The 70,438-nt window shown below is 54.4% G+C and overlaps 3 long non-coding RNA genes across 4 annotated transcripts; 2 read left to right on the top strand and 1 right to left on the bottom strand.

Moving 5' to 3' along the window:
• Positions 1-16,900: 16,900 nt before the first annotated feature.
• LOC139357410 (uncharacterized) lies at positions 16,901-26,834 on the top strand. Its single transcript, XR_011610435.1, has 3 exons — positions 16,901-17,386; positions 19,798-20,037; positions 26,697-26,834. It is a non-coding gene; the product is annotated as an uncharacterized lncRNA (long non-coding RNA).
• A 7,138-nt stretch (positions 26,835-33,972) lies between these two features.
• Positions 33,973-36,455, bottom strand: LOC139357311 (uncharacterized). The gene is made up of 3 exons (XR_011610279.1): positions 36,100-36,455; positions 35,326-35,762; positions 33,973-34,471 (listed from the first exon to the last, which is right to left on the bottom strand). It is a non-coding gene; the product is annotated as an uncharacterized lncRNA (long non-coding RNA).
• A 10,359-nt stretch (positions 36,456-46,814) lies between these two features.
• LOC105469723 (uncharacterized) lies at positions 46,815-59,021 on the top strand. 2 transcript variants are annotated; one of them, XR_011610278.1, is made up of 5 exons: positions 46,815-46,928; positions 51,841-51,944; positions 53,721-54,135; positions 56,330-57,264; positions 57,927-59,021. It is a non-coding gene; the product is annotated as an uncharacterized lncRNA (long non-coding RNA). The 2 variants fall into 2 exon arrangements; XR_011610277.1 differs by lacking the exon at positions 46,815-46,928 and adding an exon at positions 51,360-51,737.
• Positions 59,022-70,438: the final 11,417 nt, after the last annotated feature.

Here is a 70,438-nt window from a genome sequence, read left to right as displayed (position 1 = left end):
AACCAGCAGCGACTTGAACCGGAATGTGGGGCTGGGATTCTCCCAGGTGTGGGCTTGTGTGGGCTTCTGGGCAACCCCATCTCAGCAGAGCGTTGGGAAACCCAGCTAGGGCCGTCTTGTCTGTGGGATGGCAGGGGTGTCTCTGCTCAGGCAAGGTGTGGGGGCCGCTGACCACTCGGCCCAGAGCTTTGGTGGCCCACGGTGCAGAGTGTCCAAGTATGACCCAAGGGGCCTTCCCAGCCTGGGGCCACTGACGGGCAGGTGACACAGATACCTTGCCTGGCTTGGTGGACCTACAAATTGTATCATGGATTTGTTAGCCATTCAGCAACAGTCTGCTAAATGATGAGTGAGAGCCAGCACCCTAGGAATTGCAGGTGTAACAGCAAATGGGACAAAGATGCCGCCCTGACAGGGCTTACCGTGGAAGAGACGGGAAATCCAGACCCACAGCTAAGGGCAGGGCCAGAGGGTGCCGAGTGCTGGACAAAGTGAGACGAGGGAAGCGGGTGCGGACTGAATTGCAACCCTCCTCCAACACGATGTTTATGTTGAAGTCTTAACCTCCAGGACCCCGGAACAATTCCTGATTTGGAGACAGGGCCTTTACAGCCGTCACCAAGTTCAGAGGAGGCCATTAGCGTGGGCCCTAATCCAATGTGACTGCAGTCCTACTAAAAGGGGGAAGTTCAGGCACAGAGGCCGCACGGGAGGGAAGCTGATGTAGAGACACACAGGTCTTCTGCAAGCCAAGGAGAGGAACCTGGGCCAGTTCCTTCCCCGCAGCCTTGGAAGGAGCCTGCCCTGCCGATACCTTGATCTTCGACTTTGATTTCTATCAGTTAAGCTGCCTGGTCTGCGGATCTTTTGGCCCAGCATGTGGGGTTTGTACTCCACATGTCTCCAGGGCTCTGCAGCCCAGCACCGGGGACCCCACCCTTGTTATGACCTCCACTTTCCAGAGGAGGAAACTGAGGCTCACAGAGGTGGAGTCACTTGGACAAGCCCCACAGACCATGGCCCAGGCTTGCTAGACTCTAGGGACAGGGCCCTTCCTTCCCCTTGATGGGGCCACTGACCTCGCCACGTGGACAGTGTTGGTGCAGTAGGGAATGAACCAGCTCACGTGCCTGGCCCACTGGCCAGACCACAGCGTAGCTCTAGCTGCCCCGTCCCTGGCTCTAGCTGCCCCGTCCCTGGCTCTAGCTGCCCCGTCCCTGGCTGCACTGCTCACACCCGACAGAGGCAGACAGGTGTAGACACAGCTGCCCAGCCCTGCCACCCGGCATCCCAGGAATGTGGTCAGCCACCCACACCACTGCCCCCACCCCAGTCAGGCGTGCTGTGTCAGCCCTGGGCCCTCCTGCCCTTCCCTCCAAGCCCCTCAGGTTGCCCAACTCCCAGGGTCATGGCGTTCACTGTTCATCCCCAGGGGAAGAAAGGCCGGGACCAGGGGCTGGCCCTGGGCCTGCATCAACCAAGGCTCCTGCTCTAAGGGCCTGACAGCTGCTGCTTTGCCCTTAGAGGAGCCTTTTAGAGAGACAGGAGGAAAGAGAGAGCAAGAGAGAGTGAGAGAGAGGGACTGAGAGAGAGAGAGAGAGAGAGACAGGGAGAGAGGGAGAGAGAGAGAGACAGAGAGAGAGAAAGGGAGAGAGAGACAGAGACAGAGAGAAAGGGAGAGACAGAGACAGATACAGAGAGAAAGGGAGAGAGAGAGACAGAGAAAGAGACAGAGAGAAAGGGAGAAAGAGACAGAGATAGAGAGAAAGGGAGAGACAGAGACAGATACAGAGAGAAAGGGAGAGAGAGACAGAGACAGAGGCAGAGACAGAGAGACAGAGAGAAAGGGAGAGAGAGGCAGAGACAGAGAACGCTCCAACCAAATATCCTGTTCCAGGTTTGAGCACAGCTTGGAGGTGTCCCCCTGCTAGGGGAGGGGTTCCACACTCCAATGTGTCTCTTCAGTGAAGAATCCCCTAAAAGCCCTCTGGAGAACTGTGGGTGCTTCTCCCACCCACCCCATCTTGTCGGGAGCCTTGCTGATTGAATACCGGGCTCCCCTGAATAAGCCTCCGGAGACTGCAAGCCTCCGGCAGAGGGCGGGCACAAGTACAGGCACCAGGTTTGGCCGCCAGGTTGACCCTCAGGCTGGGCCTGGGGGGGGCAGGAAGGTCACGCCCTTCCTTTGAAGACAAGGGGCCAACTGGGGTGGGGAGGGGGCTTCCCTCTGAACACCTCCCCCTGCCCTCCCCTGCTGCACTGGGGGCCCAGCGACTGCCTTTCCTCATACAAACCACGATGTACGGCCTGACCCACTAGGGAGAGCCTGGCATGGGGGCAGGCGGGTCCTGACTGCAGGGGAGATGTGCAAGCGGGGAAGGGTGGTCCTGAGGAACGGGGGTCCGCAGGGGGACTTCAGCCTCCAGAGCCAGGTGGCCACAGCTCCCCGAGGTCACATCCCACCCCTCAGTCCAAAGCGCAGGGTCTGATCCCAGTGAGGCCCCAAAAAGGCTGGGCCTGTGCGGACACACTTCTCGCTTATGGCTTCCACTAACCCCACAAAGAAGACAGCTCCATCTCACAGATGAGGAACCTCAGTCATGAGAAGTTAAACGACTAGGGTGAGGGCACGGGATTGCAGTGGGCAAAGCCAGCCAGGCTCCTTCCGCGGTGTACCCTGGCACTCAGAGGAGCCTCTGAGTACAAAACCAGGATTGCACTGAGACAGCCCTGCCGTTTCCGCGTGGACGTGGAATGAAGTCAGCCCTGGCGATGCCAGACAGAGACAGGCGGAGAGTCGATGGGAGCCTCCCGGCTCCTAGTGGCTCAGGTGTGGCCCGGTGTGAAAGCCTCAGCCGTCCCAGAACTGAGGTGCTGAAGGCTCCTCTTGTTCCTTGATCAGCCAGACATTGGCTCCAGGACCAAGGCGGGGCCCACGTAGGGTCTGGTTGGTGGGGTGGGCCTGCCCACGGCCCTGACAGCCCCCGTTGTCCTAGGGAGGGAGTGGGGGACAGGTCTTCAGGGCCTGGAGAGGTATTCCCAGGACAGGCGGGCTGGGGTGTGTGGGCGCTCCCAGGAGGTCCTGGCAGCCGCGGAGTGCAGACCAGGCTTGCAGACAAAGGAGAGAGTGCAGACGCGGTCAGCCCCCAGACCCACCGCCGGCGCCCCGGTGCCCTGGGCTCTGCGTCTAAGGAAGCCCCTTACCCCTTGGGTTTGCCTCTTTTCTTTGGAAACACAGCAAGACAGATGAGCCAGATTTCCTGCTGCACTCTGTACAGACGTCCCCACACGCCCCCAGGGTCCTCCCAGGGACCACCCCAAGGCTCCATCTCCCCCCCCACCCCTTGCAAGGCACATATTTACGCCCCCTCCCAGGAGGACCTCTGCATCCCTGAACCTAGTGGGAGTCCATTAGCCCACCTTTGTCCTGCAGGGAACTCTCTCACTCCCAGCTCTAGAGCCCCTGCTGGCTCCTGCTGTCCGCAGAACAAAGCCCGGAGACCTCCCACACCTGGCCTTCCCAGCCTCTTCCTGAGGCACTCAGCCCTCCACCCCCAAGGCCTCCAGCACACTCGTCATCTTTCCCCTGGAGGCCCCACACCCCGCCAAGGCCCTGCACCTCCCTACATCCGAGCTTCCCACCTGGACTCCTCTTTCTGCCAGCAGTGACTCCCCTTAAGACCCAAATTAGCACCCCCTCCTCCACGAAGTCTTCCAGTTGTCCTGGTGGTGCCTTCTGCCTGTCCCTTCTACTTAGAGCCCCGGAGTGGCTGAATACTGCACGCTTTCACCCCCCCAACACCGAAGAGTACGGCCAGGGGAACCCATGAGTGTGACCTCATTTGCAAAAGGAATCGCTGCGCCTGCAGAGACGGCAAAAGATCCCAAGATGAGATCATCCTGAACTAGGGTAGGCCCTAAATCCAATAACAAGCGTCCTTATAAGAAGAAGAAAGGACAAGGAGAGACTGGGGAGAGGGTCTGCTGCGCCAAGCTGGCTTTGAGGCCAAGCAAGAAGCCAATGACCTTGGCGGACCTTGACCACACCTTGGCTGTGGACCTGGCCCAGGCCCACTGCTCCCACCTCTTGCTTTCCTCAGAGAGGCCCACGAACAGCAAGGCCACATGATGATGGAGGCGGATGGTGAGGCGATGAGGCCACAAACCAGGGGAAGCCAAGGGCGGCTGCAGCCACCAGAGAGGAGCCAGGGATGGGTTCTTCCTCACAGTCCTCGGAGACGCCAACTCCGCTGACACCTGGATCTCCACTCCTGGCCTCCGGAACTGTGCAAGACTAAGTTTCTGCCTCTTTCTGTAGGAAGCCACCCAGGGTGTGGTGACTTGTCCAGCAGCCCCTGACACTCTGGCAAGCTCTATCCCCTCGTCCCCTCCTCCCAGCAGCTGTGACCTCACGTTCCTCTCCTGGACTCTGTTGGATTCATGACAAGAATATCTCAATAAAAGCATGTTAAAGAAATGATCTGTCGGGGGTGCTTCACCACCTCACGCTCCCAGCTGAACGCTCAGCTCCTCCCAGCGGCTTATCTGGATGGTTCATCCAATTTCTTGCAAACATAATAAGAGCAGGAAGCCAGGTGCGTAAGAATGAATGATGTACCGATCAGGATTCCAGCTAGGCTATTATAATGAAGACTGCAAAATACAGTAGCAGAAGCCCGGCTGTTGATTTCTTTTTCCTATAGGACCCCACACAGTCAATCCAGGGCAAATATGGCAGCGTGGGCTGGGCGTGGTGGCTCACTCTTGTAATCCTAGCACTTTGGGCGGCCGAGGCAGGTGCATCACCTGAGGTCAGGAGTTCCAGGCCAGCCTGCCAACATGGTGAAATCTTGTCTCTACTAAAAATACAAAAAATTAGCCGGGCGTTGGGGCAGACGCCTGTAATCCCAGCTACTTGGGAGGCTGAGGCAGGAGAATCGCTTGAACCTGGGAGGCAGAGGTTGCAGTGAGCCAAGATCGCGCCATTGCACTCCAGCCTGGGCAGCAAGAGTGAAACTCCATCTCAAAAACAACGACAAACAAACAAACAAACACAAAACAAATATGGCAGTATGATACTGGTGACCCAGGTTCTCTCACACCTGAGGGTTGCCCTGTCTACAAGGGCCAAATTGACTCATGCCTCATTTATACCCCAGCCTGTGGAAGGGGGAGAAGAAGGGAAAAGCTCATTGGTCTGAGGTAGGATGTAGCCACTGCACATGACTCCTTCACTCACAGATCTATCATGCTGCCCAGCACCATCGAGGACAGCTCACAGTCCATTCGCCCAGAGTATGGCATGGCCGGACCTAGCCACAAGAAGTCTGGGAAATGAGGCTTTTGCCAGGCACCCGCCGCCCAGCTCAATGTGCTCTCTGTGGAGCAGTTCTCAAAGCGTGGTTTCAGGAGGCCTGAGAGGTTGCAGTTCATGTCATGAAGACACTGAGGCATGAATTGTCTTTTTTCTTTTCATTCTCTCATGACTGTGCAGTGGAGTTTCCCAGAAGCCATAGGACCCATGATGACACTGTCACTCTGAGAGCTAACAGAACGTGTGCTTGCAGAGTCATGCATTTTACAAATCTCTATGTTTTCATTTCTAACTCAGTAAATATCAGTAGGTAAAACCCATAACAACAAAATCTCTCTGGGTCTTCAATAACTTTTACGAGGCAAATGGGTCCCAAGACCAGAAATTTTACAAACTGCTGAAATAGAAGAATAAAAACAGATATTGGGCATTAGGCTGGCAGAAATAGATGCTACAGGCCAGGGAAGGTGGGTCATGCCTGTAATCCCAGCACTTCAGGAGGCTGACGTGGGTGGATCACCTGAGATCAGGAGTTTGAGAACAGCCTGGTCAACATGTTGAAACCACACCTCTACTAAAAATACAAAAATTAGCTGGGTGTGGTGGGTGTCTGTAATCCCAGCTACTCAGGAGTCTGAGACAGGAGAATCGCTTGAACCCAGGACGTGGAGGTTGCAGTAAGCCGAGATCGCACCACTGCACTCCAGCCTGACGGCAGAGTAAGACTCCATCTCAAGGCAGGCGGATCACCTGAGGTTAGGAGTTTGAGACCAACCTGACCAACATGGAGAAACCCTGTCTCTACTAAAAATACAAAATTAGCTGGATGTGATGGCGCATGCCTGTAATCCCAGCTACTTGGGAGGCTGAGGCAGGAGAATTGCTCGAACCAGGGAGGTGGAGGTTGCGGTGAGCCGAGATCACACCACTGCACTCCAGCCTGGGCAACAAGAGTGAAACTCCATCTCAAAAAAAAAAAAAAAAAGAAAAGAAAAGAAAAGAAAGTAGATGCTACGACTGGAAATCTACATGAATTTGTCAGGCCGCCCTCTGCTGCATACTCAAGGCCTCATGAAACCACCTGGGAGACCAGAGTCTGGCTCATAGAAATTTGGGAACAGATACATTTCTCACCAGTCCTGATCCTAACCACTGCAGCAATGAGTCAGTGCCTGCCCCGGTGCTCAGTAATCTGCCCGCATTTCGTTGTTGAAGCCTTCTCACACCAGTCCCTGTGAGCGTGCTGCACCTGGGTGTGCCCTTCCCCTATAGCAACAGGCAGAGAAAGGTTCCAGTCCTCATCTTGCCACTCCCAAATTGTGGGACCCTTTGCAGATTACTCTGAACCTCAGTTTTCTCATCTTTAAAACGGGGCTTGTCAAGGGGTCACAGGAAGCTGTTTGCACAGTTCTAATTCGGAAGTTCCATAAAAAGTCCACCCCAGCCATGCACATGGTAGGTGTGTTGGCAGAGAAGTCCCTGCCGGGGAAGATTCCAGCTTCTGAAACGCTCCGAAATCTCACTCTGCATCTCACCAGCCTTCCATGACTCCCCAGGGCTTGGGACACCTCCTCACTTTGGCATTCAAGGTCTTCCTCATCCTGGCCTCAACCTACCTTGCAAAAGCACTTTCTAGACAGCTTTGAAATCTGGCTTCTGATCGTCTAATTTCCCAAAGTAGGGGGTCTTCCCCTGAAGAGCAGGCCCATTCTGTCAGCCACACAATCACTTCATCTGGGGAGGGGAGGCCGGAAGCTGGCCCATTAAACACGCTCTCCCCAATGAGCATTTGTAAACACATGCCTTCTTTATAACATCAGCAAACAGAACATGTTTTCCTACTTAACAGGAAATGCAGCAGAATAGCTGGGTTCCCCAACAGGGGCCCCAGCCGTTTCATGCACGTGGCATATGAAGCTAGGACAAGGCCAGTGACCAAGAGGGGTGGCCAAGGCCCTCTGGTTTGCAGGAGAAGTTCCCAGCAGTTTGCACGTGTCCGCCCCCCCCACCCCCAGCCCTGGCCAGGAAGGGGCCCCACCTCCTCCCACGGCCCTGTCTTTGTCCCCAGCAGGGCTGCCTGCTTACACTGGAAGGCTGCAGTTCTTTCCCTGGAACTGGAATCAGCCCGGGCTATAGGCAAAGAAATTCATTTCTAACTATGCAAGCCCTTTCACTGTGACAAGACCTTGAATGTCAACCTTGGAAGCCCAAGGGCTATTGTCAGGAGCTCCAGCCAAGCCTCAGATTGACACAATTGCACCAGAACCCCGAACGGTCTGGGGGGGGGGAATTCCCTGCTCCTCCTCCCTCGGGGGAGGGGGCCCTCGCAAGGTAGGCGGTGGCTGCAGGCAGCTGAGGCTGCGCCATTCACGGCTGCAGGACCAAGGCCCCACGCGGAGCGGAGACCGGGCAGCCACAGCCGCTGATTGGGCGTCGCGGCCGGGGGCTCAGCCAATCGGCTGTCTGGGAAGCGGGGCCATTCATGAAAGCGCAGCGGAGAGGAAGCGCGGGGGCGGGGAGCCCGGGTTATCGCCGCACCTCGCCGGCCCCATCACGGCGGCCGCGCTTTCTGCCAGGCCATGCTGCGGCTCGAGCGGCGCGGGCTCCTCGCAGGGAGGACCCCCGCCAGAGGCTGCGGAAGAGGCCAGGCTTTCTGGAAGCGCCTCCCAGGCAGGGCCTGGCAGCCAAACGCCGCCTGCTTCGGTCAACTGTGGCCATGAAGTCATTTTTTTCCCCTGCTGATTGAAATCATCTGTTTTCAGTTCCCTGACAAATTCATTGAGTTCCCTCTGAGGCTGGGGCCCCTCGGCTGCCGAGTCTCAGTGTGTAGCTGCAGCCCAGACCCACACAATTTCATCTTCTTGGATTTACATGGTCTCCGGTTTCCAGAGCCCCAGTGAAAGACGCATTTGTGTAGGAGATGTGGGGTTGGGTTTAGCAGCCCTGGCCCTGGGGAGAATGCCTCTAAGATGGCTATCTGCTGGGCTCTGGGCCCCAAACGCTGGCCCTCGGATCTGTAAGTTTCCTGGGGCCCCAGATGACGACATGGCCAGGAACAGCCCAGAATCCTCCACATCAGCTCTCTGAAAAGGGAAACGGCCCCGTGGAATGCTGGCCTCTCCCTCCAGGATGAGCACTCATTTCCTCTTGGGATCTAGCAAGTGGCTTAAAAATACACTCATGCAAAGGGCCCACGTAGAGCTGTACTTGTGGGGAGGGAGGGGTCTGCTTTTCCCTGACCTCAGGGAGGTGTGGGGTGGCAGGCTGCTGACGAGGGCCCCGACCCCACCGCCTTGCCTGTGTCCTCCTCTGTAAAATGGGCACAGGAGCGACTAGCCCTTGATCATGCATGCGCCCAGGAAAGTCACAAATGCAGGGGCCCAGCACAGTGCCTGGTATGTGACCAGAGCTTAGTCACCAACATCGGTTGTTGTTGGTGACATGAGCAGTGACATAGAGGTCAAAAGGGATGCTCAATTCCATTTCCGGGCGCGACACAGCCCCAGCAGGGGGCCCTGGGCTCTGGAGCCCTGGGGACCCCTGCTTCTCACGCCACTGTCACCCCCAGCGACATACCTGAGCCACTGGGAGCATGAGCACCAGGGAACTTTTTCTCAATGGGAAGATTTCTTCACAGCAAGTGTTTCGCAAACCTCTCTGGGGCTGTCAATAATGAGTCCTTGCTTCTTGACTTCCAAGTGTGTTACATAAGCCTAAGAGGTTGGTCAAAACACAGACACGCGCACACACACACACACACACACACAAATGTGGCTGGAGATAGCGGATGGGCAGGCTCTGCAGCTGTTCAAACTTTCTCGGCCACCTTCCCAGGCCACGAGGACTCCCTGCTCATGGGCCTGTCGGAACTGTGCTAGGGAATGTGAGGTATGAGATCTGGGAGAGGAGAGCCCAGGAAGCCAGGGCTGCAGGGGAGGCGGAGGGCGGGGCCCCACATGGCTTTTCCCACAGGCAGGACCTTGGGTTCCACCCCAGCAGCCTCTGTGTTTGGTGGGGGGCAGAGAAGGGTGCCCCTGCCCATGGACCCCTCACGTTGGCTCTGCAACACCCATGCTGGAAGAAGGTGCACACAGAGGGACGGGGACACCAAGACCTGGGGTTGGACAAAATTGTTGTCCCCCACAGCTGATCCCTCCACAGGCCACGTAAGCCAGGGAGGTGGGGGCTGCCCAGCACAAATAGAGGAAGCAGACAGAGGAGCTGGGCGGCCTGGGGCAGCTGGATCCTACCATTCCTCATTTCTGCTCTGGGCTGAACCGGCTTTCCTTTTCTTCTGTTGTTTTAAACGGATGGTGCTGGGGTAGAAAGGCCCATGGATCTCCTCTGCGTTCTGGTTTCCACAATGCAGACAAAACTTAAAAATCCTCAGGGGCTGCTCGTTTTAGCGTGGGTGGCAGAGGCCTGGAGAAGCCTGAGGACACTTCAGACTCACCACCTCCCTGGACCTTCCCTTCCTGACATACAAAATGGTGACTATAATGGAGGCTCTGCACTCAGCCCCTGGAAACAGGCCAGAAGCGCTTTACTACAGTGCTAATATAGCACGTTTTGCTCACAGAAGTTGTGGGCATGATTAGAAAGTGTATCGGTCAGAATGCTCTATGCCATGCTATGGCAACAAACAGGCCCCCACATCTCAATGGCTGCCAGCAGGGTCAGCAAATGGTTTCTGTAAAGGGTGACATATACTTTTGTTGTTGTTGTTGTTGCTGTTGTTGTTGGAGACACAGTCTCACTCTGTTGCCCAGGCTGGAATGCAATGGCAAGATCTCGGCTCACTGCAACCTCCACCTCCCAGGTTCAAGCAATTCTCCTGCCTCAGTCTCCCAAGTAGCTGAGATTACAGGTGCACACCACCATATCCAGCTAATTTTTGTATTTTTAGTAGAGACAAGGTTTTGCCATGTTGGTGAGGCTGGTCTCCAACTCCTGACCTCGAGTGATTCACCCTCTTCAACCTCCCAAAGTGCTGAGTTTACAGTTGTGAGCCACCGTGTCCGGCTACTTTTAATATACATTTTAGGCTTTGCAGGCCATTCAGTCCCAGTCTCTGTCGCAACTCCTCAACCTGCCATTGTAACACAAAAGTGTGGCAGACAGCCCATCAATGAGTGGGCTGCATTCCTATAAAATGATATTGAGAAATTGCCCACAGGCTGGCATTTGCGGGCCGCCAGCTTCAGATAACCAAGGTTTGTCTTCCTCTTGTGCCACACATGTAAGGAGTGAGGGCCTGCTCCAGACATGCTCCAGGGACCCAGGCTGATGGAGGATCGAGTCCCACCCAGGCCTCCGTCATCATGGAGGCCAGATGCACGTGCTGGTTCTTAAAACTTCGGCTCACAAGTGACTGAGATCCCTTCCGCTCACATTTCATTGGTCAATCAAGTCATGCCACCATACCTGATTTCAACGGGGATGAGAAGAAAAATTCTATTTGCTCAGAAATCAGAGACCTGGAAATATTTGTCAACGGTCTTTAGTCTTCAATCATCCGAGCTAGAAGACCTGGTTTCTGGGCCCCTCCTTTGCCAATAACTAACTTCGTGTCCCCCCAGCAGGCCTCCTCCCTTCTCTGGCCTGTAGATCCCCACCTGCAAAAAGGTGTGGAGCATGATCTCCAGGTTGTTCTGGGCCTGAGAATAGCACCACTATCATGGCCTCTGCTCTTCCTAGTGGGGAACAATGAATTTATTCCCACTGCTCTTCCGTGGAGCAAGGACAGGATGGCATTCAGGCCAGAGCAGGACTCAGCCTTTGGGGAGTCTTCCAAATACCCTAAGTTTTGAACCTTCACGTTCTTTTTTTGTTTGTTTGTTTGAGATGGAGTCTTGCTCTGTCACCCAGGCTAGAGTGCAGTGGCGTGATCTCAGCTCACCGCACCTCCGCCTCCCAGATTCAAGCGATTCTCCTGCCTCAGCCTCCCGAGTAGCTGGGATTACAGATGTGCCCCACCATGCTCGGATAATTTTTGTATTTTTAGTAAAGATGGGATTTCACCATGTTAGCTGGGCTGGTCTCGAACGCCTGACCTTAGGTGATCCACCCACCTCAGCCTCCCAAAGTGCTGGGATTATAGGTGTGAGCCACTGCGCCTAGCCTGAAGCTCCACATTCAACTGTTACTCTGGGAATGCTGTGTGGGCACAGCTGCTGCTCTACCAGCCAGGCATGACTTTCCAAAGCTGGACCCAGGCTTGGTTCTGGTTGGGGTTGGGTGGAACTCCCAGGAGGGGAGGAGAGAAGGGAAGTTGGTTAATGATGAGGGATAAAGGGGGCGGGAGAAAATGGGCTGATGGTGCAGCTCATCCAGCTACTTGTCCAGGCCCCCTCAGACCATCAGGAGGGGGACAGCAAGGGAGTTCCAGTGGGCTTGGAGTCCTGTCCTCCTTGCTGTTCTTGGAACTGCTTGGATATTTCATGGCCTCAGGGCTTTTGCAGGGGCTGTGGCTTCCCTGAGGTGTCCACGTGCCCCTCTCCCTCACCTCCTTCAAATCCCAATCAACTGTCAAGGCCTTCCCCGACCACTCTCTCTAAAACAGCAATCCCTCCCCTCAACTCTGGGGGCTCCCTGTGTCCCCACTGCCTGGGATTGTCCCCACAGCTGTGATCTCCTTCTAAATGACTTTGGCGTTTTATTCATTCTGACGACGATGTCTCCACTCTCCAGAAGCTGAGCTGCCTCAGGACAGGAGCTTCGCCTGTTTCGTTCTCTGCATCGCCCCCTGCACCTGGATGAGAGCCTGGTGCATAGTAGGTCCCCTGTGCACGGTTGCCGATTGAATGAATTTATGTCGCTGAGACCAGGGAGTCACAAGCTACCTCTGAGTCAGCTGTTAAGGAGGAAATAAAAACAAACCCCAGGCCCAGCCGTGCCAGCCGTGCCAGCCATGCCAGCCATGCCAGCCGTGCCTGAGAAGCACCGTGGCTGCACGGAGCCTGCTCAGGTATGCAAAGGCTCACACGACAGCGCAAAGCCTCCTTGCAGCTCACGTGGCCATCTGGGACACAGCAACACTCAGGCAGCAGAAGGCACCCCAGCTGATGGCCAAATGCAGTGGCTCGTGCCTCTAATCCCAGCACTTTCAGAGGCAGGAGGATCACTTGAGACCAGGAGTTTAAGACCAGCCTGGACAACATAATGAGACCCCGCCATCTCTATTATTTTTAAAAACAGAAGGCACCCCAGCTTAGGTCTAGAGGGACTCCCCCCTCCTTAGCCTGCCACGGAGCATCATCTGCAGTTTCGCAAAACCTTCCCTTGTTCTCTGTGCCCTGCGGAAACGGCCAAACAGCTCCTCAGTGCCCCAAGAGATAGAGTCATGAAGAAAGCAGCTCATAGTTCAAAATGGAAGAACATGACAAAGCAAGGCCCCTCCACGGGTGAAGAGATTTCTCTTTTACAGAGGAAATGTGGGTGGGGGAGGCAGGACTTCTGTTGGACCCAGAGAGGATCATCCATTAGCAAAAGGACAATCATTGTGAGTGAAAAGTGAAAATTCTAAACTTAGAACCAGAAGGTGGGGAAGTGAAGAAAGTTCTTCCTTATCTTCCCCCAACCCTGGTGGTTTTCACCCCCATCTCAGCCCATGTCTTTTGCCCCTGACTTCCCAGGTGTGGGAGTGGACTGAGGGTGTGACATGTGTGGGAGCCTAGAAAGTAGGGAGAATATGGGTCTGCGTCTTTTTTGGAAGAACTGCAGCCAAAAATGCAGCGTTATACAGCAGCCAGCGTGCACTCAGGTGCGGGAGCCAATGCTGGCCACACCTTTCCAGAAGGTTCTGTTGGGCCCCTAGGGGACTAGGCAGCACTGGGGCTGCAGTGGAGCCCGGGAGGACAGGGGCTGGGCAAGCTCTGTTACCCATTTGTTGGGCTCTGAGAGGCTTGGGCCATACCTCTGAGCCCCGTGTGTCACTATAGACATTGAGAGGTGGACTGTCCCTAGCCCAAACTCGGCTTTGTGGCTCTTGGAAAGGACAGGGTCTGTGATGGTCCTGGCCCAGCACAAAGCTCCCGATACAACGGACCATGCTGTGTATCCACGGATGGCAGTGAAGGCAGTGCCCTGAAGTCTGGGCAAATGCACAGCCGATCCCAGGTTATTACCATATGGATTGTGTGGTCTCCGCTCCAGGCTGGCCCGGTTCAGGGTTGGTTGAGTTTCTGCATCTCCCCCCACCCGGGCCCAACTACCCCCAACCCTGCATGCTAATGGAGGTGGAATTAGGCAGAATTCTGCATGCCTCCAAGTCAGGCGTTTCCGATGACTCTTCCTGTGGGAGTCAGAGGGCAGGATGAGATGGGGTCAGCTGAGCCCTACCTCTGAAGCCTTGCCTCTAAAAATAGCCCTTTCTTCCTGTGTCCAGGGCTCTGCCACGGGCCCTGCAGGAAAACGTCTGTTTCCAAGGCGGACGGAGCATCTGGAAGCTCCGACCAGCCACGCGCTTATGCTCAGGCCACGGCCAAGTGTCACCGGGACCCTGGGGGCACCATCTGGCCTTCACTTCCTCGAGGCTCCTGTCCCCTTCACTGAATGAATCCTGCATGCTTGGAGCCTGAGTCACAGCAGATCCAGTGGGTGTGTTGGGGTGCAGCAGGTGTGCTGAGGCGAACCTACCACAACCTTCTCTTCCTGCTGCCCTGGGAGCCTGTGTCTGCCCAAGCCAGCCACAGGGCCGGGTCCACTGCCTGGGAATGGCTGTCCCCTGAGCTGCTGCTGTGACTCCATCACGGAGGCTCGTCCAGCTGCCCGGGCATGAGTCATGGGCCAGCCCTGGGCGCTGCTGCGGATTCAGAAGCTCGAGCCGTTTCCTGCAGATAAGCGACAAGCGCCAGGGAAACCTGGCGGGGGTGGCCGCCCTGTGAGATAGCACTTCCTTCAAAGCCCCCGAAGCGCTAATTAGCCATTCCAAGCATAGTTTCAACAGCATTTAGGGATTTCCTCATCAAAATAAACTTCCTCCCATGTTATCTTCATTTTTGGCATCTGATGGGATCCTTTTTTGTCTTATTTATTTATTTTCTTTCTCTCCAAGATTCAGGGCAGACACACTTAGTCCTGCTGCGGGCGGATGGGCAGGTGAGGACACTGGGACACTGGCAGCAGGCCCACCCACCTCTCATCCATGGAAAGTGGCAAGTCCCCACTGCATCTCTGCTCTCAGAGCAGCTTCGGAGGGGCTTGGTTCTGCGGCAAGGACCAGGACGGGTGGTCCACAGTGGCCTGCCCCACCTCTTCTTAGCTCCCCAGACCCAGACACCAGCTTGCCCTGCAGGCGATTTCAAGCCTCGGGGCTTCCAGGGTCAGCCTTCGCTGGAATGGTTGGGATGCCATCAAGGCAAATTAGTCCTGGGGGCTCCCCTAGCCCTGCGGGCCTCCTGGCACGCTGGGAGTCAGGTGGTGGACTTCCCCTTGGGCTCCAACAGGATTACTGCAGAGGTCAGAGCTTGAGATGAAAACTTGAGCTGGAAAAGCTGCTCATTTGCAACTTCCTCCTGGAAAGAAGCCCCTCGCGAGTGCCTGTGGGTTGAGCCTCCTCAGCCCGGCAGGGCAAAGGCCTGCTTTGTGTACCAAGTCTCCAGGCATCCTGGCTGTTGCTTCCTGCGGCTCTGCACACGCCTTGGAGGGCAAATTTTAGCCACAATAGGTGATTTCCTGAAAGATCTGCTGATGCCTGGAGTTGACAGGCTGCTCCGAGATGGAACTAGATAAGACGACTTTTGTTTGGGGCTGGACAATTTGTCAGGAAATGAGGTAGTGGTTGGTATGGAACTAGTGTCACTGTGGATTATTTTGGGGGAAAGTGTCCCTGGGAGGCCCCCATCAGCCTTCCAAACACAGCCAGGTGGGGCCATGCACGCAACCTTGCTTTTGGGGGAATAGGATGCCGGCTCCAGGAGATCCTCCTGATGCCAGCAACAGAATAGGTGGGGCCTACTCCCCAAAGGACAGCTGCCAGGCCAGGCCCAGCTCATGACAGGGTATGGAGCCTTCACATAACACCAAGGGCATTTCTGCTACGGAGCACAGTGCTCGTGTTCTCAACCCAAGGCTAGCTGCATACAGCCCAAGGTTGCAGTGCTCACAGCCCAGCAAAGAGCTGGGTTGTCAGGAACCAAATGAAAAAATGAGGGTAGAAAAGGGCAGATGGAAGTATGGAAGGATCAATGGATGGACGGATGGATGGATGGATGGATGGATGCATGCATGCATGCATGCACGCATGGATGAATGGATGGATGGAAGGAAGAAATGGATGGATGATTGGATAGATAGATGGATGGATGGAAGAAGAAATGGATGGCTGGATGGATGGTAGGAAAGATAGATGGATGGTGATGGATGGATAGATAGACGGAAGGGTGGAAGGAGCAATGGATGGATGGATGAATGGATGGAAGGAAGAAGAAATGGGTGGATGGGTGGACGGAGGGATGGATGATGAAGAGACGGATGGATGGTGATGGATGGATAGATAGATAGAAGGAGGGAAGAAGAGAAAGATGAATGGGTGGATGATTGGAAGGAGGGATTAATGGAATTATGATGGATGGATGAAAGGAAGAAAAGAGGGAAGATGGAAGGGAGAAAGGGAGGGAGGATGAATGGAAGGAAAGAAGGAAGGAGAGATCAAATTGGTTTATTGGTTTTGTAGGATATTTCTTATCTTTTTTTTTCTGAAGAAAGAAACACATTAAATAAAAGTCAATTCTATAACCTTCTTGACTGTGGCAGCTCAGCCAACAGTATGGAGAGCCTATTTCCCAGGCATACCGGAAGGGGGGCAGCTTTGCAGATAACGACCCTCTGGTGGCTCTGGGAAGAAGTCCACACACCTGTTCTCTGCCTCCACCACCCAGATGGCCTCCCCCAACCATGGTCCAGCCTCCCAGGCCCCATCTCTGGCCACCACAGGTCTGCCCAACAGAGGGCCGACCAGCCACGTCTGCAAGCCCTATCCCAGGCAGCCTGTCCCCTTGCAACGACCCCAGCCATGACAATAGTTACAGACACCGCATGTGTGGTGTGCTCCCCATGTACCAGACCCTGAACCCTCACATACGGGGTCTCATTTCCTCCTCTGAGTATCATTGTCCAGATGAGGCCAGCGAGGGCCAGTAAAGCCTTCGTGTGACCAGTAGATGCAGAGCCAGGACTGGAACAGGTCAGTCTGGGTCCAGGGTCTCTGGACTCAGGAGGATGATGCAGAGGTGGGAAAGAAAAGAAGAAGGAAGAAGCAGAGAACTAAGACAGGAAGTGGAGCCTGCGGCGCCGGGGAGCAGTGAGGGAGAGTGTGGGAGGGAAAGTTGCTCTACGGTGAGCAGCTTCGAGGGAAAGGGAACCATTTAAAAGGGGGTTTTGAAGATATTTTCTGCATCATGGTCAATATCACTCCTTCCTCATTACCTAGTAAAATCTACATGAGAAACTGAGGCAGACATTACTAATTGCCTACCCAAGGTTCCTCTCTCTACCAACAGAACACAGCCACTGTTCAGGGTGGCATTGTGACCATCTAGAACATTCTATTTCCCAGCCTCCCTTGCAGTAAGGGGTGGCGCTGAGGCTCAGCTTTCGCCAGCAGAATGTAGAAATAGTGAGGCTTACAGGGAAAGGGTTGGCAGCCCTCATCTAGCACTGCTCCTTATTCCTTCCATGTTTTCCTTCCTGTAAGGAAAGCTGAAGCAATGCCTAGAGCACAGCAGCCATTTTGCAACCATGAGGACTAAAGTCATATGCCAAGGATGGTGGAGTGGAGAGGTAGAAGGAACCTGGGCCAGTGGTGGCATGGTGGAGCTGCCACACCAGCCCTGAACTGCTAGCTGTGGGTAGACAACAGCTACTGTGTTGTCACCACTGGGGTGTGGCTTCCTGCTCCCTGCATCCAGATGTGGCCCCATGTGACATAGCCATCAGTAAAAACTCAAAGGCACACATTAAAATTCCTCTCAACAAACCAGGATAAGGCCATTCCAAAGTCACAGAGGCCTTGCGGGGGCAGGGGAGGGGGATCCTTCTCACCAGCAGCTGCCCTGACTGAAGGCTCCACAGGTAAGGCCAGAGGCAGGGATGCCTGCTGGTGATCCGTGGACCAAATCCCTTTGCATGTGTGTGGTTTCGACCTTCCTCTCTGCCCCCAGACTTCACTTGCTACTGGACTCGGCAAGAATGCTTCTTTGGTTGGCCTTGGGCCAGGTTTGTACCCACCCTCTGGTCCATGTGCCCACGGGGTCCTCTGTCCCTGTCAGCCTGGGACCCAGGAGCCAGTTCCACGGTCAGCTCTCGACTGAGTACACAGGAGGGTGACCTCAGCAATGCCAGAGGGGTTGGCTGCCCTGGGAGACCCTGCAGGGGACTGCATATTAGTCAGGGTTCTCCAGAGAAACAGAACCAAGAGGGTGTGTGTGTGCGTGTGTGTGCGCGCGTGCGTGTGTGTGCGCGTGCGTGTGCGTGCACGTGCGTGTGCGCGTGCATGCGTGCGTGTGTGCATGTGTGTGCGCGTGTGTGTGCATGTGTGGGTGCGTGTCTGCGCGTGTGTGCGTGCGCATGCGTGCGTGCATGTGTGTGCGTGTGTGCGTGCACACGTGTGTGCGTGTGTGCATGTGTGTGTGCGTGTGCGCATGTGTGTGTGTGTGTGTAGAGAGAGAGATTCAAGATAGCCAGGGAAGGCCCAGGGAAGAGTTGACGCTGCGGCTTGAGGCTGAAGGCCATCTCGCAGAATTCTTTCCTAGCTGAGGGACCTCCGTCTATTTCTCTTAAGACCCTCTGCTGATCAGATGAGGCCCACTTAAGCTGTGGAGGGTCATCTACTTCACTCAAAATCTACTGATTTACATGTTAATCTCATCTGAAAAATACCTTCACAGCAGCCTGTAGAACAATGTTTGACCAAACACTGGGTACCGAGGACTAAGCAAGTTGACACATACAAGTAACCAACACAAGGCCCCCCACCCCCAGGCTATGTCTGCACCCAAGAGCCCACCTGCGTTACCAACAGTCACAGAATTAGAGTCTGTTTCATATGACCCAGGAGGGCCTCTACTGCAGCCACCCGCTTGAGGCACAAATGTCCCCTCCCTGGAATCTCCTAACCAGATGTGGGGACCTTCTCAGCTCCTCTTCCTGACTTTCCCAACAACCCTTCAGAAGCTACACCTTCAGATATACAAACACACATACACACACAATGCACAAGCACACACATGCACACACATGAATGCACACAGGCACACGTGCACATACACGTTCACATATGTGCACACACCTCTCTCAGACAACTCAGTCCTACCAGGGACAAAGGTCTCTGCAACCAGGATGAAGTAAGGGCTAATCTGTAGCAGTGAGAGCCACCTCTGCCCCAGGGACATTACTTATATGCAAACCGTGCTGCCATCCTGCACATTGGAGAGGTGGCCGGTGGCCCTGAGGTTCCTCCCCTAGCAGTGCGTGGGGACAAGACCAACCCATCCATGTATTTTCTGGGGCGAGGAAGCCAGCCTACACAGAGCTTGTGAGCTGACGGATCTCACCACCTTATTATTTATTCTTTATGATTGACAAAGCCAGACATGCATGCAGGACTCCCGTGACCATTCCTGGGGAAGAAAGGAAACTTCTGAGGTCTGGGACATATCTAGTCCCACGTTCTCGATGATCAGCCCGTAGATTCCATGCAGGGAGAGAATCCCTCAGGGGCACCCCCGCCTCTCCTTTGAGACAACAGAGTTTAGAGAAAAGCAGGGATGCAGGCGTTTAATCCATCCATGCAGAGGCTGGAGTGGGCCAAAACCAATACTGCTCCTTTACTGCTGACCTCGGGCCCGTGTTACATGAACGGGGTGTTTGCACCCAGGACCGTGCCAGACCCTTGGGAATGCTGCTTGTCCTTTTGCATTTCTCTGGCAGACTCGCAGTGAAGCCAGGTCAGTCCCGACACCTGCGTTCCAGTTCCAGCCCCCTTACCAGCCTTGGAAGCCAGGATGTATTTGTGGGGGGGGAAAAAAGCACTCTGTGACTCAGTTTCCTATTCTGTAATATGGAAACAATAGTACCACCCACCATCCAGACTATAACAGAACCATCCTAGGCCAGAATAAGTGATGTCTCCACATCCCCAGTGCTTGGAGTTCCCCAAACTAGTCTGATCATAAGAATCTCCCAAGATGCTTGTGATAGACAGAGGTTCTCTTGCCCTGACACTTCTGCATGGAAATCTGCATTTTTACAAAGCACCCTTCCCACAGTGATTTATTTATTTATTTATTTATTTATTTATTTATTTATTTATTTATTTTTTTGAGACAGAGTCTTGCTCTGTCACCCAGGCTGGAGGGCAGTGGCGTGATCTTGGCTCACTGCAATCTCCACCTCCCAGGTTCAAGCAGTTCTCACCTCAGCCTCCCAAGTAGCTGGGATTACAGGCATGCACCACCACCCCCAGCTAATTTTTGTATTTTTAGTAGAGACAGGGTTTCACCATGTTGGCCAGGCTGGTCTTGAATTCCTGACCTCAAGTGATCCACTCACCTCGGCCTCCCAAAGTGCTGGGATTACAGGCTTGAGTCACAGCGCCTGGCCTCCCCGCAGTGATTTATATGAGAAGGGAATTCTGGGAAACGCTCTTCTTATTTGACAATCCGGCGGAAGGATACACAGTCTGACTTCCCAGCAAGCTTGGACCCAGTGCACAAGGAATCGAGGTATGAGGAGTTTGAGGGGCAAGTCGTCTCATGTGGGTTTAAGTTGTCACCAGGGCTCCTCTGACACAGGAAGCAGGCATCCTGGGTCCCATTCCCAGTAGACCCAGCAGAATGTGGCTCGGTCCTCAGATCATCCTTTCTATTTTTTTTTTTTTTTTTTTTTTTTTTGAGACGGAGTCTTGCTGTGTCGCCCAGGCTGGAGTGAGTGGCCGGATCTCGGCTCACTGCAAGCTGCGCCTCCCGGGTTCATGCCATTCTCCTGCCTCAGCCTCCCGAGTAGCTGGGACTACAGGTGCCCGCCACCGCGCCGGGCTAGGTTTTTTGTTGTTGTTGTATTTTTTAGTAGAGACGGGGTTTCACTGTGTTAGCCAGGATGGTCTTGATCTCCTGACCTCGTGATCCGCCCGTCTCGGCCTCCCAAAGTGCTGGGATTACAGGCTTGAGCCACCGCGTCCGGCAGATCATCCTTTCTAATGTGGATAGAGAAGGAAGCGTCAGCTCTGGGCCATGCCAAGGCCGTGGCTTGGGAGTCAAGCAGGCCTTTGATTACAGTCTGATTCTGTGACTTGGGGTGGGATGGTCTTGGGCACATCCTGACCCTCTTACTAATCAAGGTGAGGCCCCTGGGCTAGCAGCACCCACATCACCAGGAGCTTGCTAGACACGCAGGCCCCCCAGGCCCCACCCCAGACCTACTGAGTCAGAATCCACATTTCAGCAAGATCTGACGGGGATCCTTCTGCACTCGGAAGCTTGAGAGTAGTGTGCTCTCCTCTTTGAGTCTGATCTCTTCAGCTGCAAAATGAGGAAAGACTGTACATCAACAACTATCCCTACAGCTCCAAGTAACACCAAGCCTGTTTCAAACTAGCTTGAACAATCAGGAAACGTGCTGACTTCTGTAAGTGGCACGCTGGGGCCAGACAGGCAGCAGGATCAGTGTGGTTCAGAGTACTACATCTGCAGCAGAAGCATCCTGCCTCTGCCCTGCTGCACTGTGGCTGCAACTCACCACACTTCACACCTGTGCAGGGCAATGTCCAGAGGGAAGATCCTCTAGGATCCTGTCTCTTGCATCCCACTGGCCTGCACCAATCCATGGCCAGTCATTGAACTGACTTAGGCCTGCATTCCTACACCAGGGACTGGCTAAGGGACAGGATCACACTCAGGTCCAGCCATGCAACTGAGAACATAGCTGTGTGCCACATCATCTCATATCAATGGCAAGACCCCAAATCAGAGCAGTAGAGGAGAGGAGGGAAGCAGATGCTGGGCAGATGCCTGATGCTGGTCACTACAGGATGGCCCTATCTCATGGGGTGATTTCCTACTTAACTCAATCCCTGGAACTTAGGAATCCCTGGAACTTAATCCCTGGAACACAGGAAATACTCATCAAAGAACTGCGATTCCCAATCTCAATCGTTAAACAGCTCTGGCAAATTGGATTTTCCAAACACGAACACAGCCGTATTTCTGTTCCCACATGCTCTTCCACTCCTCATTAAGAGGTAGAGTCTATTTTCCCCTCCCTTGACACTGGGTGGGATTTTGTGACAGCTTGACAAATTCAATGTGCAGATGAGATACTGCCTGACTTCCAAGGCTAGGTCGCAAACAGTGGACCAGCTTCCTCCTGGTTCTCTCTGTCAGAAGCTTCACCTGTGGCACCCAGCTGCCATCTCATAAGGAAGCCCAGGCCACATGGGGAGGCTGTGTGCAGGTGTTCCAGCCAATGGCTCCAGCTGAATCTCAGCCAAGAGCCCACATCAACTGCCAGATACATAAGTGAGTGCACTCACTCAGCTGAAATCAGCTGATGTCAGCCTCCAACCAAGATCCCAGATATCACGGTCTAAGACTGAGCTGCCCACACTGTGCCCTGTCAGAACTCCTAACCCACAGAATCAATGAACATTAGAAAAAAAATGATTACTTTATGCCACTGTGGTAAGCAGATTAATGATCCTTCAGTGTGCCCATGTCTGTATATATGTGACTCCCACGGCAAAACGGACTTTGCAGATGTGATTAAGCTAAGAATCTTGAGATGGGAAGATCATCCTGGATTAACCAAGTGTGCGTAATGTAATCGAAAGGGCCTTCATAAGAGGAAGGCAGAGAGAATACAGTTAGTAGTAATAGATATGAGGACAGAAGCAGGAAGTCAGAGTGATGTGAGGAAGGGGCCCCAGGCTAAGGAATGTAGGTGGCCTCTAAAAGCTGAAAAAGAGATTTTTCCCTGAAGTCTTCAGAAGAAATGTATAACCCTACCAGCTCTTTGATTTTCAACTTCTGATGTCCAGAAGTGTAAGATAATAAATGTGTGTTGTTTGAAGCCACCATGTTGGTGGTAATTTGTTACAAACTAATGTAGACGATTTTTGATAATGGATTCAATTTTTAAAAATAGATACAGAGCTCTTCAGATTTTCTGTTTCTTCTTGTGTCTGTTTTGGTAAGTTAAATTTTTTTAGGAATTTTTTATACTATCAAGGTCACACACTTTTTGACCTAATGTCATTCATAATATTGTTATATTGCCTTTTCCTTTTTAATACCTGTAGGATCTGTAATAATGGCCCCTCTTTTCATTCTTGCCATTTGTGATTTGTGCTTTCTCTCTCTTTTTTCTCCTCTCTCTTTTTTCTTCTCTCTCTTTTTCTCTTGATCAATTTTGTTGATCTTTACAAAGAACCAGCTTTTAGCTTTGTCAGTTTTCTCCGTTGTCTCTCTGCTTTGTATTTCATTGATGTCTTCTCTTATCTTTATTATTTCCTTTCCTTTGCTTACCTTGGGCTTATTTATCTCTTCCTTTTTTAGCTTTGTATAGTGGAATCTGAGGTTATTGATTTTAGATCTTTCTTATTTTCAAATATAAGTATTCAAAAATATGTTTTTCTTTAAGCAATACTTTAGCTACATCCTACATACTTTGGTATGTTCTTATTATCATTCAGGGTTTCAATACCTTTAAATTTATTGAGATTTGCTTTATAAACCAGCATCTGACCTATCTTGATGGGTGAACCATGTGTACTTCAAAAGCATCTTTATTTCATAATATCCAAACAGTTTCTATAAATATCAAGTCATATGTTGAGATGGTTATTATTGTTTTTCAAATCCTTTATATATTTACTGACTTTTTAATCTAGTTGTTCTATCAATTGATGAGAGAGGGAGAGTTGAATACTCCACTATGACTGTAAAGTTATTTGTTTCTCCCTTTAGTACTTTTCATCTTTGCTCATGCATTTGTGAAGTTCTACTAAAATTGCTGTGACTTCCTGATGAATTGTCTTTTTCCTTATTAAAAAATGTGCTTTTTTATCTCAAAGATTATACTTTATCTCAAAGTTTATTTTATTTAATATTAATACAGCCACTTTGACTTTATTATGCTTATTACTTGCATGGTATAACTTTAAAAAAAAATTTTTTTTGAGACAGAGTCTTGCTCTGTCGCCCAGGCTGGAGTGCAATGGCGTGACTTTTGCTCACTGCAACCTCTGCCTCCTGGGTTCAAGTGATTATCCTGCCTCAGCCTCCCAAGTAGCTGGGATTACAGATGTGTGCCACTATACCCGGCTAATTTTTGTATTTTTAGTAGAGACAGGGTTTCTTCATGTTGTCAAGGCTGGTCTCAAACTCCTGACCTCAAGTGGTCCACCCACCTTGGCCTCCTAAAGTGCTAGGATTACAGGCGTGAGTCACTGTGCCCAGTCGCATCGTATAACTTTCCATCCAGTTACTTTCAACCTGTATTTTTACATTTAAAGTGCATCTCTTTTGGCATCTGATTCAGTCTTTTATTCAGATAACCACTTCCTTTCAATTAGAATATTCATGTTGTTAGTATTAAATGTAATTATTGATATGGTTGGGTTTAGGTCTACCATGTTATAATGTTTTATCAATTTGTCCCCTGTAGTCATTATTCTTCCATTTCCCCTTTCCTGTCTTCTTTTGACTATTTGAATTTTTCTTTTTTTAAATTATTTCATATTGCAGTTAAAATTTTTTCTTTTGAGTTATTTTTATATTGCTTATTTTTCTGCTGAGACATAAGTTTTTCATTCATTTTCAATGTATTTTTCGTCACCTCATTGAGCAAAATTACAGTAGTTCTTGTAAACTCCTTGTCTGTTAATTCCAACATATGGGTCATTAGAGGTTGGCATTTATTGGTAATGGGTCACATTTTATTGGTTCTTTGTATGTCAAGTAATTTTGAGTTATACCCTAGGCGTTGTAAATACATGCTGTGTTGCCACTGGGCTTTAGCCCTTTTCAGTGTTTGACCATTTTGTTTTAGCAGCAGTTAAGCTGGTTAGACTCACATTGTAAGCTCTGCCTTACCATCTGTGTAAGCTGTTGAATTTTTAGTTCAATTATTTAAATCTTTGCAGCAGTGCCGTTGAGACTGTCCTATGAATGCATAGTTCTGGGTCAGCCTGAGATGTGTGTGGTGGGCATATGCAGAATTAGGAGACCCCTCATCTGTCTCCCTTCTGAGCTCTCCCCTTCACTTTCCAGTGACAGCTGTGACTGCCTGGGCTAATTTCCCTGGTTCCTCCAGCCAGAAAGATGGTGGGGTTTCTCTTAGCATCGTTGTCACTTGTCCCTTGCCACATTGTTCTGCGACTACATCCCACTCCAGAGGCAAAGTCATAAACAATGAAGAACTCACTTCCAGACCATCACCACACCAAGTTCTGACTCCCTTCAACAACTTTCCTGCTCTTGTTTACTTTTCAGAATCCTTGGGTAGTTTTAATTTTTGTCCAAAGTTCACACTTGTTATCAGTGGAAGAGTTGGTCTATAGAGGAATCCATCCATTGTACCGAAGCCAACACCCTAGGCAAAGGGTTGGCAGTGCTGGCTGACATCTTGCTGCTTGTGATGAAAGTGAGGGACAGAGACAAGCCAAAGAAGGAATGTCAAGAAATCATTCCTGGATTTGAAAATTGTTGGATTTGAAAATCAAACTGTTTCTTATTCCTAACTTCTTCAAAATCCCCAGATTAAGAAAAGGCTTCACAGCAAAGATCAAATTCACACTGAAATTATAAGAGCCTTTGTTAAGCTCTCCGAAAGACCTAAATTGGTGCCACAGTGTACTGTTTAGCCAACAAAAGTCCCTCTAAGGACCTTAAGTGCATGCCTCACAGGTCCTCTCCATGAAATAAAAGGCTCTTCATAAATCTTAAGAGCAATTTCCCACAGCATTCTCACAGGAAGCCCAAAGTAGAGAAGAGTTTATCTTGAAGAGGTGTGTGGCTCAAGCTCTTGTCTAGCAGAATGGATTATAAATTGATGCCTTAAAAACCACAAAGTTGTTTTTTTTTAAGAAGTGTATGAGCTTGGACTAAGAGAGACACAGACAGCACAAAATGCAAAGAGATCTTTGGATCCCCCAAACTTCTACGTCAGGAAGCAGGCTGAGAAACGACTCAATTGCAAACACAGGCTACGTTTTAGGGAAAAGGGAGGCTGATTCAGAGGGTGGAGCAAGGGCCTGGAGGACAGAGCCAAAAGCCACAGCGATTCACTCTCAGGTAGTAGGACTGAGCCCCAAACAGGGAACTGGTAACTCATGCCCAGCTGGATTTCAGAATTGCTATGGACCAATTACTTCTGTATGCTCGTCATATTTATACATTCTGAATTGGAGTGTCTATAGTGGCTCTCCTCCGCCTGGCTTACCACTGTATTTGGGTGAGATGGGCAAGAAACCACAACTGAAGACCATCATTCACCTGGAGCTGATGGAGAGGATACTTTCCTGGACTTTGAGCCTGATGCTGTGATGGGATGAGATATTGGGGAAGTACAATGTAGATAAAAGGAAAAGTCTATTTTGCATGCAGTAAGAATGTAAATGATGGAGTCCAGAGGAGAGCCTGTATTGTATTTTCCAAAAATGACCAGAACAATATATCCAGGCCCATGTGCTCTTCCAGAACTCTGCCACTCCCCATCAAAAGGCGGGGTCTATTTCTTCTCTCTATGAACCTGGGCAGGATTTTGTGACTGTCTTGAATAGACTATGGTAGAAGTGGAGCTATGACTTTCAAGTCATCAAAAATGATGCAGCTTCCATCTCAATCTGTCTCCCTCGCCCACTCTCACTCCCCACGCCCACCTCTTAATTCTCACCCTTCAAATCTAGCCACCATATTGTGAGGAAGCCCAAGTCCCATGAAGGGGCCACATGTAGGTGTTCTAACCAACAGCCCCAGCTGAGGTCTCAGCCAAGAGCCAGTGTCAACTGCCAGGCATGAGAGGGAGCCTCCCCTGGTGTGCTCCCAATTCCTGAGCCACAGAATCTGTGAGCATAACAAAGGGTAGTTTATGCTACTAAGTTTGGGGTCTTTTGTTATGCAACCAGAGTAACTGGAACAATGGATTTGCAGCAGATTGCCAGAGTCCCAGAGGTGCACACACCCCCCAGGTCACACTTCCCACATTGGAAAAGGGAACGGGTCCTCAGGATAAGGAGCCTGGATATAGCCACAGGAGAAGGCTGATTCCTGCCCAGAGTGGAAGATGGAAGCCTTGCCCTGAGCCAGCCCAGCACCCCCCAGGCCATCCAAAGGGAGTGACTGTTTTCAGGGGAACAAACCTCACCCACTGTTCTTCTCCCCTGTAGCAACTGGAGTCTGGAAGTACAGGGAAGGAGAAAAGCCCAGTGCATTTCTGAAAAGGGGAAGGAGCATGGCCCTGCAGCTTTCTCTAGATGCTGGTTCTTTAGCACAGATGGAAAAACATCTCATCAAATCAAAATGCAAGCCTTGGCTCCATTCTATGGTGTCTTCTTCCATTCTCTTCACCCGTTTCGTTATTTCAGCGTTGTCTGAACCCTTGTTGTTCCCAGTGTGGTTCTCCAACCAGCAACAGCGGCATTGCCTGTGGAGATGGTTTGAGAGGCAGGATCTGAGGCTAGCTCCAAGTCTGCAGAGTACGAATCTGCAGGATTCCCGGGCACAGAGCTTGAGAAAGGCAGCTCTATGAGTCCAGCTGGCTGGGAGAGCAGAGGGACGCTCAGCCCAGGGGAGGCCAGAGCATGAATAACCCGCACAGCTGATAGGAACAGCACCAGCTCCACATCCACGGGAGGCTGGGGACCATCTGCAGACACTGATGCTGAGGGGCAGCATCTGGCCCAGGGATGGCAGAGAAGGGTCTGTCTCATGTGCAAACCTGGTTGCTGGGTGTTGGCCAGGGTTGCTGGGCTGAGGATGATTTGGGAGGGAGAGTCTAGACGCTGGAGGAAAGAACTCTGTCATCAATTAGCTGTGTCTGCCGGCGCATGAGAGGGGAGTGGCGCCTCGTGGGTGTTATTTGCTCTCCTTGCCTAGAATGTGCAGAATTACTTTTGTGCCATTTAAACTTTCTTTCCTCTCCTCCTTCCTGCTGGAAGATTTTCCAAGAGACGTTGCCATTCGTGAGCCCATCACTGCACGTGCCAGTCACCCATCAGCCTTTCCTGGGTTCATGTGGACAGGACGAATGTGGGACCTGTGGTGTCTGGCCTGGACCTGGCCCCAGACATCCATGGCCACACTAGTTGCTCAAGAGCCAAAGAATCTTCCGAGCCAGCAGTGTGGGGCCCCAGCCCGTGCGATTCGTTGCTGTGCTCACTCCTGACAGCATGATCTCCGCAGCCTCTGCTGCGTGGTCCGGCAGCGAGGTGCCCAGGTCTCAATATGTCTGGTTCTGGTTATTTTCTGAAAAGCAAAACAGCTGTGTGTCTTGGATCTGGGGACACTGCACAATTCCTTTTATCACCAAATGCCTGCTTTCCCATGGGACATCCCAGTCCCTCAGAAGGGGCCGCTGAATGGCTTGGCAAAACCCCTTAGCTCAGACCTTCTCCCCTGTCCACAAGCTGGGCAAGGAAAACTGTTCCCATTTACAGATGAGCAAATTGAGGTTCCGAGAGGTGAGGGGAGCTGCAAATCACACGAGCACTCAGAGCCAAAGCTGGGATGGACGAGTAGGGGCAGCCATAGCCCTGTGTCCTGCACATGGGCTGAGCGCCCCATGGGGCACCTCTCTGAGTTCACCCGTACCGAATGCCAGCCGGTGGGGCTGGGCGCAGGCACCATGGCTGGTGGGAAACCTCCCCAGTTCCTTCTAAGGAGCATGCTGGACCCACACCCTCCCACAGAAGCTTTTCTGGAAAGAAGCCTGATGACCTCAGCACATTTTTTCCAAACACACCCTTCCTCCCTCTCCCAAAATCTCAGTGTCTTTGGACCATTTCCCTGAGGATTGGCTAAGGCAGGGCTGAGGGCCCTCGCAGGGGACTCCCTCCTTGAGCGGCCCTGCAGCCCCCATCCCACCCCCAGCCACTGTCCTGGCCTGCTCAGCTGGGATCTTCAACAGAAAAACCACAAATAATTGAGCTGTTTAGGAGAACATCAGTCTGGGTTTCCATGGCAACAACCTCTGGAGCCAGCTGCCCTGACAGCTAACAGCCCAGGGCCAGGCCAGCCTGCCTCTAGTCGGGCAGAGGACATGGGTCCACGCTGGCTTCTGGGGTTCCAGGCTAGGAGCCTGGTCCTCCATGACAGAGGCCAGGCTGGGTACCAGGAGGGGAAGCCTTAGAGGGCTGAAGCCAGAAACCCCCAGAACAATCCCCCACCCCCAAATCATCACACACAGGCCAGTTGCTGGGGGCTGGCACAGCTCCGAGGCTTCGCTTCTTCCCTTCTGGCCTCAGCCTCGCCCTCCTGCAAGACCAGTCCCACTCCCCCCAGCAGGGCAGGTGGGGAAACAGACGCCCGCAGGAATCTGTGTCTGTCCCCAGCACACAGCAGGCGCCTAGTTCCAGAGCCCATTCTGCAATTTGCCTCCGCCTGTGGCTGTTCCCACTCCTGGAGTACAGACAACTCCAGGGGCCTGTGTCTGCCCAGCCTCTAAGGAGTAGAGAGTCTTCCGCCCCCGGGGAATCCTCAGGGTAGCAGAGGCTGCGCTGGTTCCCTGGGCTTTGTCTGCCATTTCTTGTTCTCTCCCCATGAAGAGCCTACTCTCCTTACCCATTTTGCTTATGAGAAAAGAAAGGCACAGAGAGGGCAAGGAAGCCACCTGGAGTCACACAGCTCCTAAGCAGCAGGGCCCGGTGGACCCAGGACAGTTCATAACCTGTGCCATCTGGGAACATCATCGCTCCCACCACACTTGGGGTTGCCAGGCTGCCCACAGGCCCCCACCCAGCATAGAACTGACCTTTGAGGGACACAGCCTCTCGGAGACTCTGGAGCCGCTCAGCAGACAACTGCCTGGTGCCCCACAGGGCTCATGCCCTGTACCTGGCACCCCACCCAGGGGGTACAGAGAGAAATAAGAGTGGGCTGCTGCCAACCTGGACCTTGACGTTGGGTGGAAAGGAGAGTTTTGTGGACCAACTGCCACAAAGCCATGAAACAACATCATAGGTGTGGCTCTACATGGTAGCAAGTCTCACCAGGAAAGATTTCCAAAAGAGGGAGGACTGGGGAGAGGGCAGTGTGAAGTCCTCCACGTGCTGGGACCAGGAGCCCGCAGACCACCGGGAGGCCCAGTCAGGGGCCGTAGGAGATGCAGCTCTGCTGGAACCACTGCTGAGTGGGTGATGGGTGGGGCCAGGGCAGCGACGTATGCAAAGAGAGAGGAGCCAAAAGCTCTGAAACTAAAGAGCATCTAGAGAAAGAAGCCTGCCTTTTATTTGTAAATTTGTGACTTTACGTCCCTACTTTGTCACAAAAAGAGGATTGTAGGAGGCTTACAAAATTACAAAAATGCACACAATACAATGTGATTTTTAGTAGGTGAGGAAAACATAAGATGAAGCAGAAGTCAAAATATATGCCTTAAGTCCTCAATGTATACTGTGCGATGGAGTAGTAAAATTGACTCTGAGTTCCCCAGCAGGCAATGTGAAAAGGAAAACACACCTGCCATTCAATTTACAAGGAGCATGGGATAAAACTAATGAGCTGCTGGGAGACACTGGGCTACAGCTACTTCTGAAAAAAAGAGGAACTTGTTATCAAGATCATGTTGACAGTGTCAGCATGACTAGCAACTGGACAGTGTCCCAGCACACACACAGGGATGCCTCTGGCCCATTTTAATCATAGCATCCCTGGGGGCAAGAGGTTGGCTCAGGCCCCCTGCAAGGGATAAGCTGAGGTAGAGGGGCCTGCAGCTGTCTGGTGGCTGGGCCTGAAGATGCTTGAGCACAGCTTAGAGGGTGGGGCATATTGGAATCCAAACCTTGCAACTCCCATGGGGATGGGGACTTTGCAGAATCCCACAAGATTCTGCCAAGTCCCCATCCCCCGCCCCTGCCCTCCTTCCAGTTGGAACTAAGTTACAGAAGCACCCACTTGGAGCCTGGTGCTCAAACTTGGCTGCAAGCTGCAATCACCTGGGAGTTTACAAAGTTACTGGGCGCTGGGTTCCACCCCCAGTTCTGATCTAATCTGTCCGGGGTGCGGTCTGGGCATGAAAAGTTTTTCAGGCTCTCCAGGTGATTCTCGTATGCAGCCAAGTTAGAGAACACTGGCTCCCGGGGAGGTGGATTACCTGGCCTCCCGGCAAAGCGCAGGACTCGCTGTTTGGCAAGCTTCCAGCAGCAGGGAGTTCGGATGGCTCTGTGGGGAGCCTCACCCCAAGGCGACAACTGGGTGGAGGGTGCCCCAGCAAGCCGTGGGGCTGAAGGGAAGCCACGCACCTCCCAGCAGGGGTTCACCATCAGCCATGGGGGTCCCCCAAAAATAATGTGGGTGGGCTCTGCTTCTAGGTGCCAGTTATATCAGTGATTTTATTCCTTAGATGAGCTTTTCCCCAAGACTGTGTTCCGCACGGCGCTCATTTCATGATGGTGGGAGTCAGTGACACACCAGAAGATATTCCATGCAAAGAGGCTGTGGAGCCTGTGGTACCCAAGGTTAAGCAGATATTTTTCACTGCCAAAGATGCTGACTCAGCTCTAGGGCCCGGTTCCCCGGACTCTGGGCCATGAAACCCTATTTTCCAGATCTAGTGTTTTTCAGGAGCTGGTTTCATGGCGCAGTGTTCTACAGCCCATTCATTGAGAAAGGCTGCTGTAATAATTTCAACCAAACCTGATTATTTTTTTAAAAAATCGTTAATTAAGGAGCTCTAGGGGCCAAAAGAAGGAGAACAACAAGCTTTGAATGTGGAGGCTTCCTGGAGAACCCTCGGAGATAAAGCAGTTGAAACTTGTACCCGCAGGTAACCCAACAAGTCAAATCAGACGTGTTAGCGCTGCACTGGCTAAATGTCGAAAGAGGTTTACTAAAAATGACAATTCACATTTTGGAACAATTGAATCTATGCCATTCTTTCTGGCAGTAGTCCAATCCTAGGTCCAATCACCTGTTTAAGGAGATTTTCAGCTGGTGACAAAATAATTCCATTATTAAGAGCTAATATGTTTAACATAAGGCAAAAATACTTTAAATCAACAGAAAAGGACAAGGGACAAGAAGAAAAACTAAGAAATACAGGCAGCCAACAGAGGCCTGGTGAGCAGGCTGGGTTATGCCACAGTAAAAAGCATCTCCCCCAAAGCTGAGTGACTTAAAACCACGATGTCTGTTTCTTGCTCACACTCCGTGGCAGGCGAGAGTCCCAGGCCTTTCTTCCCATCAGTCTAGAGCAGAGGTTTTTGGAGGCTCAATCTCAGCCCGGGCTCTAAGACCGCAGGAGGACCAGGGACAGTGGAAGGAGTGAACATTGACTGGTTCTTTTTTTTTTTTTTTTTTCTCTTTGTTTTTTTTGAAACGGAGTCTCGCTCTGTCACCCAGGCTGGAGTGCAGTGGTGCGATCTCGGCTCACTGCAAGCTCCGCCTCCCGGGTTCACGCCATTCTCCTGCCTCAGCCTCCTGAGCAGCTGGGACTACAGGCGCCGCCACCACGCCCGGCTAATTTTTTGTATTTTTAGTAGAGACGGGGTTTCACCGTGTCAGCCAGGATGGTCTCGATCTCCTGACCTCGTGATCCGCCCGTCTCGGCCTCCCAAAGTGCGGGGATTACAGGCGTGAGCCACCGCGCCCGGCTCATTGACTGGTTCTTAAAGTTCCTTCCAGAAGCAACACACACTGCTTTCACTCCCACCTCCTTGGCCAAAAAAGTCCTGTGGCCACACCCGTCCTCAGAACTGGTGGGGAGTGCAACCTTACCTGAGCCCTGGAGGAGAAACCAAATTCAATGGGAACAAAGACGGCCACCTGGAGAAAAAGTGCTCCACCTCATTGCCAAAGAAATGCACATCAGAACAACCAGGAGACACTGGGCAATTGTTTGCCAAAGTTGACAAAAGCAAAAGCAAAAGTGAATGAAACCTTGCCTTTAGGCAGTTTATCTTTTTGGCCTTTTGGTGGAGAGAAGGGAAGAGAGAGGGCTGGGGACCTGGGGAGGAGTGGGGACGTTCAGCTCAGTGCCAGGGAAAGTGATGTCAGGCACAGGTTAGGGAAGGGCAGGCCAGAATACCTCTCTGATTCTGCTGGAAGGTGACTCATGCACCGTGGTTCTCATTCAGATTAGGACGCGAGTGCCTTAGAAGCACCCTTTGCCTTGCAGGTGCCTGTAGCTAATCCTCACGCAGAAAGAAAGGCTGAGGGAAGGTCAGGACAAACAGCATACCCTCATCGTCCCCCTGGTGTTCTCCGGGACAGGACGATAGGACAATAGTCAATAACAGGAGACCAAGAAGCAAAGACCACCTATCCCACGAAAGAAACTTACAACGTATGAATAAGGAAACTGGCCATTGCAGGGATTATCCAGCCCAGGAGTCGAGGTGTCTAGGAAACCAGGAGACTAAGTGAGTGGGCAGTGCGGTGGGGTTAGGGAGTGGGGCTGTAGTTTATGAAAATGAGCTTCTGATCAGAGGGGCCTTATCTAGAGAGTCAGAAAGGCGGATCAGGGTCAGAGCTGCCCTTCGGGGAGGCCCCAAGGTGTCTCAAAGGCTGGGCCCTGGAGCCCAGGTAGGCACATTGCCAGGACCCAGGTGGAGAGACACCGGGATGGACACATTTCAGGGGAGCTGCTCTCAGCTTCTAGACCTGGAGAAAGCTGTCAGCCCTGACCTCACCACCCAGATTCTTACTCTGGCCTGGTACTAGAACATTGACCCAAACACAGACAGAAGAGAGGAGAGAGGGCACTGGGAAGAAGCAGCTAGAGGTGCGAGGGATGGGGGGATGGTGCTGCCAAGAAAATGAGGTGTTTCTGGAAGGTGGTGGCCTTCACATCAGAGCCAGAAGAACCAAGTACAAATTAGGCAAAAGGCCCAACTGGAGGGTCCTCCACAAGAGAGGGCTCCGGGAGGAACCCGGACAAAGGGCACAGAATTCCTCACAGCAAGAGCAGTTTTACGGATTTACTAATAGGTCATATTCGACAAGCATTGGCCCACACCGGTCATAGGCCATGCATTGAGCTAGGTACTGGGGAAGTGGCTTGTCCACTCATTCATTCATTTATTCATTCGTTCCATGGGTTTCCCGTGCATCCCCTGTGGGCCAGGCACTGTGGTAGGTGCTTGGAAAGAGGCGGCGAACTGAGTAAATATGATGTCTGCACGCAGGCTCCATTCTCATAGAGGAGACGGACAGGAAGCGCATAAACCCATAATAAGACAGAAAAATGGGGTACAAGGTGACAGGGCGATCAGGGAGTCATAGCCGTTAGTGTTTCCTCAGCACAAACTCAGCACCTTGAATGTGTCAATGCCATTTTCATCCTCACTGCAGGAGAAAGTTCTGTTATTTCCCCCATTCCACAGATGAGGAAGCTAAGTCACAGAAAGCCAAAGTGACCTGCGCAGGGTCCCACAGCTCATAAAGGGTAGCCTGGGAAGTTGAAGCCAGGCAGGCCAGCTGCAGAAAACGTGCAGGAACCTCAGGGCAAGGTGGTTTTATTGGAACTGAGGCCTCAAGCAGGGCAAGGCGGCCTCCTGAGACGCTCTGGGCAGCCAGGGCCTGCTGAGGTGGGAGCAAGCGTGGTGGAGTGGCTGGAGCCTGGTGGGGAAGGGAAGGAGGGAGACGGCCTTGGCAGGAGCAGCCATGAAAAGCAGGTTGATTTTATTCTACTTGAAACGGGATGCCATTGACACCACCTCGCTCTAGTGGAAGCAGACATGGGGCGGCCGGAGCCAGGCGTTCCGGGGTCGAGGCCACGGTATATTTTAAATGGTCAGAGACAGGTGTACGGCGCAGGTTTCTGGGCCCACTTCCAGAGATTCTATCTCTGCAGGTCTGGGCAGGGGCTCCGGGGTCGCCTTTGAAACTCTCTCCAGTGCACACACACCCGCTGCGAGCCCCTGGACACACTCCTACCCCCAGGAAACCGAAACTCCCTGTGGACACCAGGGCCCTCCTCCCGGAGGAAGAACAGTTGAGCTGCTCCCTGATGGAAGAAAGACAGTTCCAGAACACATGATGATGACGCCAAGAATTTCAAGCCAGGGAGAAGAGGTGAAGGAAGGCCTGGGAGCCCGGAAGTGGAAATTGCAGACTAGGGCTGAGCTGGAGGGGACTTTGGGGTGACTGGATCACAGAGGGCAGAAAGGGATGAAACAAGCCTGGGTCATAAGTTGGGGCTCCTTCAAAGCAGCCACAGACCCAGGGGGAGAGGCTGTGGGCACAGCTAAGACCCTCGTTTGGTTGGTGAACTCTGACCCTCCTGGGGCACTCCTGGTAATCACAGCAGCGATATTTCATTTTTGGGGTGGGCCAGGCCGCGCACTACACACATTCCTAGCAGTGATTGTATTTGATCTGTTTGGTTTTGTCTGAGACAAGGTCTTGCTCTGTCATCCAGGTTGGAGTGCAGTGGTGCAGTCACCACTCTCTGAATCTCAACCTCCCAAGCCCAAGCCATCTTCTAGCCTCAGCCTTCCAAGTGACTGGGACCCCAGGTGTGTGCCACCATGCCCAACTCATTTCTTTATTTTTTTGTAGAGATGAGGTTTCACTATGTTCTCCAGGCTGGTCTCAAATTCCTGGGCTCAAGTGATCCTCCTGCCTCAGCCTCCCAAAGTGCTGGGATTATGGGTGTGAGCCACCGTGCCCGGCCACATTTGATCCTTTTAACAGCTCTATGGGCAGATACAATGATCACCTCCACTCTATAGGTGGAATAACTGGGCTCCAGTCAGACCACATGGGCCATGACTGGCAGAGGCTAGGTCTCTTTGGGGATCAAGCCTTCAGATAATAAAAATAGCCGTACGGACAGTAACACAAACCCACCTCACTTACCCAAATTCTGAAATCCAAAAACTCTGAATCCCAGAACTTTCTCATAACTCACTTGGCATCAAAACCTGACCTGGAATTTTGGCAGCAGAAAAAGTTTCACCGGAACAAATCTTCATTTGTGTTCTTTAGGGTGAACATCCGTCTGTTTCGTGGATTTGAATACAGGACACTAGCCCAGCTGCACTGGAGGGCAATAATAGATGAAATTCTCACCCAATTCCCTTTCTAAAATCCACAGAAAAGGCCCAGCCTTTTGGCAGAAGGGTGGTCTTTGGCCCTTCTGCAAAGATCCTGCTGTCATTTGGAGGGAGGTCAGGAGTCCTCATTTCTAGTTCCCGTCCTGCCACTCCCCCTGGTTTCTCTCTGTGGCCGAATGGGAGTGGCTTCTGGGTGAGGCTTCCGGGCAGGTGAGTAAGAAGCTCTCTGCATGAAGTTCCCTGCAGGAAGGGAAGCTGTCGGCCACCCTGTTTCTGGGACTGATAGCCCTTGAGGAAGGGTTGGTCTTTTTACCCTGTGAGAAGGAGATTTGGGCCCCGGAGACCTGGGTCCTCGTGGTGGCCTGCTCCACCACCAAACTCCGTTCTCTAGGTGGAATAATTGGGGCTCAGCTTGGCCTCATTCTTCTCTTTGCAAAGCATGAGGACTGGGAGCGGAGATCAGCAGGCCCCTTGGCTGGGGCTGCCTGGGACGCGCTAAGCCGGACACAAGGGATTTTCTCAGACCCAGCCCCCCAAACCCCCCAGGCCCCCAGGTCCTAGGACGAGCTCTGCGCACCCCGTGCTCTCACTGATGGGTGGGCAGACCCGGCGTCCTCACTTTCCATGACTATTCCTGCTTTTCGGGGTGGAGAGCAGGGGCCTTCCCGGAGCCTGGATTCCCACGGGTGGGGGCCTGGGGGAGGCCGTGGTGGGCGCTGAGCAGGCCCAGGGAGGCCGCGCACCCCCGGCCCCCGCGCCGCCCGCCGTCCAGGCGGCCCGGAGCCGGCTGCGGGCAGCGAGGGCCGCGGGGCCCCGCGCTCAGTGTCTGCCCCACTCACACCCCAGGCTAGGGAGGGATTTCCATGGGGCTTACGGTGATTTATAATGGGAAACCTCCGCTTTCCTCACACATTGTTCTCCCTGACAGAGGAAAGAAAGACGGCACTAAATCTCCTCTCATCATAGTAATGATGAAGCCCGCGGCGTCCCGGCCCCATCCCAATGCCCTCGACGACAACAAAGTGCTCTATTGTGATCTATTACATTTTTCTCAAAAAACCTTCAGCCGCGCACAAGGCCAGCGCCATATCCTGCACTGGCCCTCCCTCATTGTCCTCGCCGAGGGAAACGGAATGTGTCAGTCTGAGTAATGCGCCTTCAATGCTTCTCAGGAACCGCTGGCTCGGCCGGGATAAAGCCTCCCCCACGCTTTCTCAGGCCCCGGCCCGGGATGAAAGCTGCCCGCGCCGCCGGGCAGCCACCGCGCCACCTGGTCCACGGGCCGGGGCCAGTTCTGCCGGCAGGGCTGGTGGCCGGCCCCTTCCCTGCTCCCACCCCCCATGGTGGGCCCAGGGGGTGAGAATGGGGCCAGGGGGGACTAGGAGAGGGGAAGCGGGGGGTTACAGGGGCAACAGGGAGCCGGCCTTCAGGAGCTGAGGGGAAACTGAGGGACTCAAGAGCTGGGAGGAAGCGGGTATTGGGGCATGAGCCTGGCCACAGTCCTGGGGCGACCCTGCCTTGCTCTGCCCTACCCTACCCAGTCCCAGCCCCTGCCCTGCAGGTGACCAAGAGGCAGCAACTTCCACCAGAGTCTGAATTACAAAGCCCTAAACACACCCTTCCCATGGCTTCCACGTGCATGGTTATCAAAATCAAACCCAGCTACCTACATGGGGTGATTCATTCATTCACTCACATGCATTCATTCCCACTCTGACGGGTGCTTCAATGAGTGGGGAATGGGCAGGTGCAGGTGGGGGGTGGAGATGAAGGTGGCTCTGCCTGCAGCTTGGGTCCCACCCGACGCCATGATCCCCAGCAGGACTTGCTGCATCCGCTGCAAGACCCGGTGCCAAGTGAGAATGCAGACCCCTGCGTTTCCCAAAACTGCTGCAGGCTGTTCAGCGGGGACAGCACAGCATTGAACCAAACGCTGACACCAGCTGAGGCTGGCCTTGTGTGACCGCGCGATCGCCAGCCGGCTGGTGACACCGGCCCTGCTCTTCGTAACTCTTCATTCGCTCAGCGTGCTGGGGCTCGGCCCATGCAAGGGTGCTGACTCCAGGGCCGAGGGGAGTCATCAGCCTGTGACTGAGTCTGGCCTCCCTCTCGCTGGCCAGGTGAGGCTGAGCCTACACACAGTTGACAACTCTGGAAAATCGGGTTCAACCAGACAAACTCAAAGCCCCCCACATCCTAGCTCCACACCCTAGCTCCGCACACAATGCAGTGTCCACCCCATGACTGTTGTGGACCCCTGCTCTGCAATCACTCACCAGTGATTGAGGGTTTGCAGCGGTAAGATCCTTGAATTTCACCTCATCCAACTGCTTTATTGATTAGATGGGGAAACTGAGTCCTAGAGTCCATCTCCAGCCCCCGCCTGGCCGCCAGCCTGCCCTCATGAGCCTCCCCTCCCAGGAGCTGCAGGCTGTGAGAGGCAGGCCCCAGTCTCCCCTCCAGCTGATTCTCAGCAGCTGGACCAGAGCAGAGCTGACCCAGGAGCAAGCCTGGGCCACAGAGTTGCACATGGTCCCCAGACCTCTGCGGTCATCATTCACTGTGCCCAGAGGAAGAACAAGGCCAGTCTTCCAGATAGCTGGGCCCTGGAAGGACCCAAGAAGAGGAGCCTGTCTCCAAGGGCCTGCCGTACTCCAGTGTCCTTTTCCTGGGGAACCCAAGACTCCACGTCAGGGCCTCTTGGCCAGTATGGAGCCTCTGCCTTGGCACCAGGACACAACATTCTCACAGGCCTTCATGCCTGCCCCCATAGGCCTGGGTATAGACAAACCAGCAAGATGGGCTCTGAGGCTGTGTGCCAGCTGGAGATGCAAGGTGAGAGGGCACAGGCACTGTGGCAGGTAGGCACTCACCCCAAGCTGGTACCTTCTCATGGAAGAATTGAGGGAGAAGACTGAGAACAAACACCCTACCCAGCCATGACTTTTGCAAAGAGACTCTGCAGCATCTCCCATGGAGAAGTGGGTTATGTCTCCCCACCCTGAACCTGGACTTGTTGTATGACTCACTTTGACCAACAGAATATGGTGGAAGTGGCAGAGTGCTGATTCTAGCCCAGGCCTCCAGGGACCTTGCATGGTGCCCTGTGGTCTCTCATACCTCCACATAGCCCTGGCAGCCTGCAAGAGAATGACAAATTTGTGGAGGCAAGCCAAGCTGGTCCAGATGTTCCAGTCAAAGCTCAGAGATGAGAGAGAACCCAGGCAATAACAGTGAAGCTGCCTACCTGACTTGCCACTGATGCTGGACACACCAGTGAGCCCAGCCCAAAGCAGAAAACCGCCAAGCTGAGCCCAGCCTCACCTGCCAAGCTAAAGATTCAGGCATTGTTTTAAGCCCTTTTTTTGGGGGATGGTTTGTAATGCAGAAATTAATTGCATCTACAGTGCCAGGCAGCTAAAAAGGCCACTGTTCACACAGTTGCTGTCTTTCTTTCTTTTCTCCAGTATCAATTCTTTCCCTACCCTAGAAGCTCAGCTGAAGTACCCACTGCCCTGGAGTCTGTCCTGACCATGTCAGCCTGTAGTGCAGAGGCATCAAAGTGTAGCAGAAAGAGCTCTGCAAAAGGGAGTGGAAAGCCCCACTTCACAGCATCATTCACTCATTCCCTGAGATTTATGCAGAGGAGACCCAGAAAGCAGGGCAGGGAGCTGGCCTTCACATAGCTGGCAGTCCAATGGCAGACAGGCTAGGAGACAGACGAGGACCACATGGCCTCTTCCCTGCTCTAACCAGGTGAGTCCATGGGAATGCAAAAGCTGCCCCAGGAAAACATGGTACCCAGACCTGAGCCCACGTCCATGGCTACCTCACTGGCCCACCTCTGACAATTCCCTCTATCCTGTGGACTCTGGCCCCACTAGATTGGAAGGGCCAGGAAGGCAGACAAGGAGGCACTTACTCTACATCTCACAGTGCAGACAGGACCCAGGCTAGCGTGCCACCCTCAGAGGTACTTGGAAAACCTTTGCTCAGTTGGACTGGATGAGACTGTGTTGCATTGAATTAAATTAACTGAGTTGAATGGAAATGAACTAAATCAAATTAATAACACCCTTGTCTGGCAGTAACACAGTCTCATCTCCAACAATGTCTCCAGGGTGGGGACCATGTTTCACCCCCTCTGGTCTCCCCCTCCAGATGAGCACAGGGCTGGGAAGTAGGCCAGGACTCGAGGCTGTTTGGCTGACACAGGTTGACCATATTTGTAAAGATTGCCTCTCCTCTGGATCCAAAAACTCCAGAATAGGAATTGTCTACCCATCTCCTTCATCTGTGTTTATGCCGTGATTTTTGGAGGGTGGGGGGCTCCTACCATGGGCCAGAAGCTTTGCTGGGTCTCGGGGATGGTAGGGTAAATTACTTTATTTAAGTGATCTTGTTTATGATTTATTATTATTTACTTTGCTTACCTTGCTGCCCCCAGGGCCTAGCAGAATTTGCCGAGCCCCAAAGCTCGTGATCCGGCAGGCGAGGTGAGCACAAAGAAGCCTCAGAGGTGGGAGTGGAGGCAATGCTGCACAGGAGCTCTGTGGAAGGTGCTTTTGGGGGACACAAGGGGTGTTCTGCCCCAACGGTGGGGTCCAAGAAGGCTTCTTGGATGAGGGGACCCTGGGCAAAAATCACACACAGGATTTGGCAGGATGGGCACAGCAGGGTGGTGGTCCTGGAGGAGACAGAAGCCTGAACCCATGTGTCAGGATGGCACAGCCAGAGGTGGCCAGGGAGGGATAAGTCCAGGAGCCCTTCCTTCCCTCCTTGAGGAGTTCAGGGTTGTCCCCAAAGCAAGTGAGGAAACCTGCAGGATGGCGTGATGGATGGTGCCATGGTTCCCAGGCCTTCCCCACTCCTGGATCCACGCCCTCTGCTGTGTGACTTTGCTGTTCCTCACCTGGACATGCGCACCTCCTTCCCCACAGAGGCTGGGCTCCAGCCAACGGGCCAGGGGCAGCAGTGACGGGAGCAGAGGTTTGAGTTGTCCTTGCACAGAGCCAATGCTGACAGCAGTTGCCCAGCAGCTGCCGGCCCCAGGAAGCAGAAAGGCCTCACGCAAACCGAGAGCCTGAACCCAGCCCAGCCCCCTGGAAGCAGACTCATCCCCTCCCGTTGCTTCCCAGGGTCACTTCCCAAATCAGATGCTGTCTCTGTCAGTTCAGACTGCCAAAACACCACCACAGACTGTGCAGTTTAAATAGCAAACGCTTATTTCTCACAGTTCTGGAGGCTGGAAGTCCACGGCCAAGTCACTGGCAGATTCAATGGCTGTTTGCCGGTGGCCATCTTCTTGTGGGATCCTTGTGCGGCAGAGAGCAGAGAGAGAGCTGGTTCTCTGGGCCTCTTCTTATCAGGGCACTAATTTCATCGAGGGGCCGCACCCTCAGGACTCAACTACGTTCCACAGGCCCCCTCTCCAAATGCCATCGCATTGGGAGTTGAGGCTTCAACATATGGATTTGGGGAGGATGCACACATTCCGTCTGTAGCAAGAATTCAGACTCAAACCCTCGCCTCAGGCTCTAATGCACCCAAACCCAGCAGCCATGCACTGCACACCCTGGAGAGCGTGCAGGGGACTCCTGGGTGGGTAAGGACAGGTTTTGGGGCTCAGGAGCTAGTCCCTGGGTTTGTCTCGCCAACCTTCACCCACCCCTTGACCTAGAATGGGCCTCCTGACCCAGAACGTAGGGATCGGGGCCTGGGAAGGTTGAGGGAAGCATTAAATGAGGTGGCCGTTTGTCATCTGTCTGGCACCCCATAGACGCTTAAATGGTGCAACCAGGATGCCACGGCCCTAACCTGCAAACACGTTTCCGCGACTTCAGGCCGGAGGCAGCCCAAACGCTTCCCAGCTCCCCTTCCCTGGGGCCCTGCTGGCAGTCCCTGGAGCCAGCGCCTTGGCTCCTGCCTGGCCCCTCCCGGGCGGCCAGCCTGTCCCAGAGTCCCCACCCAGCCCTGGCGCCGGCAGGCAACAGACGCTTGCTGGTGGGTGGTCGGGAGCGCGTGCCCAGGGAGAGCTGCCTCCACACCATTCACTGATCTAATCAATATCCTGCTCCTCCCGAGACCCCGATCACAGGCCCATCCAAGCAGGGGTCTGGCTGTGACCCCTTCTTCACCCCAAACTTCCCCCATGACCACCACCTCCCCCTTCCCTCTCCCCAGCCCGCCAGGGTGGGCCGCTGGGAGGAAGCCCATCTCTGACGTGGACCCTGCATACAGGGGGTCGTGGGCCTGTCAGATTGGGTCACCCGAATCAAGGGTGATGATAAAACCTGTCCCTCCAAATTAGGCCAGAGCCCCCAGAGCCCCGCTGATTATAGCCTGTGCACCGCGGACAAAGGGTCTCTTGAGGGTCATTCATATGGATTGAGGCCCATTGTTTTCTCAAATTAGGCCACAGGGAGCGCTTCTTGGGGAAGCACATAGCGGGTGGCACGGCTGAGGGTTCCTGGGTTCCCGCCCAGGGTCCTGCGAGGCCAGTCTGGCGGGCAGGCAAGGAAGAGGCCAGACCATTCCCAGGCTGAAGGCTGGGGCTCGGGGGTGAGGCCAGGGCCAGTGGGCTTCCCCAGCTCACCTGCAGAATATTCTGGAGAAATTAAAGGATCCCTCTGAGTGCCTGCTGGGATTGAGTGAGAATTCTTAACTCACACAGAGGGTCTTGCTGTCTGCAAAGTGTTTTAGATTCTCAATGCCTTTCAACCTCCAGCACCCTGGGAATTCCACTCCAATTCTCAGTGTGGGAAACTGAGGCTCCAAAAGGTCCAAAGGCTGTCTAGCTGGTTCACAAGCCTCCATGCGGGCGCCCCTCCTTCAGCTCGTGACATGCCACATCACCGTGGGATTCACTGCCCGCGTTCAAGAACAAGGCTGGCTCAGATACATCCTGTGCACACGTCACCATGACGACAGCCATGGGCTAAGCACATGGAGGCCTTAGATCCTACAGCAGGCTGCCCTTTCCTTTTCTCCTCTGACTTCAAGCCCAGTAGCCTGGGGCTTCGCTGGGTCCTGGACACTTGTTCACGTGCTCACCACACTTTACAGTTTATCATGTAACGTTGCTCCATTACTTCCTGTGAGCTTTGCAACAGACCGTTTTTTCAGGTGAGTTCAATGATGGCACAGTGTCGTCTCTATTCCAGGAGAGGGAAGGCTCCGGGAGCCAAGGGGTCCTCACAGGCTGTCACAACCTGGCTGCCTGTGGTGAAGAGCAGAGGTCAAGGTTGAAGGGATGAAGACCCCGAACGTGCCCTCACCTGGCTGAGGTGTGGTGGGGCAGAAGGTCTCATAGCCAGCACCCTGTACCCTGCGGGGTGAAACTGGGCTCAGGAAAGGAATGGGCCCCAAGCCACCACAGCCCGAGGTAGGAGGGTTCCTGCCCAGGACTTTTTAAGGGGCAGGATGTGGGAACAGCAGGGCAGCTACGAGATTCGTGGAGCCCTGTGCACAATGAAAATGCGAGACCCTCCTTCCAGGACGATCAGAGCATCCAACCACGTGCAAGGCCCTTCTGAGCCATGGCCCCTGTGGTGGGGATGGGGCAAGGAATGGTTCGTTCGATACCTGTCTGACAAGCACCTGTCTGCTTCGTGCCAGGCACTGCCCTGGACAAAATGGGTGCGAGTCCTTTCTCCGTGGGTCCAGGAGGGGCTGCTGACAGATGAAAAACAAAATGACTGCAGATCATGCCACTGCTCCATAGAAAACAGAGTGGGGGTGAAGTAGGATATTGCTGGGGGGCCCCTTAGTGGATAGGATGATCAGACAAATGGAGGCTCCCAGAGGACAAGGGGCAGTAAGACAGGAGAAGGGAACAGCCCAGTAAGGGAGCGGAGGCTGGAAAGTTGCTGCTTGGTCCTCGTCCTCCGTCCCGCTGGCTCCCTGCACAGGCACCAAGAGGGATCAGAGTCCCCACCCCTGGGTAGGCCCTACACCCCCGCCCCCACCCTCTGCTGAGCCCAAGCCTCTGCAAGTCCCTGGGGACCTGCCTCCCGCACCCTGACCGCCTGCTCCTGTCTTTCCTCACTCATGCCTCTGCTCGGGGCTGGGCTGGCGTCGTCCCTTCCCAGATGGATGTGTTTTAACATTCCACAAAGGAATATGTTTCCAAAAAATAGCAATTAGGCCGGGCAAGGGGGCTCATGCCTGTAATCCCAGCACTCTGGGATGCTGAGGTGAGGATCACCTGGGGTCAGGAGTTTGAAACCAGCCTGGACAACATGATGAAACCCTGTTTCTACCAAAAAATACAAAAATTAGCCGGGTGTGGTGGCAGGCACCTGTAATCTCAGCTACTCAGCAGGCTGAGGCAGGAGAATGGCTTAAACTCAGGAGACGACGCAGGAGAATCACTTGAACCCAGGAGGCGGAGGCTGCAGTGAGCTTGAGATCATGCCGCTGCATTCTAGCCTGGGTGACAAAGCGAGACTCCGTCTCAAAAAAAACAAAACAAAACACAAAAAAAAACAACAACAAAAAAATCAGTAATCAGATGGCAAGATATCCTAATACGTTTTCACATGAAAATATAAATTATAAAACAACACTGTGATGTGACTTAGGAAAAACAAGTGTTGGCCGGGTGCGGTGGCTCACGCCTGTAATCCCAGCACTTTGGGAGGCTGAAGCAGGTGCATAACTTGAGGTCAGGAGTTCAAGACCAGCCTGGCCAATGTGATAAAACCCTGTCTCTACTAAAAATACAAAAAATCGACGGGCATAATACCGGGCACCTGCAATTCCAGCTACTCAGGAGGCTGAGGCAGGAGAATCCCTTGAACCTGGGAGGCGGAAGTTGCAGTGAGCCAAGATCACACCACTGCACTCCAGCCTGGGTGACAAAGTGAGACTCTGTCTCCAAAAAAAAAAAAAAAAAAAAAAAAAAAAGAGAGAGAGAAAAGAGAGAGAAAAGAAAAATCAAGTGGGTGGTATATGTGTAGAAGAACATAAAAAAGACCAGAAGGAACCACATCTAAGCGTGAGCATGTGAGCTCTGATGATCTCTGCCGAGGTTGCCTGTGGTGCCCTAACTGTTCTCTGCTTTTCCGATTGCTTTTGCAACCAACATGTATTATTCTTATGAGCAGAAAAATGCCCTGTTGTGCACATTTGGGATAAGAGAAGGGTGCTGCAGATGAGGAGAAGACAAAGGGGTGGAGTGGGCCAGCTTCTCTAGTGTGGCATCTTCTCCTCTCCTCCTTGCCTGGCTGCCCGGACCCTGAGGGTCACAGCCTCCAGCCACTTGGCTTGAACGCACGCAGCCTTACCTTCCCCAGAACGCGTACGCACCCTCCACTTCCCTCAGGACCTGCCACCTCCAAACCTCTACCCCTGCTGGGTCCTCCCCTGGGCCACCCTCTCCTGCCCAGCTCAGCAGGTGCATGTCTTCCTAGCCTGGGGGGCCTGCTCAGAAGGTAGCTCTTTCAGGAAGCCCCTGGCTGGAGAGACCCCACCTTCCCCGGGCTCTCCTGCTGCCTCCTCTGGCCTCTCTGGTGAGCTGCCCACTCTCTTCCTTGAGTCAGAGTTCAAGGTGTGGCTGTCTTGCCTGTGAGGGCAAAGTCTGCACCCGACTCCTCTCGCTGGCTGTCAGCTCCACAAGGTGGGCGGGTGCTCAGTAAACATTACTAAACTCATCAGCCCCCTTCGGGCAAATGGGACAGTGGGGCGAGGCCTGGCGTGGCTGGAAAAGCAGTCTGGATGCCCCAATTGCGGCTGGCTCAATGGCTTTATCTGACAGCCGTGGGCACCAAGACAAAGAGGCGTTTCCTGGCTGCCTTGGCCTCCTCTCTCCCAGGGGAAGGCAGGGTGACATGGCAAGCCTGGGCCACACAGCTAACCCAGGCCGGAGCCAGCAGCGGTTCCCAACACTGGCTAGGGCCCTTCCGCAGACCTGACCCTGAACACATCCCAGGACCCCGTCAGCTTCCCAGGGAGAGTTCCCAGGAGTCTGTGCTGGTGTGGACAGGAGCTGGGGGCCCTTGGGTGTGAGGCTGCAGACATAACGGGCACTCAGAACCCTGACCAGAGTCAATGTTGTTGTCCCCTTGGCATGCTGGGAAAAAGTGGCTTAGACAGGGCTGGAAGGTTCTCGACCCTTTGTATCCTCTTCTTTGAGTCCGCGTCTTGGGAAATTGAGAAGTTCTCTGAGAACTTCCCTTCACCTGACAGTCCCACCCTCAGGATGCAGTTGAGGCGCAGTCTGCACCCCTCAACGTTCTTCTCTGTGAAACAGTAAGGAAAGGTATGCAGACATCATCATCCAGACTGAATTCCTCCTCCTTGCTATGAATCGTGGACCAAAGTGTTCAGGTCACCACAGTGATGACTCCGGTGCTGAGCCGGCACTGGGCAGGATCCGAAGCTTGGATGGAATGCCGGCAGGGGCCCTGCTGACCTCATCATGTAGAAGAGTTTTGGAGAGGTCAGGAGTTGCCAAGGGCCTGCAGACAATGCAGTGTGAGGAGGAGAGTGTGAGGTAGCACAGGCCTCTCTGATTCCGAGGTTCCCTTGAACCCTCAGGATTCCCAAGGAACCCTCAGGTCGCCCCAGTGCCACCCAGTCCAGGGACAGAGCCATGCCTGAGTGCACAGCTCGCTAGCAACTGTGTGCCAGGTGCCAGGCACCTACAAGTGTGCTGGGCATTGGGCTGAGGTGGGGCTGTGCTGGCAATGCTATAGACAGCATGTTCACACCAAGCACGGCTGCAAGCCCAGGACCAGCTTCCCTCCTTCCCTCAGAGCAGCCACTGGGGCAGCCAGTGTTACTAGCGTTTCCCATTTGACAGATGAGGAGGTGCCAGGAGGCTGTGCCACTCAACCGACCTGGCGGTCCACACATCAGAGTCCACACTCTGCCACCATTTGAATGGGGCTTGTGATGGCTGCCCTCACTCAATTCAGGGGTCCCCACCAGAAGCTCTCAGGCCGCACCCTGGGACCTCAGATACACTCTGGGCAAGTGGCAGGGGCCCTGAAAGGTCCAGAGTCCAGCCAACTTCAGGTCTCCCAGGCAAAAGGAGCCAGACCTCCCACACACCCCCTCGAACCCAGCAGTCACTCCAAGAGGGCTTCTCTGACAATCCAGGCTGATGCAGCTCACTGTGGCAAAAGACCTTCCCTGAACCAGGTCCTCACATAGAGGCCCATGCAGCTCTCTGGCAATGCTGAGGCTGTGGGCAGCCATAGACACTGGAGCTCCCGTCCTGTGACAAGTGCCACCCCATGCGGAGGAGCCAAGCCCAATGAACACCCCAAGGCAAGAGGGAAGAGCTCTGTGGGGCAGAGGGCAGCCTGAGCATCTGCAAACAGAGTGGCTCACAGAGAGGCCCTGGAGACACCTGCAGGAGATCTCTACAGAGAAAGGGCTACACCAGGCTCCATCCAGCAAGTAAGGTCTCTGCCAGCTTTGAGACTGTAAGCCCTTTAGATAGGGAGGGAGGGAGGTGGGTGAATGGATGGAGGGATGGATGGATGGTAGATGGATGGATGGATGGATGGATGGATGGATGGATGGATGATTGAATGAGTGGTTGGATGGATGACTGAGTAGGTGGATGGTTGGATGAGTGGATGGGTGGATGAGTAGATGGATGAGTGGTGTATTAGTCTATTCTCATGCTGCTAACAAAGACATACTTGAGACTGGGTAATTTATAAAGGAAAGAGGTTTAATGGACTCGCAGTTCCACATGGCTGGGGAGGCCTCACAATCACGGCAGAAGGCAAAAGAGAAGCAAAGGCACATCTTGCATGGCGGCAGGCAAGACAGCGTGTGTAGGGGAACTCCAATTTATAAAACCAGCAGATCTTGTGAGACTCATTCACTACCATGAGAACAGTATGGGGTAAACCGCCCCCATGATTCAATTATCTCCACCTGGCCCTGCCTTGGACACTTGGGGATTATTACAGTTCAAGGTGAGATGTGAGTGGGGACACAATGAAACTATATCAAGTAGATGGATGGATGAATGGATGGATGGATGAGTGGATGGATGGATGGATGGATGGATGGATGATGAGTGGATAGATGGATGAGTGGATGGATGGATGAGTGGATGGATGAATGGATGGATGGATGAGTGGATGGATGGATGAGTGGATGGATGAATGGATGGATGGATGGATGATGAGTGGATAGATGGATGAGTGGATGGATGGATGAGTGGATGGATGAATGGATGGATGGATGAGTGGATGGATGGATGAGTGGATGGATGAATGGATGGATGGATGATGAGTGGATGGATGGATGAGTAGATGGATGGACGAGTGGATGGATGAATGGATGGATGGATGAGTGGATGGATGGACGAGTGGATGGATGAATGGATGGATGGATGGATGCATGGATAGATGGATGAGTGGATGAATGGATGAGTGGATAAATGGATGAGTGGATGGATGGATGGATGGATGGATGATGAATGGATGGATGGACGAGTGGATGGATGAATGGATGGATGGATGGATGGATGATGAATGGATGGATGGACGAGTGGATGAATTAATGGATGGATGGATGAGTGGATGGATGGATGAGTGGATGGATGGATGGATGGATGGATGGATGGATGGATGGATGATGAATGGATGGATGGATGAGTGGATGGATGAATGGATGGATGGATGGATGGATGATGAATGGATGGATGGATGGATGGATGGATGAATGGATGGATGGACAGATGGATGAGTGGATGGATGAATGGATGGATGGATGAGTGGATGGATGGATGAGTGGATGGATGAATGTATGTATGTATGTATGGATGGATGGATGGATGGATGGATAGATGGATGAGTGGATGGATGGATGAGTGGATGGATGGATGGATGATGAGTGGATGGATGGATGAGTGGATGGGTGGAAGAGTAAGTGGATGGATGAATAGGTGGATGAATGAGTAGGTGGATGAATGGATGAGTGGATGGATGGATGGATGGATGGATGGATGGATGGAAGAAAGGAAGAGAGAGAAGGAAGTTACACTGATTGATTTATATAGTTCGTCATACCAGAAATTTCTGCAGACTGGGTTGGTTACAACAGATGTTTCTTCTCTCACTGTCCTGGAGGCTGGACATCTGAGATCAAGGTGTGGCAGGGCTGGTTCTTCTGCAGTCTCTTTCCTTGGCTCGTAGACAGCATCTTCTCCTCGCATTTTCACAGGGTTGTTCCTCTCTGTGGGTCTGTGTCCTAATCTTATGAGGATGCCAGTCATATTGAATTAGGGCCCACCCTAGTGACTTCCTTTTCATTTGATTTCATCTGTAAAGATCCTATCTGCAAATAATGTCGCATTCCAGGGTCCTGAGGGTTAAGACTTCAACATACTAATTGTGGGGGGATGTGATTCAGCCCATAGCACTAAGCTCTCACAGACACTTCGGAGGTCCATGGAAGGAGGGAGCGTGGGTACTCAATGCTTCCCAGAGTCCCAGCAACGCTGCCCAGAGCAGGTCTGTGCAAGGGAGGGCAGTCATCTGCTTTGCCAGGGTCTGGAGTCCCCTTCTTTCTTTCATCAGGACTCCACGTCCTCTGCCCCATGGCTCCCTCTTTCCAAACTTCTCTCTGGCCAGGACTTACACTCTGCAGCCCACAGTCTGGGGTGGAATTCCACGTCCTCCACTTATTAGCTGTGTGTCTTTGGGCCTGTGACTTAACTTCTCTGTACTTCAGTTTCCTTCTCTATAAAGTAGGATCAGGATATGCCCTACCTCATAGGTTTTTATAAGGATAAAATGAGGGACATTCACAGGATATTGGAACAGTGCCAACCCCTAGCAAGCACTAGGTCAGTGTTTGCTAAATAGATGAAGAAACCTTCTCCATGGGTAGGCTGAAGGTAGAATAGCATCAGGACCTGTCTGTGACCCAGGCTCGAGGGCTGTGGGCTCAGAGGAGGGGAAGAGCCTGCTGTGGTCAGGCCCACATCCAGAGGGGGCTTTTGCTTAGCAGAGGCTGCTGGCCAGGCAGTCCCAGCCGCACCCCATTTTATGCATATTAGAGAGAAATCCAAGCGTGATGGTCTGCAATTGTCCCGTTTGTTTACAGCATTTGTTGGAGCATATTTCTGGCAAGGAAGCTGACAATAAACCAAGGTCCGGGCCGGCCCGGCTGGTGGGCAGCAAATGAAGACAGCTGCCGAGGCGGGTGCCTCCCGGTGGGCTGGGGCCGGAAACCAGGGGCTCTGTCTCAGGCGCTTCAAAGAAGAGCCTTTGTCTAAGGCAGACGAGCCAAGGGCCCCGCAGGGGCAGGCTGGCTGGGGCTCTGGGTGATGCCCAACTCACTCCACGACCCCACACGGGCAGCTCCCGCTCCCCGGGCCTCAGGTTCCCAACTGCGAAGCAAAGGGGAACTAGGGCCCTATGTACCTGCTATGAGCCCCGTGTCAGCTCCAGGGAAGGGAGGGTGCTCTTGGGGTGCCGCCTCACTCCCTAGAGCCTGCATTCTGCAGCTTCGAGATAGAGAGAGACCTCAGAACACTCAGCCAAGAAACAGACAGGCCAGGGCATGGCCTCCAGACACGAGGTCATGGGAGGAGAGTCAGGGCCGCCCAGTGAGAGGACACAGAGGCTCTGTGGGAGAAGGGAGGGACAGTCGCGGCATGGGCACACGCAGACCTGGCAGGAGGATCTTCTGATGGCCACCGGGCCTGCACCCCTGCTGTGAGCCCAGAGCCCCATGCACCTGCTTCTTGTCCACCTCCAGAAGGATGTTGCCTTCTGTACATCCTTGTTGAATGGTGTCCCAAGGGAACTCTGAGATGCCACTTCAGGTGACTCCCCTGCCTCCCAAAAACAGTTACTGAAGGCGTTTTTCACAAAGGACGCCTCATGAAGCCACAGCTTTTAAGGACCTCTAGTGTGAAACGGGAGTGTTTCAGGCATGAGAAAAGGCCCAGCAGTTTCTGGAAGGAGAAGAGGACACTCCTCTGACTCCGCCAAGCGGGCCTGCCCTGTGTCGCGCTGGCCCATGCAGCTGCCGAGCCCGGCCGTTGGGCAGCACTTGGCGATGGGTGGCCGTGGGCAGGTTCCCTGGGCTCCTGGGGTCTCGTCTTCAGTCTGTCCTCCTCCCGCTGGGTCAAACCCTGCACTCAGGACCATCTGCAGGTCACCTCCCTGAAGCCGTCCACAGCACCAGAGGCTTCACTGGTTCCTCTGTTTTCTCTGAAGGCAGAGAATCTTCTAGTGTGTGTGATTTACAATGATTTGTGTCCCGGTTTTATCTGCTACAGCTGACCAGTAGTTTGACACAAGCGGACTGTGCTCAAATCTCTGAACCACCCCCACCACCACCACCGCTCGCCCCACACCTTGTCCTGAGCTCGGCATGTCACTGTGTACGGGAAGTGGGGGGCGGGGGGGAATTCACGGCCAGATCCTCCAAGTCAGGTGCTTTGCACACTAAATCTTACTTGACCTCCAAGCAAATGGGTGATATAGTGCCCAGGCCACAGACGAGGACCCAGAGAGTCAGAGAGGCAAAGGGTTTCCCCCAGGAACATAACGGAGTTGGACGCAGACGCTTAGGGTTCCAAGGTCTTCTCATCCCCTCTCAGTGAAGGTCAGCGGCAGGGAGAATAAATGTGCTAGGGGCTCAGGAATTCTCGGAGTCAGGGTTGATGATGCCACTGACCTTGCTGGACTTAACATTCATTCAACAAATATTTGTCCCAGACACCAGAAGAACCAGAGGAAGCTCCGCCCCTAGCCCCAGGTGCCTGCTTAGGTGCAGGCAACACTGCCGATAAGGTGGGACCCTCTCGTGGGGGCGTGGGCTAGAGGGTAGGCATTGCCCATAGGCTCTGGCTTGCTGCAGAGGTGCCTCTTGTCTGGTGAGGGGAGCACGGGTGGGGGATGGGGCTGGCCCCAGCCAGGACATCGTCTGTGTCACTCAGCAGCAGACTGACCGGCGCCTACTGCCCGGCCAGCACTGCTGACCCCTCTGCCTGCCTTAGCCAATATTTGAGGTCAGGAGGCAAGTACAGCATCTGTGGGCAGGCCACCTGGCCAATGGGGTTCCCCTCCGGGCCTTCTGCTGCCATTCTGCTTCCTGAAGCCAGGAAGCCCAGTTCAGGGGCTCCGCCAGGGCTCCCGTGGTCCTGCCTGTAGCAGGGAGGTAGCAGGACCCCCTTGTTTAGCCTCTGCTGCATCCTTAGCTGCAGCAGGGAGCCTGCCAGGCAGGTGTGGGGTGGGTATCTCTCGCCGAGGCCCCCTAGGCACTCTTGTGTCAGGGTGGTGCTATCTGAGATCCTGGAGGCATCTCAAATGGGGACCCTTTCTTAACCACACAGACAGGCAGGACAGCGGTATCTTCCTGCATGACAGAAGGGGAAACTGAGGCCCAGGGTGATGCAGCCTGGGACCTCCCAAGCCAAGGTCCAAGCTCTTACCTCAGGTATGGAGTTCCCATGATAACCGTGGGTCACTGCAGCCCCACTGCCGGGCCTGGGGTCTGCACTGTCACCAGCATCCCCAGGGACTCGAGGGATGGCACAGCTTTGGGAAGAAATCCTGCCCGTGGTGAGGTCTGTGTCCTGCCCCAGGCAGACCATCTCAGCACTAGATGTTAGCCAGCTGTGGGCCATCTGGGGGAGCGTCTGAGAGCCGGGCCTTGAAACTTGGCTAGAGTTTGGTCAGCACCACGAGGTCCACCTGCCCACTGGAGCCTCCACGTTCATCTCCCCAGGTGCTGCCTGAGTTTGGCTTGTGATTCCAAAACCAGGTGAAGGCGCAAAAGCCGTGCTTCAGCCGCGAGGGGCCCATGGGCCCAGGAACGCTTAGAATTGAGCTTGCTCCAGAGAAGACACGCAGGGCCAGGGAAGGTGGAGGAGCAGTCGCCCTCCCCTCGCTGTCCTGGGAGGTCTTCCTGAGGAAGGTGCCATCTGCTCAGAGACTGAGGATGAGGAGAGAGGGCACAGCCTATGGGGACAGGGGAGGGGCCTCTCCCAGTCCCAGGGATCATCTTCCAGGAAGGCCCAGCCCATCTGAGGAGCTCCATACGCCCCCGCGATGGGTGGCAGGGCTGGGGCTCTGTGGCAGGGCTTTGAACTGCCAGCCAGCCCCAGGACGGCTGCCTGGCTGTGTTGCTGGCCCTCCTCCTGGCGCTGCCCCACTCCCCGAACTGGATCCAGGCAGACAGGGAAATGTGGATGTCAGCTCTGAACCACCACATTCCTGAGGTCCTCTCCGGGCCCGGAGCTGCGCGGTCTCCTCTTTCGCGTTAACCCGAAAAGCCGTGCTGGGGGGTCCTGGCCCCCCCCTACTCTGCCGCCTCTGCATTCCCTGCCCCTGCCAGCGCGGCCCAGCCAAGGCTTGCAAGCGCATTCCCAGGGGGCCTGGGGCGGCTGCCGCCTCCCGCAGGCGGAGTATTTTGGGGGCGTCCCCTAAATGAAAACAGGGCAGGAATGCTGGAGGCCACACCGTGTCCCCAAGGCTTGGGTGCGGTGCTTGGAGCTGGTACAGAAGAGGGAAGGGGGAGGGAGGAGGAGAGCAGAGGATGGGAGGAGAGAGGGGCCTGGAAAGCCCAGGAGAGCCAGCTGGACAGGGTGGGATGGCATGGGAAGAAGAGGGAGCCCTGTGAGGGCTGCAGGGCACCAGGGGCCTCAGAAAAGTCACACGCGGGAACCAGGGTGGAAATCTCGTCTGCCGTGACGCTCACCCTCTCTGTGGCCCATTTTCTCATCTGTGAATTGGGAGATGGTGTTTTGAGGTCCCCACGGGGCAGGGCCCGAGTAAGGGCTGACGGGGAGCTAGGCTTGGCCTCCGCCCTGTCCTCAGGAAGGGGCCGTGTGGTGTACACGTGTGCTGGCCCTGGTGGTCCCCTTGGGGTCCTGGTCCCCATCAGTCACGGCACTGGGCCTCCCCGTGGCTGATTCTTTGTGGGTCGTGGAATTTCTAGTTTTAAGGGGACCCGTGTGGCACAGCAGGGAGCTCCTGAGTGGCAGCAGGGTGCTCCCCAGGCAGGTGTGGGTGGGCGTCTCTCGTGGAGGCCCCCGAGGCACTCCTGAGTCTGGGTGGTGCTGTCTGAGCTCCCAGAGGCAGGCCCTGGCTCAGGCAGAAATCTTGTCTGAAGGGAATCTTGTCAGATGCCTCCCACTCCGACATCTCCATCTCCTTCCCCACAGTGATAGCCTGGTAACTGGCCGTGCCTCTTTGTCCCTTGTCCTCCCAGGTCCCTACATGGGTCAAGATGGGAGCCGCCTTGAAGATCTCCATTCTGCAGAGGAGGAAACTGAGGCACAGACATGGATGGAGGGAATTTGCCCAAGGCCCTTCAGCCTTCGGGGCCAGGACCCCAGCCCCAGCCCAGTGGCAGGAAGAGGGTCTCATGCCGCCCCCCCCCGCGACCCCGATAATCCTGCATGCACGGCACAGGCCTCGGCCCTCCTCTCCCCTGGCCTGGTCCCACCCTAGTGGGCCCGGCAGTGGGGCCTTCCATCCTGCCTCTGTCACTGCCACGGAAGAACATCGTGATGCATCCCGGGCCTCTGTCCTGCAGGCCAAGGGGGACTTCCCTGAGCACAGCCACTCACCACACCCCTGGGTCTGGATCCCACGCAAGGACAGGCCTGGGTCCCTGGACCAGGGTAAGAGGGAGACACAAGGCCCAGAGAAGTTGACTGACTGCCTAGGGTTTCTGGTCAACGGGCAATGGAGTCGTTTTGACACCCAGGTCTGGCCTCTTTGGTCTGCAGCAGGCAGTGTTGGGAAGCAGGCTTGGGCCCCCTCCAGCCACCCCAGTTGCTCCTCTGAGCCCCTGAGGTGGGCATCAGACCCAGGCCTCTCCCACGGCAACAGGAGGGTACAGAGAAGGAGCCTTTGTCCAGCCCTGGAGAAGGCCCTGCTGGGCAGGGGCAGTTAATGGACCTGCCCGGGGTGGGCCCCACACAATGGCACGTTGTGCCACCTGTTGGGGGAGATCATCGTGCTTGCCCATCAGGGCCCCATCGCGGGGACACACAGCTCATAGGTGCAGACCCACAGTGGCTGCCCAGGAGCCAGGGCCCTCCAGTCTGAGAACACAATGGCCATCAGTCACCAGCACAGCACGGGGCCCTGGGCATGGGGAACCGGCAGGAGAGGGCCGACATGAGCGCCAGTGGCACCACCAAGACGCCCAGGCTTGGAAGGGTGAAGCCAGCCTGGCCCAGCCCTGCACAGCTGTAGCCTTGACACGCACCTCTCCTTCCTGAGCCTTGGTTTTGCATTCCCACAGCGGGGCCAAAGCCCCCTCTGCCACACCTGCCAAACTGTGGGAGAGATGACGGGAAATCAAGGACGAAAAGGTTCATGAGAAAGAAAGTGGGCAGATAAGGCTGCAGAAAGGTAATGGGAAGCTAAGCCTTGGTCTAAGAAGCCCAGTGAGAACCTGCACAGCATGGCTGTGGCCCCCAAATGCCCCCTGGATGGGAGACAGCTGGACCAGGCCTCACATGCCAGGGAACAGTCCAGGGGTCTCTCCACCGCAGACCACACTGTGACCCCGGGCACCTGCTCCCCACTTGGAACTCGTTTCTCCGAAGCTGAAATGAGGGAGCTCAAGACTCCCAGGCCCTTCCTTCTACCTCCCTGGACACCAGAGGTGGCTGCCGTTGGGCGCTAAGGACGCTTGACACAGAGGAGCCCCAACATGGGCCGAGAGGGGCCCTGGGCGGTGCAGGCCGCAGTGCCCTCCCTGTCCTGGCAACATGCAGGGACCCCAAACCTCCAGCGAGAAATCACTAAAATAGCCAGCGGCAGCTTTCCCACAGGCCTCCCATGTGGTATTTTTAGCCCTGGAGCCAGAGGCTTGGCTTGTTAAGAATAGCCTGGGGCAGTGGGAACGTGCTCCGGCTGCAGGCGGGCTGCGGACTCCCATGCACCGGTCAGTGGGTGCTCCAAGGGCCGAGAGGTGTCCACAGACCATAGGCTCCCCCACAGGGACAGGAGCAGTTCTCACTTGAAAAATCAAAAAGGCGCAATCCAATGCACTGGGCTTCTGTGACTGACACCCAGGTCTGGCCTCTTTGGTCTGCAGCAGGCAGTGTTGGGAAGCAGTCAGGAAAGACGGTGGCTGTCCTCACAGGGAACCCCAGTGGCCGAGCCTCCCAAGGGCTGGCAGGCTGGATTTGGCCTCCCACCTTGCCCTCTGCAGCCCCAGCCCGACACTCTCAGCGGGTGAAGAGGTTGAGCTTCCAAGGTCAGGCTGGGTGAGTGGTTCCAGCCCCAGGGGTCGGGGGGCCATTCCCAGGTCACCCAGCCAGGACCTGATGCACCCGGGTCAGCTCCTGCTGCCTGGACTGTCTGAGAATCCCTCCCCAAGGAGATGCTCCTCCATAGCACAGGTCAGAAAGGGGCCTGGAGTTTTGCGGGGGGAGCCCTTGGCCCCTCAACACCCCAGCCAAGGAGGAGCGCCCCAGCCCCTCACACATGCTCCTTGGGGATTTGGTCCAGGCCCCAGGGATGGAGTGAAGCTGTCCCACCGTCAGCCCAGGCACCTCTGGGGCAAGAGGCCCATCCCTAGTCAGCCCTGTTCTGCCGCACAGGCTGTTGTGCGAGCTGCGGTCTCTCTCTGTCGTGCAGAGCGGTAAGGCTGGCAGGACTGCCAAGGCTTGGGACCGGAGGCATACACAGCCAACAGTCAGCGCTGTGAAGACAAAGAACCTGAAAAGTCAAGGGCTTCCAAGAGTGACAGAGACAGCCTTTCATCCAGTACTTCTTGACTCTGAAACCTCCCATGGCTCCCCAGTACCTGCAGCAGCTAGAAATCCAATTCGCTGATGAATCCTTGTTTCCTTCCAGATACAAACTCATCTGAAAGCATTAAAACAATGGAAGCAGGTGAGAGCAGAGAGATCCCAAGTGCAGGTGAGGTGGGGTCCCTGAGGCAGGCTCAAAAGCTGCTTCTCAAGGCAGGGGGTGCCCTGTGTGCCCTCTGAGAGCACAGCCTGCAGACAGAGTCCAGATATCTCGGGCAGGCCTTTGAGGCCTTCGTGTCAAAGCCCAGTTCTACCACTTCCTAGCGTTATACCTTCGGCCCGGTGGGAGTCCCTGGTTGCCAGTTGATGGTGTCATTGGGGAAGTCCAATGGTGGACCCCAGCACAGCAGGCGCTCAGCAGTGCAGCAGTATCATTGCTTAGCCCCACCTCCCTTTCCAGACTCCGCACCCCTCCTCAGGCTCAGAGCAAGGACTTCCCCCTGCCCCTCCACCCGGCCTCCTCACTCCCTGTGACTCTGCCCAAGCAAGACCTCCCCGTGGAATTCGTTCATTTGTCAACTCATTATGCAGCCGGCCAGCCATCCCTTCTTTTTTATCCACATTTTCTGAGGGCCTGCTGTGTGCCAGCTGCTGGACACATGAAGACATGGAAGACCCTAGGCCTTGACCTCCAAGAGCCCCAGTTTGGTGGAAGAAGCAAACAAGGAGACTGCAAAACACACACTGTGATGGGGAGGGTTGAGGTTACCAGTGGGAGAGGCGAGCTGGCAGGGCTCAGTGGTGCGGGTGCAGGTGGGGGACCAGGGACACCGCAGGAAGGAGATGGCTAGGTTGAGCTTTGCAGGCTCCAGGGGGAGAATGAAGAGCTGGCACCTGCAATATGCCTGGAGCACAGCAGGTCAGTACAACCAGGACCATCCCGTCCTGCATCCTCACCATGAACTTGGACTTTCTGGAAGGTCCTTGCTTATCCCAGCATCCACACACCCTTGACCAGACCTGGTCAACATTTGCTTAGTAAGTGAATCAATGAATAGTTTGCTCCAAAAGGCTCCTTGGTAATGGGGTTAGCCCATGGGAAGCTGTGGGGTAAGGGAGGAGAGAGAGGATTCTGACCTCCCAAGGAGCTGGGCTGTGGTCTCCTGCTCTGCCTGGAGCCAGCCCTGGGCCCTTGGCATGAAGACCTGGTGAATATGCCAGCCCAGTGTTCTGTACCTTCCTCCTCCCTTGAGGCCTCTACTAGCCTCCTCTCACCCATTCCTGCACCTGCCACACCAATCTGTGTGGAGTGCCCACTCCAGCCAGGCCCTGCTCTATCAGCAAACTCAGCGGGCAGAACCCCTGCCCCATGGCACTGCTTCAGCCTGGTGAGACCGGCAAGGAGATTGTGAGCAAGAGGGCAGTGGGCTCTGCTAGAAGTCACAAGCGGTGCGGAGAGGAGCGGGGGCATTTGGAGCACAGTGGACAGGGATTACAGAGGTACAGGACAAGGCAGCCCAGGAGGAGGGAGCAGCCAGTGCAAAGGCTCCAAGGCAGGAGGGCACAGAGGCCCGTGGGGCTGGAGCAGAGGGAACTGGGAGGATGGGCAGACGGGATTGGGCCTCATTCAGCCACTGGAAGCATTTTGATTTTCCTCGAAGGCAGGAACTAGTGGGAGGCTTGGTCTCACATTTTCCCAGGATCAGCCTGGCTGCTGGGGTGAGAAGAGACTGGAGAGAGACCACGATGGAAGTCAGGAGGCCAACAAGGAGCCGGGGTAGTCCTCTGGGGAGACGTGATGTGGCTTCAGCCCCAGTGGTGACGGCGGGGTAGAGCCAGCGGGGTTCTGAACTGAGTGGATGTGAAATGAGGGAAAGAGGGAGGCTGTGGTCAGCAGAATCACGCCTCCCCTAAAGATGCCCCATCCTAATCCCTGTCACCCTTGACAGTGTGACCTCCACTGCAAAGGGGACTTTTCAGGCATGAAGGTTAAGGAACCCTGAGATGAAGAGATGGCCCTGGACTGTCCAGCGGGCCCAGCGTCATCACAAGTGTGCTTATAAGTGGAGGAGGAGGCGGGGGAGCCGAGCAGATGCAGAGGTCGGAGGGACGTACAGTTGGCTTGAGATGGAGGAGGAGCTATGAGCCAAGGAGCATGGGCAGCCTCTGGAAGCTGGAAAGGGCAAGGGTTTTTCCTGGAGCCTCCAGCAGCACCCAGCCCCACTGCCACCTTAACTGTAGCCCGGTGAGACGGTGTCCGATTCCCGACCTCCAGAACTGTGAGATAACACGTGCTGCTTTAAGCCACTGCAATTGTGGAAATTGTCACAGCAGCCATAGGAAACTGTACAGGGGTTGAAGATGACCTGCTGACCTCCGAGCTCACGCTGAAGCCTCCTGGAACACTGTGGGTTGTGAGCAGGGATGAGAACGCAGCATGGAGATGAAAGTCGCATCCACCGGGGAAGGCCCGCTGGCATCGCAATTTCAGGGAAGATTCTCAGGCTGAAAAAAGAGAAAGCGGCCAGTGTGGCACAGAATGCCCCCATGTCAAAGAAATGGCACCCAAGCCATCCGTCAGTCCCTCACCTGCCACACAGACAGCACCTTGGACCCAGCACGATGTCACTCACCACACTGATGCTGTCCACAGGCATCGCCTTGCTTTTGCGACTCTGAGATTTGTCAGCTTGGTTTGGCTCTGGGGTTGTATCAGAGCTGTCAGCCTAGGAACCCACCCTGGTTTTGTGTCTGTACTATTTCCACAGCGTTGGAATAAAAGGCGTTTTAACCAACACCAGGAACCCATGGGAATATTTTCAAAGGCTCTGTATCAGTGCAACCAAAGGAACACTGTTGTCAGCAATGAAATCGGTTGAGGATTCGAAGCCGGCATGTGGTGCACGCAAATTTCCTTTTTTTTTTTTTTTTAAATCAATGATTAGACGATTCCTTGGAGCGGTTTTAGGTTCACTGCAAAACGGAACAGAAAGTGTGGAGTGACCATATCTCACCTTCCCAAACACACACACAGTTTTCTCTGTGACTAACATCTTGCATCTGTGGCACATTTGTTGCAATTGGGGAACCAATATTGACCCATTATTATAAAGTCAGTAGTTGACATAAACATTCACTGTTGGTGTGGTGATTCTGTGGCTTTGGATAAATGGAGAGTGACGTGTATCTGCCATTACAGTATCATGCAGAAGAGCTTCACTGCTCCCCAGTGTCCTCCGTCCTCCATCCACTCACCCCTTACCTCCCCCAGCCCCTGGCAGCCACTGATCCTTTTCTGTCTCCACAGTTTGCCTTTTCCGCGTGTCGCAGGGTTGGGATCATGTAGCCTTTTCAGATCAGCTTCTTTCACTGAGTGACGTGCAGTTAATTGCTCTTCCTGTCTTTCCGCGACTTAAGAGCTCATTTCTCTTTAGCACTGGATAATAATATTCCACTCTCTGGACAAACCGCAGTTGATCTCTCATCCGCTTTGTGAAGGGCATCTGGATCGCTTCCAAGTTTGGGCAGTTACGAAGAAAGTGACGGAAACATGCCGAAAACATGGCTCACGCGCTGTGTTCGTGGCGTGTGGAGGGGGCGCTTCAACCATCAAAGGAAGTTTGGAAAGAGGTGGAGTTCGATGACCTTGGGGCCCCTGGGGCAGCATGACTCCAGGACGTGGGAGAACTTTCTGGAAGGTGAGCTGTCCAGCAGTGTGGGGCCAGGGTAGCCAGGACATCTCAAGAAACCTTTCCCTGACATCTCGCCTCCCCCGCCAGGTGTAAGCAGAGGACAGGAAGACCTGACAGGGATGTGCTCTGCTCTGCGAGAAGACTGGGCACTGCTACGTCCCGGGACTCTGGGCCTGGGCAGCTCTTCCCTTGGCAGAGGGCACCGCTCTCCTGCTGCTGCCATCTCCTGCCTGCCATCACCCCGAGGGGCAGCCCTAGGGCAGGGCGTGAGAACCTTTCATCCCTATCCCTGCTTCCCATCTCAGGACCTCCCAGTGCCCCCAGCCACACCTGAGTCATTAGGGCTTTGCCATCTGACCCCTGCCCTGCACAGGGAGAAGCAGGAGGTGGCACAGATGGGCGTGGAGCCAGAGCCACCCCAGCCCTGCTGTAGGACCACCCCTCAGCGGCGTTATCAATGCCCATCTGAGCCAACTGCGCACAAAAACAGGAAGACTGGGACAAGATCTTTCACCTTCCTTCGATTGTCATCATCCAATTGTTCTTCCCGCGGTGACGTCATCCGGCAGCTTCACCGATATTCCTCTCTGGCATGGCAGGGCCAGGCCCACCCCCCACAGAGGAGACAAGGCGGCGGAGAAGCCGGCCTTTCTGCAGGGCACAGGCAAGGGGCTGTGTGTTGCCAGATGCACAGAAAGACCTCGACCACAACCTGGGCTTTCAGGGCAAACCCAGGGGCCTTTTCTTGACTATGCCGGGGGCATGGAAATGACTCCTCAAAATGCAGCACTTACAGCAACAGGGGAGCAGCTCTGCCAGACAGGCCCAAGTCCTGGGTTCAAGTGCCTGCTGCGTGGCAGGTGGTCCCGGACAGCGAGGGCCCACTCAGGGGAAAACATGGTGAGACCTGGGATCTGGGCTTTGACAACTGGCCAGTAAGACGAGGCTGGCAGGCTTGGGGGCAAATTGGCCACAGCAGCTGCTGCGCTCCTGGAAGAATTACATGAGGAGTAGTGTGGCTCCCCTAGAGTTCCCACCTCCAGCAGGAAAGCATGGACAGGAACCAGAGGGCTGGAACCTCTGGAGACCCGGTAGGGAAAGGCCACCTAATCCCCCGGTGCTTCTAGGAAGATTTTTCAATATATAATTGTGACAGCGGGAAGTTGCGACAAACCCCTGGGGCTGGGAGAAGCCATGCACCAGGATAGCAGGTCTTAAGTGAGGAGGGCAAGGACAAAGATGCCCCAGGACGCCCACCCAGAGCCTGGAAGGTGGAAGGTGCTGCCCTCACCAGCCCCCGCTAGATACTCACATGATCACACACACGGGTGTGCAGGTGCGTGCATGCACACACACACAGCGGCTGCTGGGTAGTGAGTGGGTCCTTGCTCCCTGTGGAATTTGTGAAGCCACTTGGGAGGACGCACCCTCCCTGGCCTCCAGGGGCTCCATGCATGTCCAGCAAGAACACGTGGCCAGGAGGGGAGGCTGGCTTTGCTGATCCCAAGGCCCAAACATTCACAAAGGCAACTGGGAACTTGAAGGGCATGGGGTCGAGTCCCAGCTCCTGCACCTCTGTCCTCACCTCTGCACCAGGCCTGAGATCCCTGGTCCTAAGTACCTCCTGGGGATGATGTGAGCTCTGGGAAGAAAAGAGGAGGCAGGGCTTGATGACAGCAGCTCCTGGGGCAGGCAGGCGCAGCTAGGATGACAATGCTGGTGGCAGACTTTGAGGGGTACAGGATGCCTTGCTCTCCACCCCCAGGGCTTTAACAATATGAGGCAAGCTCAGCCGGATTTGGGAGGCCATGACAGCCCAAGTCCCTGCAGCAACAGCGGATGTTTTTGCTGACCAAGACTGGCTGGGAAGAGACAGCAGCGTGCCACCGGGTGGAGAAGGTGGGTTGGTCCAGAACATTTCAGCTACAAGCGACAGAACACCAATTTAAACTGGTTACAGCCAAAAGGAGAGGGTTAATTGGTGTAGAACAGCTTCAGGCACAGCTGGTTCCAGGAGTCTGTCATCAGAACTTGGGGTCTCCATCCCTCCTTCTCTAACTCTGCTTTCCCGTGTTGGTATCACTCACGGGCAGACTTGCCCTTCTGTCTTTTCCTTCTAGTCCAAGATGGGCATGGGGCCAGATCCAGAGCCATCCTGGTCCTGGGTGGCTGCCTTGCCAGCTACAGAACCAACTTCCGGCAGTGTTATCAGTGCTTTCCTGAGTTGACGAGCACCATGCACCCAGAGGGGCTCTACCTTGCTTTGAGGGTGGTTTGGATGTTCTCTCTTTCCTCTCTTTTCTTTCTGCCCCCGTCAGAGAGACAGTTGTGGGGACAACAGAAGGGGCTTGGTACTGGCATCTGGAGGGCAGACGCTAGAGATGCTGTTAGGTACCCTACAGGGCCCAGGACAGTCCCCACAGCAGAGAATTATCCGGCCACGGTGCAGGATAGAGAAATCCTGGGACAGTGGCTGTGGACGTCCAGATCTGGTCATTCCTCCAGCCACAGCGGGCTTTCGGAGGTTGTCCTGAGACTGCAATGCAGGGGGACAGTCCTCAGGAGCAGGGGGGTCCCCCCGTGGGCTGAGGATAGATCTTTGGGAGGCAGCAGTGGCCTGAGCCCTGGACCAGAAGGCAGGGGTCCTGGCTCTCATTTCCCTTCATTCCCCCTCTGCTCAAATGTGTCACTCCCCGCTTGCCACCCGCGTTTACTTGTCTGAGGCAGGAGCTGATCTAGGAGCTGGGGAACCACTCACAGGCCTTGGGCAAAGGTCAGTGCCTGCATAGACTTGGCCAGCACAGTGTGCTTGAGCCCAGCATCTCAGCCTCCTCACCACGGGGATCGTGCGGCCAGGGAAGTGCTGGCTTGCTTCCAGGTTGGTTTGGGTGTTTTCTATTTCCTCTCTTCTCGTGGCCCCCCCGCCCCACCCCGCCCCACCCCGCCCCAGGTTCCCATTGAAATGCCGGCCAAACGGACAGCTACAGAGGCAGTTCCAGACCGCAGCCTTCCGGGGCCCTGCTCTGAGCAGCTGCCTGAGAGTCCCAGGCCGGGCGTACATTGTTCCATTTTTGGAATTCTTCGGGAGTGAGAGCAGCCTCGGCTGTCAACAGTGCTCTGTTCACAGAGGCTGGCCCGGCAAAGGAGAGAGGGTGAGCTATTGTCCAGGGCCGGGCTGCGGGCCGCAGGAATGTGCTGGAATGCCGGCCCGCATGGCACAGCCCCAGAGCGGAGCCTTTGTGTGCAAACACCACCGGGCAGCAGGGCCATCCCATAAATAATGATGACCTCACCCCCAGATATCAGGCTCCAGTGGCGGGATGGGGTGGGGGCGGGGGCCGGCCCGCAAAGGGAGACCACAGGGGAGGCGCACCCTTCCCCACACACAGGGCCCCGCAGCAGCCTCTATGCAGGAATGCCAGCCAGAGTGGGGCTGGGGTGGGTGCCTGCCCCTGGAAGCAGGCTGCATTTACTGTCTAGGGCCAACTGACACCCCACAGTGCCTGAGACCTTGGCATCAGGGCTCAGAGCCTCAACCCCAAAGGGTCCTGATGAAAATGCTGGTATAAGTATAGGCAGTTCCGGTATGGGTGCAGAGGTGCAGGTATGGGCATGTGCAAGTTGCGGGTATAGGGGGACGGGTGCAGGTATAGGCAGAGGGATACAGGTACAGGCGGGGGGATGGAGGTATAGGCGGAGGGGTGCAGATATAGGTGGAGGGGTGCAGGTATGGCTGGAGGGGTGCAGGTACAGGTGGAGGGGTGCAGGTACAGGTGGGGGGATACAGGTATAGGCGGGGGGATGCAGGTATAGGTGGAGGGGTGCAGGTATGGCTGGAGGGGTGCAGGTGGAGGTGGAGGGGTGCAGGTGTAGGTGGAGGGGTGCAGGTGTAGGTGGAGGGGTGAAGGTATAGGTATATGCAAGTGTGGGTATAGGTGGAGGGGGACAGGTATAGGTGGAGGGGGGCAGGTATAGATGAAGGGGTACGGGTGGAGGTGGAGGGGGGCAGGTATAGATGGAGGGGTACGGGTGTAGGTGGAGGGGTGCACGTATGGGTGGAGGGGTGCAGGTGTAGGTGGAGGGGTGCAGGTGTAGGTGGAGGGGTGAAGGTATAGGTATATGCAAGTGTGGGTATAGGTGGAGGGGGACAGGTATAGGTGGAGGGGGGCAGGTATAGATGAAGGGGTACGGGTGGAGGTGGAGGGGGGCAGGTATAGATGGAGGGGTACGGGTGTAGGTGGAGGGGTGCACGTATGGGTGGAGGGAGCAGGTGTAGGTGGAGGGGTGCAGGTATAGGTGGAGGGGTGCAGGTACAGGTGGAGGGGTGCAGGTACAGGTGGAGGGGTGCAGGTACAGATATATGCAAGTGCGGGTATAGGCAGAGGGATAGCGAGCCCTAGATACATCCCCCGGGGGATGAGGCCACTCCGCCTCCTCCAGGCAGGTCACCTCTGTGAGCTGCTGCGCCTCCTTCCTCAGTAGAAAGGGGACCACAGACATAAGTCACGCCTTCAGCACGTGGCAGTGGCAGGTGTGATGAGAAGGGTCCCTCAGTGGTCTTCTTCCCCAAACCTCATAACCCAGTCCAACTGAGAGATCAACTAAAGGGCATTCTGTGAAATCCTCAAAAACAGTCCTCAAAACTGATCAGGAAGTCACAAGCAAGCAAAGACTGAGAAGCTGCCGCAGCCCAGGGAGTCTCAGGAAATGGGGTGACCCAGTGTCACGTGGGGCCCTGGATGGGGCTCTGGGACAGAAAAGGGTATTGTGGGAAAGCTAAATAAACTACAGACCTTAATTAACAAGAATACATTGACATGAGTTCGTTAACTGTAACAAGCACACCCTACTAATATTAGATGTTCACAGTAGGGGAAGCTGGGTGTGGGGTGCGCGGGAGCTCTTGCTGTGTCCATAAGTTCTCCGTGAAGCTGCAGCTGTTCTAAAGTGGAAGGTGTGTAAAGTCGAATGGTTCAGAACCCAGCTCACCCTGGGACATGCAGCAGGTGCCCAGCCAGCGGCAGCCCTGACCATGGGACCAGCCCACCCCTTTCATTCTATCTACTCAGAGGAACCTCTTTGATGTAACTGTACAGACTTTATCATGAGGACTAAGTGCAAGCGGGAGGTAAGAGTGCGTTGAGGGGAACCTGCAGAGCCTGGGCGAGTCCGTGTTCTGACCCTTCCTGACTCCAGGGCTTGGTTGAGCGACACGACCTGCTTCTTGGGGCTGCTGTGGGGCAGTGAGAAGACCCAGTGGGGTTTGCAATGTGGGGCACACCTGCTCCACACTGCGACCAGAGACTTTCAACTCAGAGCGAATCTGGAGGCATCTCTGAGCCTGCTCTGCTGACCCCAGCTCCCTCTCTCCTGCCCCTTCCTGGCCAACCTCAAAGGAGGGCTCGAGGCCTAACAGAGACTCTCCCACCACGCAGCATGTTACAACACCACACTGTCTTCCTGCGCCTCAGCCAGCACTGCAGTGGAAGCTCACAGGAACAATCTGCAGAGTGTCCAGGGCTGAGGTCTGCCCAGGGCCCAGCTGCTGCCAGCAGCATGTAGGCTCTCACACAGCAGGGGCTGCTGCCCCACTTGAAAGGGCAGGGCACTGAGGACCAGAGGGGCAAACCATTTGCCCAAGGTCATTGCCAGGATTTAAACCTGCAAGTTGGAACTTGTGCTTTCAATCCTAGTGTCCAGTGGGCCACAACAGGTCCCCTAAGAGGGAAGGGGCTGCCCCGAGGCCACACAGCTCACAGGCACTGAGTCCTTGCACCCATACAGGGACCTGTCCTCCCTGCAGTCTGGGAGGCTCCATCCGTGCAGCCCCAGAAGACAAAGCCTGCAGCCTGGCAGGCGGGGAACTGCTCGGAGTCAGGAAGTTCAGGCAGGCATCTGGTGGCCCAGAGTGCTGCATTCTCACTGCCACTCTGCACCTGCCCCAGACCCTGAGCAGCCCCACACAGGGCCTGAGCAGTGCATGCATCAGTGCAAACGGGCCAGACAGCAGGTGCAGGGAGCACCCTGTCTTTGTGGGCCAGGCCCCTGCTTCCTGCACACGTGTGTGTCAAGGTACCTGCACCTCCTCATCTCCCCTAGGTGTGTCCAGCCTCACAGCCCACCCTTCTGGCCCTGCCTCTGACCATTGCTCCAACCAGACCACCCGTGCACCCCTCTCGCTTCCCACCCGTGGTTCAACCTGTTTGCCCTGCTGGAGACGGGTGACACTTCCACCCCTGGCCACCCACCGGCTCCTGCTCATCTCCCTCCCTTGGGGCGGGGTGTTCCTCCTCACCCGAACCTGGACCAGGCACCCCTCCTCTAGGCTCCATGGCACCCAGGCAGGCATCACCCTGCATGGAAAGTTCACACTGCCTCGTCTGTCTCTCCAAGTAGACTGGGTAAATACAAGCCAATGCTGGGTCTGAATCAGCTTGGCACCCCAGGGTCTGACGCTACCTGGTGCTCAGCCAGCACCTTCTGGATGGAAAGAAAGAAGGGAGGGGGAGGAAGGAGGGAGGGAGAGTAGATGCATGGAGGGAGGTAAGGAAGGAGAGAAAGACAGATCAGTGAAAAAAATGGATAGTTAAGAAATGTGTCCAGAAATGGAGAGATGGAAAGGAGAGAGGGGGGAAACAAAGCAAGAAGAAGGAAAAAAGGAAGGAAGAGAGGGAGGCAGGGGGAGAGGGAGGGAGGTTAGATATGCATGAAAGGATGGAAGGAAGGATGGAAACATAGAAAAATGGGTAGTTGAGGAAGGGCTGGAGGATTAGTGAATGAAGGGAGAGATGGATAGAAGAGAGAGAGGGAGGAAAGGAGGGAGGGAGGGAGGAAAGGAGGGAGGGAGGGAGGAAAAGGAGGGGGAAGGGCTGAAAGGAGGAAGATGGAAGGAAGAATGGGTGGATGGAGGAAAGGAGGGCTGGAGGAGTAGATATGGGTAGACGAATGGGTTTATTGGGTTTGGGAGGGTGGGGTTGGGTGGAAGCTCTTCACATTCTACTCAGGCTGTGTCCTCCCTTTGATGAACGAGGGGATCTCTGATCTCCGGTGACTTACCAAGCCCAGGGCACGTGTTTCCCTGAATTGGTAAATGGGGCGGAGTGGGGGTGGTGAAGATGTCATAAGAACCCATTGGCCCCCAAGTGATGTTGGCAGCACGGGCACCTGGGGTCGCCAAAACAAGACAGGCGTGTTCCCTGGCACGCCAAAATCCCCTGCAAGCGTGGAAAGCACCAGAATCCTGGGGATTTTTCTAGCGTGGATTTTATTTTGCCAATGAGAAATAATCATAATCACATACAAGTGCCCAGAGGAGGAAGCCCAGTGCCGAGGTGACCTGCCGAATAGAGAGCTCCTTCCAACCCCTCGGGCCGGCCATGGGTGTGACTGCCCAACTTGGCTGTCCAGCCCCACCACCCAGCAGAGGCCCCATCCCCGACATGAGGCCAGCTTTGCCACCCAGGGGCACATTCGGCACCAGAATGGCTCTCACCAGGTGGCTTCAGCATCCCCCCATGGCCTGTTTGTCCACGGACCTCCGATGCGGCCGCCTGGGGGATGCTGCCTCTGGCACTCAATCACACGGGACCCGAGAGAGTGCAGCAAGGCCACGGCCTGACCCCTCGTCTCCATCCCCGTCTTCACCTCTGTGTGCCACTCCGCAGGACTTCTTTTCCTGGCTCAGGCCCCAGAGTCCGGGGTGAGAGATGCAAGCTTTGTGCTCAGGCCCCAGAGTCCGGGGTGAGAGATGCAAGCTTTGTGCTCAGGCCCCAGAGTCTGGGGTGAGAGATGCAAGCTTTGTGCTCAGGCCCCAGAGTCTGGGGTGAGAGATGCAAGCTTTGTGCTCCTCCGCCACCACATTGAAACAGGACTATCAGGAAGTGTGTATGCTGTTAAGTGGAGACGAGAGGCTGCTAGACCACGTGTACAGTAGAATGCCGATTTTTCAAACCTACATCCATATGCAGAGAAACAGAGACTGAAAGACCGCAGGTAGCCAGATTCCTAACCAGCCCCATCTGCCTGGCCTCCACCAAGCTGCCTCTAAGCCAATCGGCCCCATTAACCCACAAAGGCCTCCTAAACAGGCCCACCTAGCTGGCCTCCACCAAGCTGACCTCTAAGTAGCCAACCAGCCACATTAACCCACACACCCCACTCTGGCTGCAGAGATCCACCGATGCCCACATGGAGCTGGCAGCCCCAGCTGGCACCTGCTTCCTGGCACCCTGCCCACCTGCTCCCAGCATCTTCTGCCCACTGAGGTCAGTGGGTTCGCACATCTGCTAATACCTCTGTACTTCCTTTTTTTTTTTTTTTGAGACGGAGTCTCGCTCTGTCCCCCAGGCTGGAGTGCAGTGGCATGATCTCGGCTCACCGCAAGCTCTGCCTCCTGGGCTCACACCATTCTCCTGCCTCAGCCTCCCAAGGAGCTGGTATTGTGTTATTTTTATTGCTGCATTTTTAATTGAATTTTTTCCTTAAATCATTTTGATCCAAGATTGGGTGAATATGTTGATGAGGAACCGATGGATATGGGAAGCTGACCATACATCACTTAATTTATTTTAACTAGTACATAAGCCTACCTATGAAATCCAAGTGCAAAAAGACGGTTATTAATTCTATGAAAGAGTCCAACAGAGGCCAGAAGGCTGAGCAGAGGCCTCCCTGGACGAGGTGGGGAGTGGGGGTGGGGTAGACGTTGCAGGGACGCCCTGCACCCACCCACCTCCAGCCGTGTGCCCTGGACCAGGCCTTCGCAGGGACTCTGACCCCTCCGCTTCCTGTAGTGTTAGGTGTTGGTCTCGGGGAGCCTGGCTGGTGTATTAGTTCCTTCTCACACTGCTATAAAGAAACACCTGAGGCTGGGTAATTAATAAAGAACAAAGGTTTAGTTGGCTCACAGTTCCACAGGCTGTGCAGGAAGCACAGCGGCTTCTGGGGAGACCTCAGGAAGCTGATGATCATGGTAGAAGGTGAAGGAGAAGCAGGCACATCTTACATGACCCGAGCAGCAGCAAGAGAGAGAGGGCGCAGGGAGGTGCCACACACTTTTAAAAACAACCAGATCTCATGAGAACTCACGCACTATCTCAAGAACCGCACCAAAGGGGGAAATCTGTGCCCAGAATCCAATAACCTCCCACCAGGACCCACGTCCAACACTGGGGAGTATAAGTCCACGTGAGATTTGGGTGGGGACACAGATCCAAAAACCACATCCGTTGGTTTTCCCACCAGTGAGCCCCTCCTGCCGTATGCTGGGCATCCAGTGCAGCTACCCAGGACACGTCCGCCATCAGGGTCAGTCATTGTGAACCCAGGGGAGGCCATTGATGAAGGTGGGTGGGTGAGGCTTAAGGTAAATGAAGGTGGGGCACAAGGTGGGAAGGTTCTGGAACATCTGGGCATCCTTCCCCATGGGGTGCACACCACGAGGCAGAGGGCAGCCCACATCACAAGGGCCTCTAGTGGTCGGCTGGGTTTGGGCTGAGTCGGCAGACCACATGCCCAAGAGTGACAAGGCCAGCCACTGGGGACAGAAGAAACACTAGACATTTATCCTTGTTTTCTCAGACCTTTTAAAAAATAACGTTATTGACCATGAATGCCATACAATTCATCCATTTCCAGTGAAAATTCGGTGGTTTCGAGTATATTCACCAAGTTGTGCAACCATCACCACTACCTAATTTTAGAACATTTTTATCACTGCCGAGAAACCCCATACCATTAGCAGCCACCCCACATCCGCCGCTCCACTTCAGCCCCAGCAACCATGAATCCACGGTCTGGCTCTGCGGATTGGCTGCTTCTGGACATTTCATATAAACGGAACATACACTACGTGTGGCCTTTGGTGACTGGCTGCTTTCAGGGTTCATCCGTGTTGTAGTGTGTGTCAATGCAATCCTTCTTTTATGGTTGATTAACACCCCGTTGTTTGGGCACAGTACAGTCTGCTTATCTATCCTTCAGTTGATGAGCTTTTGTGCTCTTTCTGCCTTTTGGCTGTTATTACCCTGCTGGGAATGTTCACCTACAAGCTTTTGTGTGGGTGTGTGCCACCGTTTCTCTTGGGAAGATATCTAGGAGTGGAGTTGCTGGGCCACACAGTAACTCTTATATTTCGAGGAACTGTCCGGTTGTACCATTTTACATTCCCACCACAATGAATGAGGTTCCAGTTTCTCCACATCCTCACCAACACCTATCACCGTCTGCCTTTTTAATTTTAGCTATCCTAGTGGCTGTGGAGTGCCATCTCAGTCTGCTCTGGATTTGTGTTTCCCTAATGACTAATAATGTTGAGCATCTTTTCGTGGACTTTTTGGCCATTTGCATGTTTTCTTTGGAGAAATGTCTATTTAAGCCCTTTGCCCACTTCTATTTGGGTTGTCTTTTTATTGCTGAATTGTAAGAGTCCTCTATATATTCTGGATACTATACCTTTATCATATATGACATTCACAAATATATTCTCCCATTCTGTGGGTTGTCTTTTCACTTTCTTGATT

Source organism: Macaca nemestrina, chromosome 12 (assembly GCF_043159975.1).
Source record: "Macaca nemestrina isolate mMacNem1 chromosome 12, mMacNem.hap1, whole genome shotgun sequence".
In the NCBI taxonomy this organism is placed as follows: domain Eukaryota; kingdom Metazoa; phylum Chordata; class Mammalia; order Primates; family Cercopithecidae; genus Macaca; species Macaca nemestrina.
This window is presented reverse-complemented; position numbering and strand designations above follow the sequence as displayed.